Genomic DNA, 72089 nt, shown 5'->3' on the forward strand with positions numbered 1-72089 from the left:
TTTGGTTCAGGAGCAATAAGCAGTAAAGAAACCGGGAAATAAAACTACAAGGATATATAGTTTCATTTGGGAGTAATAAAAAATAGTCCTAGGATTATGGAAAAATACAAGGATGGACTCAACAAACCTGGACTGGGTTTTCTTTAATACACACAGCCCAGACAACTCTTCCTGTAAACAAATAAACGATTAGAATTGAATAGAAACATTTTGGAAAGTTATGCTTGCCTTCCGCCTAGATCCGTTACCTGCTTTTCCCAGACTTCCACCTCCATCAACAAAAAGTTGGTACCCCAAAATAATATATACTACCCTATGAATTTGATTTGTTTGGCTAAACGCGAAAATGAATTAATAGTCTTAAATCTCGCTAGGCTACAAGCTGATCAAGTTGCATCTGCTCAAGCCAAGCTCCTAAAACTGAATGATCAACTGAATCAATTTGGGAACTGTTTTTCAAACTCTCACCAGATGGTGCAGCACCTGAAATAGGAGCGGCCTGCTTCTCTTTCATCTCGGTTGGGGATTCCTTGACGAGAGATTGCACCCATGATAGGTCAGGCTCCTCTCCATTGTTGAGCTGCTCAAAAGAAGATGATCTGCGCAGATGTCCAAGTCCACTTCCGTTGACAGACCAGTCAACCTTTCCACCGGGAGACCCCCAATTCGACCAAGAATTACCTACTGGGGATCCAACTGAGGCATTATTGGATCCAAGATCACGCGAGCTGAGGCTTCGCAGCTGTTGCTGCTGCTTCTCACGCTGAGCAAATGCTGAAAGGCGAGCGCTCATGGGAGAGATGGGCTCCATGCTTCTCGGGGACATCCTTCCAGGTGAGGAAACACCAAAAGAAGCCTGCAAAAGGGGATGCTCAATGTTTTTCGGAGAAAAAACATTAGTATTAATTGGCGAAAGCATGCTCTGCTGTTGTTGGAACTGATTAAAGTAAGCCGACTTGTGTGATGGGGAAAAAACACCAGAAGCAGCTGCCTGATCAGAATATCGCGGAGAAGAGTTCATCTCGGCAGAAAATAGCTCGTCAAGATTTGAAGGAGTTAGTGTCTTGGACCGGCCAGATCGGTTCAAAGAGGCAGAATTAGGACGCGGCTGTGAATAACAAGCCATGTCATTGAGAACTAGTTGCTGGGCATCAAAATCCTGCAACATATTAAAATCGTCAGGCGGAATGTCGCGTGCACTAAGGGAAGACCTCAGGCGGCTAGACTGCAGATTGCTTCCAGGTAGATGGAGAGTCGGTACATTTGGTTGAGGCCACGGTGCAGATGAATGAGACATTCCATTGGCAGTTGGGGACATGGGTTGGTTAAATGCAGAAGGAGACATCACAGAGTGTGCCGAGGGCGAACCAGGAAAAAGGTTCAGCGCTGCAGCCATGTCCATCACACAAGCAGCAGAAGCAGCTGACCTAGGAGACGGAACTGCAGATCCAGTAGAGACATACAAGGGCCTAAGCTCCTCAGTAGTATGGGCGAAAAAGCAGACTCGCCTAGCACAACTTGTACCATCCTTGCACAGGCGGGTCCGATACTGAGCAGGGTGTAGCCAGCACTCAAACACGCCATGAGCATATTCACACATATCACCGCGCCGGCATGCACCCTTGCGAAATTCAGGACAAGGCACACAGCTATAGTGATACTTCCTTGGATCTCTTCTGCGAGCATTCTCTCCAGGGTGGACGAAAGGGCACTCTGTCCAGTCATGTGAGTAGGCCCTAGAACAAGGCCGGACCTTAAAAGAGAACATGCGGAACTCATCCGTCGAATATATACTGTTCTTGATATCAGGGAGAGACGGATCTATTGGATATTCTTTTTTCTCCGGTGCAGAATTAGGAGGAATATCACTGAACTTCAGTGCCATAGGGGAAGACAATAAATCCGATGGTGAATAAGGAGATCCATTATCTGGTGATGAGGAAAGAATAGGAGAGGATCCATTTGAAGTAGCGACAGATACTCTCAATTTGCACTCACCAACTGAGCCATCAGATGAATTGTTCAGAAGCAGTTCTTCAAGAGAAGCTCTAGCACCAGGAAGCTTTGGAGGAACAACAACCACATCAGCTGGCCGCTGGCCATTAGCATCCTCAACATTAGGATCGGCGCCAGCTGACAGCAGCAACTTAACTGCACCAACAACATTGACAGAACCACCAGATGTTGCACAGTGGAGAGCAGTGCACTTGTCTGGTCCACAAGCACGGTTAACATCAACCACAGGATTAGAGATAAGCAACTTCAAAACATCTAAACTTCCGTATGTAGCCGCTACCATTAAAGGAGTCCTTTCCTCATTAACAATCTGCTTTGCACCTTTCTTGCGAACTAACCATAGCCCCACCTCATCAATAGCAGAAGCATCAAGCTCAACAGATCTTTTAAAACCTTCAACATCGTTGTTGGAAGCAAGTTCAAGCAAACTCGAAAAAGAATCCTCAGTCTCAACTGTGAGTTTAGTAATACCCTTCATATTAGATGTAGAATCAGAAGTGGATTGGTTGGTAGATGCACTCGAATTGGGTCTCTCTGGGCCAGTGCACATGCTTCAGTCAACTGCAAGTCAAAAAACCCAGAATTCATTACAAGATTACAACACCAAATTAAGTAAAAAATCCAAGCACCATCTTTCTAGAATCGGATGGATTACATAAACAGATGAGCATAACTGAATTGAATAAATAAAATCTAATTCAAGAATACATCAGACTGACAGCATCAAAAACTCAGAATCTTCCCAAAATCCAATAGAAAATCTATCAAACATCACAAAAATAAAAGGGTCTGGTAGCAATGGGAAAAGCCAAGGGGAAAATTAAATATATCTTTAGAAACAAGAAAATAGCCATAGTAGGTACAACTAAAAGCACCTAACCTTATCAAAAACTAATGAATACACCAACCTTTTAAATAGACAGATTATGATCCTTTTCTCCTAGAATAAGTAGAATGAAGAAAACACACAACAGAAAAGTTAACAACTTCACCATATACACAAGTCAGTAGATATATTTCTGCAAATACTCATAACAATAGTAACATATATAATCCGATCTGCTTTTATCCTTGACCTAATTCATCAGCTACACCAAAATAAACCTTTCTCATACACAAAATATCAATACTAGAAAAAAAGAAAAAGAAGTGAGTAAAAAAATGAAAAACTGCATCAAAATGAATCCCATCTACCCAAATATATTCTAAAAAAAAAAAAAAAACTCTCCATAACTTCAAAAAGTTGCATCTTTACATAACAAATCGTCACAAAACATATGTACAACCACATAGATCAACATAACAATTAATCAGTAGATTTCAACAAGAAAACTTCAGCTATAAACTAGAATCTACTAGAAGATTCTAGAGATAGTCAACCACAGTCAACAAAAGAGTAAAAAATAAAAGTAAACTAAAATACTAGTATTCACATCGATCATCCAAAACTCAAAAATCTTACCAGAAATCAGCGGAAAAAAATCCAACAGCTAGAGTTGCTTTAGCAGATCCACTTATTCAAAACTCCTTAGAAGTTGAGAAATCACATAAACTAATCACTTCATTAACCATAACCATTTTCATTAAAACTCCAGAAATTCCAATGAATTAGTGAATCTATATATACATCATTGGAAAAATGTTTGTATGGGAAGAGAGAGAAAGTGAAGTAGAGAAAGGAGAGAGAGAGAGAGAGTGAGAAGACGGAGTTCTGTAATAGAGAGAAGAGAAGTAACAAATTAAAAATGCAAATGTAAATGAAATTGAAATGAAATGAGGTTGAAATGAACGCTAAATGAAGTGGAAATGAGAGTCAACTGAAATGGGGGAAGTGAGAAAGTGAGGATGTGGGGACGGGTTTTGGCCGGTGAAAGTTACTGGTTGGCTGGGTAATAGTTGAGGTGTCGCGGATTTGAAGAGTAGATTAATGTGGAGTTAAATAGGGCGATTGAAGTCCGCCTATGATAAAAGGAGAGAGAGAGAGGAGCGGACGTGAGGGCAATGGTCAATTGTGGTTAATTTTGGGGTCAAATCGAAAGAAAAAGGAAAAAGGAGGGCACGCGGCGAATCCGGAATCAAAATGCCCTAAAAAAAATATTTTGAACCACAATATCCTAATAAAAAAAAATTATTAAAGTACCTTTAGCGCAATATTTTACTGCGCTATAGCACTTGACGGAGACGAAGCCGTTAAGTGCTATAACGCAATATTTTACTGCGCTATGCAAAACTTTCTCTCACCTATAACGCATTATTTTACTGCGTTATAGGAGTTTATCTCTCTCTTATAACATCACATATTCACTCCTCTTTGCGTAGTTTATCTTTTTTACGTAATTTAGCCGTATATTAATCATGCTTTGAGATTCCGGAACTTCAATATTTTATATAGAACTCTAGTTATATTTGTACAACTAATAAAACAGGTTCAACACATCAAGAATACGCAATACTTTGAATTGTCATTTTAGTGGTTGAAAAGTATTCGAAGTCCTTTTTTATTTGAAGACTTGTAGTCATTAGCTTTAAGTTATTTATCTTTTAGGGTTTAGTCTTAGTTTTAAATTAATGCTTAACTTTATATTGTTTTGTCACGTTTTTTTTTTATTATCAATTTAGGATGTGAAACTATAAACAATAATAAAGACTAAGATAATATTTATAAATATGCAAAAAATAGATAATATTTACGATAAATTGTACAACACTAATGTATATGCACTATCGAGGATGGGTCCCACATGTAGTATGCCGGAGACTATCTCTGGGCCTAAGGCTCATGCCATCCCCACCGCTCTCGCCATCGTCTCCATCGCTTTTTTTCCTCTTAATAACCGGGCGCTCCAAGTCATGATCATCTCCTCTTCCCCTAGCCCTTGCGCCCTTAACTAGAACGTGCTTCTTCTTGGGATCTAGTCCCGCTGGCACGCTCAGAACCTCAGGCTGAGCTGGGTCTGGAAACTCGACCTCTTGCTCGTCGGGAGTCGCCACCGCAGGCGCCGAAGGATGAACCTGAAAAGTATATAAATATTAGTACTATTTCTTATTTATATTGAATACATTAACGTTATTTATTTAATCAAACATGTGTGTCAACGGGCACCTGAGTAGGCTCCTAAGATGGGTCTGTAGGCTCCTGAGATGGGTGTGGTGGTGAATATGAGGTAGTCTCCTGGACAACATGCTGTTCGAAGTCCAAGTAAAGGTTATAAAAATTAAATAAATATTTACCTTGTATTGAATAAAATTAGTTTTAAGTAAAAAAACTTACATGCGCCTCGGTAGTCTCATGAGAAGACACCTCTGCCTCGGCAGACTGATGAGAATGCTCCGAAATGGGCAACTCCTGTGGACCCACTGGCGCCGCATCCTAAAATATGAAATAATAAGTACTTTAAATGATCAAATATGTATATTAAATATTGATTTTATATTGAATAAAACTAATTTTAATTAAAAGCTTACATGTGGCTCGACAGTCACATGGGAAGACATCGCTGGCTCGGTAGGCCCATGAGAAAATGCCTGAGTCGGTGGCTCTGGTGGACCCGCTGGCGCCGAATCCTAAAATATAAAATAGTACTAAATAATGAGTGACATATATATATTTAAAATAAATAATTTAAATGAACAAATAAGTATTTTAAATATTAACCGGGATCAAAAACTCATCGAAGTCAAGAATCCGGGCTCCCTCTAAATTCCTCACAGGCCGCTCACCAGCTAATGAAGCACGTAACGCCGCCCAATCAATGTTATCACGCTCCTCTATGTATGCATTCTGGCTCGGCTGTGATGAAGACCCGGGTATCTCAGCAAGTAAGAGCGTCGGCGTAAACGTAGGTGAGAGTCCCCAGGTGAGCTCCCACCGGCTTGGAAGGGTTGCGGATGGACTAGACCGTGAACGCCCTCTGGAATGGGATCGACCTCATCCGCCTCATCTACCAGATGGTGTCCTCCACCACCAGGTCCTCTAGTAGCAGCGCCGTGGCCTCTACGCGCACGGCGTCCTCTGCCAGCACGACCTCCTCTTCTGGGAGCACCCGGTGCTGCCTGATACTCAGCCTCTAAAACAGGCTCCGCCATGCGCCTAATCTCGCCTGCCTGCCGGATACCATCCTCGGAAATCCTAACCATCTCTGCGGCAAGCCCCGCAAGCCCAGGGTAAGGCATATGCTCTAACCCCAAGATGCGTAAACGTTGTACGGCCACCAGCTGCATTTGTGTTTAACAGAAACAAAAAAAAGTTTATTTTTAAAACGTAACAATTAATGAAATTAGATAAATCTAAATACGATAAACTTACCAATGCCTCATACTGCCCCGCGAGTGCTGAGTATCCTACATCCCTAGGGGGACGCAAAGCTGGGTTGCCGATCAATCGATTTGTTGACAATACGATTTTTTAGTCGTCCTTTCAAGAGGTTTGTTGACATTAAAGGAACGCACACTTAAAATATTACCTAGAGAAGAGCAAAAAATTCACACATATCTCTGACAGCACCAATAGACGCTCGGCACAGGCATCTGTAAAGATACGCCAAAACAACACCGCCCCAGCTGTAATCTCCCAAGCGGTCCAGATGCTCCAAAAAAACCAAGTAACGTAAACTGACAAAGGCACCCGATGAATTTGGGAACAAGATGCCCCCGAATATAATAAGCAGGTACAAACGGGCATGACGATCAACATCGTCCTGCGGGGTGCCGTCGTCAACCGGATCCAGACCCTCCAAATAAGTGCAGAGTGCACTAAGCTGAACCAGACTCTGTCCGGATATCTGGGCCGCGGCATCAGGCACGAAATGGGTGAGCCTAGTCAACTCTGTCACCCACGTCCGACCAGAAGGAGGCTCGTACCGAGTGTACAGTGGCTCTCCATCAACCCGCAATCCAAAGAGGACCTCTACATCCTCAAGTGTAATCGTGGCCTCACCAGTGCGAAGATGGAAGGTATGTGTCTGTGGCCTCCACCGCTCAACCATGGCCGTGATGAGCGCCCAATCATGCTGTACCCGACCAACGTACACGCAACGGTAGATGCCGCCCCGAAACAATATCTCCAACACGCGAGGGTGTGGGGAGTGCTCGCGTAAAAGAGTCCATGCTCTCTGCAACCTGCGGGGACGGAGCCTAGTAGATATCCCTATAGTACCGGCCCATAATAACTCTGACCTATGATTGTCTTGCAAAGACAATACTGATCTATCAACGGGCCCCGGGTGATCATCGGGCCCAGGGGGAACATTCGGATCCATGAAAGAGTCTGGTCTGTACAAACTAAATTAGTCATTATTCTTGAAATGAAAGATAAATTATATTAACTAATCGAAATTTAGCAGTAATATTTGTTTGGAACTCTATTTTGAATATGTGATATATTTTTAGTTGACCAAATACCCAACACAACTACGATAAAATTAAACTAAAAGAATATATTCGTCGACCGCATATTTTCCTATAAACTTTACATTTTTTTCGTTAGTTTATGTATTTATGAAAAGAAGAACTTTAACTATTCTTTTTAACATAATCATTTTTTATTTAACATATATATTCACGCTTTTAAAATTGTATAGATTAACATTTCATAATCGTTTACAACTTGTTTGGATGGTTGTTACCTATTGTATTATATTATGTTGTTAGTTTAAATAAAATGTTTGCTTTGATTGCTACTTTAATTTTATTGTTATGTAACGACGAAAAGTTCTATTCTATGTAACCACTGATTTGGTCCTATACAATACAACACAATACGATAAATGTCAAAACAATACATAACAATCATCCAAACAAAGTGTTAACAACATAATAATTCATTACCAATCAACTCCTTTCAATTCATAAAGAATATTTAACAAATACTCAATTAACAAAATAATAATTCATTAACAATTCATAAATAATTAATCAAATTAACAACTCATAAACATATAACAAATTAACAATTCATAAACATTTAACAAATTAACAATTCATAAACATTTAACAAACAATGAATTAAACAAAAAAAAAAAAAAAAAAAAACGGAACAGTGGCATAAGCCACTGCCCAGCCCGATCAAACAAAAAAAAAACGAAATTTGATTTTTTTTTTTGGAAATTAACGACGATTAAATGTTAAACATGCATACAATATAATGTATATAACAAAATAATAACAAAAGTTCATAGTAGAAAACCTTAATCGAATTTTTTTTTGTAAAGTTATTTTAATCGAGTTGTACGCCGCTTTTTCTCAAAATTCGAACTTAGAATCTTGCTCCTTGACTTGAATATACCGAGAATCTAAACTTTCCGAACGAAATTTAATAGAAAACGACGTTTTTAAGACGTGGGGACCACCTTGGCTCGCCTCCAATGGCGTTTTCAATTTTTTTTGCCACTGGAGGGGACCAGTGGTGGAACCCGATCGGGTTATAGTGGAGTAATATAGCGCAGTATTTTACTGCGCTATAGGAGAGAGACAAACTCCTATAACGCAGTAAAATAATGCGTTATAGGTGAGAGAAAGGTTTGCATAGCGCAGTAAAATACTGCGTTATAGCACTTAACGGCTCCGTCTTCGTCAAGTGCTATAGCGCAGTAAAATACAGTAAAATACTGCGCTAAAGGTACTTTAGTAACTTTTTTTTTGTTGGGGTATTTTGGTTCAAAATGTTTTTTTTAGGGCATTTTGGTTCCGGACTCTATTGCAGGGAGTGAAAGCTTTGAGGTGTTTTTTAGCTAAATGCCCCGTATATTTATCTTAATTTACATTTACTCCCTCACCAGTCACCACAGGACAAAGTAGCCAGCAAACTACTCACTACATCAATAAGGAACCACATAAACGAATCGCCACAGACCACGAGTTTAAATTCTACTAGTAATGCATAATTTTATTTTCTTTTGTTACATTGGAGTATATACTTTTGGAGATGAGTTTTTGGCCTTTGTTATTTTGTAAGACAAATGCATAAATTTGAATAATTATGAGATAGAAAAAAAAAAAAAAGATAAATGATTCTATTAGGTAATTTCCTTAAGTTGAGTCACCACATGAGGAATTGACTCTCCAAAATCATGTATAAGTAACATCTCGTTTGGTAGCTGGTTAGGATGTAAGTTATTCATTTATAAAATTAATACGGTGTTTAGTTTGCAATTTAGAAACCTGCATGAAATAATACATAAATTTACTCATAACTGATCCATGTATTACTAATACCTCATAACTCTAACCACGCTACCAAATGAAATATGCAGATATTAGTAATATATGGATTAGTTATGTGAGAATTTGTATATTAATTTATGTAGGCATTAGTTATGTAGGGTTTAATTATTCATGTATTAGTTAATTCACCTTCTTCCTACATAAAATAATATGTATAGATTCCCTAACTTATACATGTATATTAGTTATAAGGGTTTCTAAATTACAAACTAAACACCGTATTAATTTAATACATAATAACTTACCTGCGTATCAGCTAACAAACATGGTATTACTTAGGCAGGATTCAATACCTTCAACTCACCTCTAAACCCGCTATCAAACTACCCCTAAATACACACATAATGATATACTTAGAAATGTACTATAACACTCTTCCTATAATACTATTTAGTTGAAATAATTGCACTTTTGACCTCTCAAGTATTGGTAATTTTTATTTTTGGTCCTTGAAATATTTGACTCAGCATATTTAACATTTGATTAATCAACGTGTATTTTTTGTCCTAAAAATATATGATATTTAGACTACTTTTTAAATTATATTAATACCAATGCAGCATTTTAACACGTCAATAATCGAATGGTGAACATACAATTTATCCCAGACACATCGGTATAAACACAAAGATGGACAAATAAATGTATAAATATCGTGCCATTATAAATTTACAGTCTGAACTCCATTTATTTTCTATGTCTACCGTATGTGAATTTAGGGTGGTGAGAGTATTTCAAATCAAGTCACTAGTTTTATTGGGGGCAGATAGTTTTTAATTTGTATCATTCTGATTCTTGAAGAGTGGCAATTTAACAAATGTCTTCTTTTTGTGAGTTGTTCCTGAATTATTCTTTGGTTGTCTCAGTCGATTCATCTCATTCTTATTGTTCAGAAGCTTATCTTTTGCTTCATATCTTATCCTGTGGAGCTCTAAACCTCAAAGAAATCGATAAACTTAATTTTCTGTCTATAATTCATTGCTAACCTAACGTCAAGTAGACTCAAGTATATAGGTAATTAATACCTTGAACGAGTGAATCCTTCGGGAAAAAATGTCTATGACAGTTTGTTGAAATCGGTGTCCCAGCATTGCTTATTGAAAGATTATAGCTTCATGACATTATTCTTTGTGTGTTAGGCGCAGTATCTTGTCATATGACATTCTTCAGAGGTGCTGTGAAGCATAAGGCATGAGTTAAATCAATCTAGAGGTGATTAAAGGCTCAATTTTAAAATGGAGAGGGACGTGCAAGTAGTTTTCCTCGCAAAGCAGATGTATGGGTCGTCGACAACAGATTTTTGTGCAACTAAATTACATTTGTGATAAGAAATCCTATAAGATGATTCTAATGTGCGTATCGTTGGTGTCAAAGCTCCTTGACTGAGTAGGTTGGGGAAAACCAACAGTACATTGTTTATGATAGATCTAAAAGCTCTTTGGTGCCTACTCTTACTCGTCGTTCGATAAATATCTTCTTTTTCAGTAGTTTGATAGTGTTACCTAATAGTTTCACAACTCTAAAGTTTGATGATAACAAACTTAAATTTTAATAAAGCAAAGATTAGTAATCTCTGACTACTTTTATTTTGCAGAATTCTATTGGTCACGCAAAAGGAAGGTTGAAAATCTTGTCGAGCAAAATAATTGGAAATTCATACTATGAAAGGTTACAAGATTTGGATATTCAAGGACAATTTATGGGATTTGAATAATAAACTAGGATCGCACTATTAAGGAAGATGCACCTAGATTAATGAAAAAATCCAAATCATGATATAACTCAAAACTAAGGAATGGATTCATTCCATGAAAAGTATCCATTGATCAACATTGCATGCACAAGCAAAAATGTGGAAATTAAAGATTAAGAAGTTTAAAGACTAGAAAATAAATTATGGAAGGAAGATGAGAAAATATAGACATGATGAAGGCAACTATAGCTAAAATTTATGAAGGTTAAAGAGTAGATTTGAAGACTTGAGATTTCCAATAGCTAGTTGTGTTACAGAAGGAAAATGTTAATAAGAATTCAAGATTGGAGTAAATTAATCTAATGAAACCTTGGTATAAGATAGACTGGACATAGCCCATATGCCTAGCTGAGTCAGTATAAAACTCAGCAGCTCGCAATTTCTCTTTTAATTTGCTTTACTTTTAATTATGGTCATTATAATCTGTTTAGTGATCCATTTGTTTAATAACAACTCTTTCCATACAACTCTACTTTACATTTATTTTACCATCTAAGTTCAAAGATTTTTCAGAAATATTGTGTGTATTGTCAAATTTAGGTCGTAGTTAAATCTAATTACTAATAGTTGCCTCATTATTCATAAAAAAATTGAAAACACAAAAACACGCAACTCATGCTCCTCCTATTTGTTTTATCATGTAATTAAGTCCAGTCACCCTGGCCCATTCTCCATGCCTAACTTCAATTCCGTTGCAGATATGGAATGACCATGCCATTCCGTTAAAGGTACTATTTTAAAGTATATTGTTCAGTTATTAGCATATCCAGTGAAATCTTATTAAAATCTAAGATCTTTTTATTGCCAAAGACCAAGCTCTTATGTAGCTAAGTCTTGATGTCAAACTAGGGAGTAGTCTCTTCAACACATATTAATGTGGCGTTTAAAAATAAATATCACCTGAAATATTAATATACTAGCTAGGGATGCTTATCCGAATATCCAAACAATTGAAAATAAGGGATACTTTCTATTATCTTCTGAAAAAAGACACTAATTCGAATTTGTGTCGCATGGGCTCATAAATGAGGAAGCGCTCTTTATCAACGATTTTTTTTAAAATTTCTGGACTCAAATCCAAAATCTAGCAACAAAAAACACATGGACACCAAACGTTATCAACATGCAATTCAGAAAGGCATCAATGTTGGTATGAATCAGTTTGGGTTGATGGATGTTCGATTTGTGGTATTAGCACCATTTGGTGCTCAACCGAATGAACAAAAATCAATTTTATTCTGGCTAAGACCAATAGGAGGAAGAGTAACAGCTAATCCTTCATGTTCATCAAAACAAATGACATATGTGATGCAGAAATGGAAATTACTACGCAACGTTTGTCAACTACAATACCACAACACAAGTATAGGTTCAAGGACAAGAATGCACGAAGAATTACTGGATGAATCAACAAAAAAGAATAGCACCATCAAGCTCCTATCAGCTTCAGTGGTGGAATCACCACAACATGCATACCAGCAGGAGAAGCTACAACAACAAAACACCGATCTTCAACAAGGAACATCAATCAAGGGCAACAAGCATCGAGCTTCAGAACAAAGCAACTAGAAATGGATGGGTCATGAAGCACAAATTAGAAAGTACGAAGCAGTTGTTGGGTCACACATCAAAAAAAACATAGAGGAGATCTTACCTCCTCTAGATTCAACAGGAGATGAAGCGATATCCAAGCTCATACAGAGGTCCGAAGCAGATCTGGGAGAGTTTGAGATGGATAGAGCTCGGATGGTTCATGAAGATGCAAGAAAACAATTTTCAGGTGATATACAGAGCAAAAGAAAGATAAAATGTGAGAGGAAAAGAGTGGGTCACCTGAGCAATGCCAAGTCGACAAAAAGAGGAAACAACATGCACATACAGCTTCAGACGTGGGGAATAGGCAAGCATATGCATCAGGAAGTTCAAGACAAGATTGAAGAAGGCCGAAATCCAGCTCAATATGAGGAATCGAAGAAGAAGAGGAGCCAACATTGCAGAGAAATCGCACCAATTTAAGGATTTCATAAAGCTTTACTTTCGAGAAAAAGGACCAAAATCATCCATAATTGGATTTGGATCAAAATCATACATATTCTTTCACATGGTGCACTAATAGTACATTATGTTTACATAAGTGGTGCACTTTTAGTCACAATCCCAAATAAATTTAACGGAAAAGAACAAAAATGCCCCTGAACTTTTAGAAAAGGTATAAAAATACCCTTTATTCATCTATTTTGCTAAAACTACCCCTCAATTCAACTTTTTGGCTCATTTATTCCCCTTGACTAACGGACAACACTAATTTTTTTTTTAAAAATAAAATAAATTGCACATGACATTTTATTACTGAAAAATTGATTTATTATTTTAAAAAGAAATCTGAAACCTTGGAATTTTTTTAAATTTGGAAAACTTTTTTTTAACGAGTAAAACCTTGACTAACGGACAACACTAATTTTTTTTCTTTTCAAAATGTGAAAAATTGGATTTTTATAAAAATCTGAAAAAATTAAATTTTTTATGGAAAAACTGTGTTTAAAAAAAAAAACCAGAAAACTATCTTTTTTTAAATCTAGAAGAAAATTATGGAGTATTAGTTTTGCACATTTTACTTAAAAAAATAATCAGTTTTTCAGATTTAAAAATTGAATTTTCTAAAAAAAAAAATGGGGTTTCCACCCGTTAATTTTTTTTTTCCAAACTTAAAAAAATTCCACATGTTTTAATGAAAATCCAATTCTGTTTTATATATATATATATATATATATATATATATATATATAAGACTTACTACATTTGTTTTTTTAAAGAAATGGATGTTGAAAAATTATTTTTCCTTATTCTACAAATAACGATTTTTCATATTTCTTTTTAAAAGAATAAATCAATTTTTCAGTAATAAAATGTCATGTGCAATTTATTTATTTTTAAAAAATAAATAAATTAGTGTTGTCCGTTAGTCAAGGGGAATAAATGAGCCAAAAAGTTGAATTGACGGGTAGGTTTAGCAAAATAGATGAATAAAGGGTATTTTTATACCTTTTCTAAAAGTTCAGGGGCATTTTTGTTCTTTTCCGTTAAATTTATTTGGGATTGTGACTAAAAGTGCACCACTTATGCAAACATAATGTACTATTAGTGCACCATGTGAAAGAATATGCATGATTTTAATCCAAACCCAAACATTATGAATGATTTTGGTCCTTTTCTCCTTTACTTTCCCATTCTGTTTTTACACTTTCTGTTTTTATTTCTTTGGACCTTTGCGATTTGAACCTCTTTACTTTTGATTAATACACAACAACCCCTCGGGGTCTTAATTTTAAAAAAAAGAAAATCCAAAATCTAATTAAGGGTGTAGAACTACTTTTTATCCCGCCACATATTGGTGGCCGTGAAATTCACTCTTTGGATATTTTTTTTGTTGAAACATTGGAAAAGACGAGAAAATTTTGAACATTTTACATAAGCGATATGATTTCAATTTTGAATTAGAATTTTGTGTTAACATCAAGCTCACAGTATAAGCGAGAGATTCCTCTAAATACAAACTTATAAGTAAAATTGCAGAAAAATCAAAAAAAGAAAGTATACATCCTGCACTGGAGTAATACATGAGCGAATCGTGTTCTAAACTTATACTACTGTTATTCATCAAAAGTTGAATTCTCAGTTTAAAAAAAATTGTGTTCAAATATTAGTACAAAGGCAGCCTATAGCCCTATACACTTTGGCCTTAAATTTTAATGAAAAATGGCAACCAAAATAGTCGACAACATAAAAGAGAAAGAACAAAAAAGAACAAGTACTAAAACAGGATATATCATCAAACATTCCCCCGAAGGCTATTTCTGGCTAGCTTGTTGGTTGTTCCTTTCTAATTTTAAGTCCATTTTGCAGTGCAGATGAATCTTCTAATCAGATATGATTTGAACCTGTCTTCTAAGATTCCTTCAACCGGCGTTCTGGCACGTTATTTATTGCGCCTTATATTTAAAGAAGTGTGTGACATCCAGGTTAATAAAAGAGAATCATATCTGTTGATATTATTCATGTCCCTTAATCATTAGCCTATTTTAGATTCTTCTCTCCATATATTAATGAGGTGGACTAGAAGAATAGAGCCCACTTATTATATACTGGTGCGACCGTAGGAAGCTTTATTAGCGAATGCAATTTTCCGTCCAGTAAAATTGATTGTGCCCTCATTTAAGGTTATAGATTGAATATAGAGTATTTTATTATGAGTTTAATTTATATATATCGATATTTAAAAAAAATATGAAACATAAACGAGTTTCCAGGAATTAGTCACCTATAAATTGATAAAAATGAATGTGAATTCCAAGCATTGAACTTTGAAAGGACTTAATAGTGCTATATCAGCTGTTATTAAATTAAGAATGATTATATTGCATCGCTAGAAATTGTTCAAGGACCTTGTCTACCATTTACTTTGATAAATGTCCTTGTCAGTTTTTTATTCTTTTTGTATTTAATGAAGGAGTATTTATTGGTTATTACTATATTAAGTCAAAATGTCAAATTGTGGATTTAGTCATTGGTTATATTTAATACAAATGTTGAACGATCCTTAATCATAGACCTCCAATCAATCAGCGATGAAAGGGGACGCTTGTATTAATATGTAATATAATATGTACAATTATATCAAATTAAAAACAGCTTTAAAGATCCGTTTGGACATGAATTTATTTCCTTCTTTCCCAAAAATAAAAAATTTCAAAACAACGATTTGGTTATAATTGGAGTGGTTTTATGAATCTTTTTTAAGATGAGTTTTAAGTTTGAAAAAGCGATTTTGACTAGCTATTCAAGTGATTTTTTTCCACTCACAAAAATTTACTTTCTTCAAAGTTAAATGCATTTCCAAATATAACTTCAATTTTCACATACCCTTTTTTCAAATAAAAAAAATCAAATACTAACATTTTTAAATATCATATTTATATGTCCAGACGTCTACTGTTTCTTTGGGATTAAAATGATAATATAAAAAAAATAGAAAAGAATATGAATTTATCTAGGCTAGTAATTAACAACTATATGTATCGTTCGGTTAGAAGACAAATTATACTAGGATTAGTTATATGCTGACATTATTTCTTATCGATTGTTTGATTTAGTATAATAAAAATAGCATGTGTTGCATAATTTTTAAAAATAATTATTTACCTAAAAAAACCTCCACATTCTTTAGCTAAGGACTATGGGAGGAGACTCAGAGCACTTCCCAGTTGTGATGGAGTTGCATTAGGGATCAGCTCTTAGCCCATTTTTATTTTCCTTGGTGATGGATGGATTGACGCTGCAAAATCAAGGTGAGGTGCCATGGTGTATGTTATTCGCGGATGACATAGTCCTGATTGACGAGACTCGCAGCGGAGTTAACGCTAAGCTGGAGTTTTGGAGACAAACTCTGGAGTCTAAAGAGTTCAAGTTGAGTAGGACCAAGACAGAGCACTTGGAGTGCAAGTTTAGTGATATAGTGCATAAGGCTGACGTGGAAGTGAAGCTTGGCACCCAGGTCATACAGAAGAAAGAAAGTTTCAAGTATCTTGGTCTATTATACAAGGAAATGGGGAGATTGATGATGACGTCACACACCGTAGTGGTGCAAGGTGGATGAAATGGAGGCTTGCCTCCGGAGTGTTGTGTGACAAGAAGGTGCCGCCAAAACTTAAAGGCAAGTTCTACAAAGTGGTGGTTAGACCAACTATGTTGCATGGGGCGGAGTGTTGGCCAGTCAAGAAATCTCATGTTCAGAAGATGAAAGTGGTGGAAATGAGAATGCTGCGATGGATGTGTGGGCACACTAGGAGCGATAGGATTAGGAATGAAGTTATCCGAGACAAGGTCGGAGTAGCCTCGGTGGAGGACAAGATGCGGGAAGCGAGGCTAAGATGGTTTGTGCATGTGATGCGGAGAGACGCAAATGTCCCGATGTGGAGATGTGAGAGGCTGGCTATGGACGGTTTCAGAATAGGTAGAGGTAGGCCGAAGAAGCACTGGGGAGAGGTGATTAGACAGGACATGGCGCATTTCCAGCTTACCGAGGATATGACCTTAGATAGGAGGGCATGGAGGACTCAGATTAGGGTAGAAGGCTAGTAGGTAGTCGCGTTTATCCTTTCTTACGAGTAGTTGCATTACTCTATAGTTTCTTATCCCTTGATTTCTGCGAGTATCTGTTTTCACAGAATGGTTTATCATGGCCTATTCACTTTCGTTGTTTTCATTTTCATAATTGCTTCGAATTGTTTGCCTATAGCTGACCTTTCCTATGCTTTTTCTTGAGTCAAGGGTCTTCCGGAAATAACCTCCCCACCTAAGGTAGGGGTAAGGTCTGCGTACACTCTACCCTCCCCAGACCCCACGTTGTGGGATTCACTGGGTATGTTGTTGTTGTTGTATTCTTTAGCTTTATATACTTTCAAAGTTTCTTTGCAAAGCTTTAGTCATATATTCTTTGAAAAAAAAAGGGCTTGGTATTCTCACTTAAACTATTTTGACAAAGAAATTGTCATCTTGATAAATAGGAAAAGAAGTGATCGATCCTATACAAATATAGAGCATGAAAACCAAAAAATAAACAAAATTAAAAAAGAGAAGAAATACTCAAGAACAGGATTACAAATGAAAAGAAATTGATAAAACATCTCTACTCAAGAACAAGATTTGGAAAAGGTTTTGAAGGACTTCAAGGGCAATTTTATCTTTTAACCATGCGTATCCAGGTATTAGTAACTATAATATTGTTAATGTCATGGTTTACTATACATGAGAATAGTATTGAATAGGGTGTATAAGTAATACTGATATTAATTGTATCGACTTAAATTTACAGCCAAACATTGTACTAAAATTTTACACCGGCACCATCCTATACCTAATATAGTCTACCAAACGACCCATTACTGTTGTGATTGGCTTGTTGACTCAATGTTTGGGTAATTAAACGCACAACTTTTAACTGATATGATAGTATTTTTGTCTAGTGCAGAAAATAATATTATTGTTTTTCTTATTGATTCGGCGCTCAGCCAAAATTAGAGGTGAATTTAAGACTTAAGTTTTACGTTTTAATTTTTAAATTTTTTAACATTAAATCTATTATATTTTATTGATTCAAACCTATATTTTATTACATTTTAGTGAACTTTTGCATTTAAATTTATGCACGCATTAATGCATTGACAGAATAAGGGGCAAAATTGAAGGAAAAAAGAGAGAGGGAGGAACAACATAAAAAATAGAATTGACATAAAGAAAATGAGAGAAGGCAAGGTATTTGTCAAAATCTTTAAGGTATATTAATATAGAGATATTACTATAGAGAAAGTATTTAACATAAAAAAAGAAAAAGAAGATGAAAGCAGGACAAATATATTGTTTCATGGACATTGGACGGTGATGAATTATCAAAAGATAGAGCATTATTCGTGCTTTACAAGCCGGTCAATATTGACGTGATGCTGTGGAACTAGTGCGACTTTATACAAAAAGAAAAAGGAAATAAAGGATCTTTTATTTATTATCAAGAAAAGGAATAAAAAGAAAGGGCGACACGTAGTTAGTGATATTCATGGCACAATAAATCAAAAAGTGTTTTTAATCATTCAACGATTTTTGAGATGGTTGAATTTTTTTCACTATTAATTGGAGATTTCATAATCAAATTTTAGAAATCAAGCACTTTACCATATACAAAGCTTAAATTTGTAAATTTTGAATATCGGTTGGTTAAATCAAAAAGTCTTTACTGCAAATTTAATTAAGTTTTCGACAATCAATATAATTGAGATACATTTTTTTTGTTATTAACTAAAAGAACCAGTGATTTGATGTGTGGAATTTATTTATTCATAACAAACAATAAACAAATAATATATTCCTTACTATCTTTACGACGTTGGGTTTTATATTAAAACTGTCATAGATATAGATTTCAGTTTGAATAAAAAATACTCTTTCTTTAAAGTGAAAAAAAGAATTGATCTCAAAATGGGTCCTTAAATTTCAAAAAGTGCTTCAAGGTATATGATGCCAAATGGTTTGTACAAAAATAACTTGTTTTAAAGACTTGATTGTCAACTACATGCATAGCCTCTTCTTTTTCTTCTATTTTAATTTTAATGCTATCCACATATGAGGCTAAAGATAATTATTTAGAATTGTCATGATCCATACCTTGTTGGGAAAAAAATAGGACCCCAGTTAGAACAACTTTTTTTTTTCTTCAATATTTTCCAGAACTTCTCATGATCAGAAAACTATAGTGCTCCTTCTAAGAGTGATTACCTTGGTAAGGAATCATGAACTTTCTCAAGCTGAGATGCTCTTAATTTTTTATTTTTTTTATATATCTATGTAATCATGCAAGACTACAATAATCCAATTATTACAATAATCTAATTAAGATTTGCTGATTTGATATTAAGATCAGCTTTAAGAAAAATTTACCTCCTCCCACACACTAAATTCCACACCTGAAAATAATATTGTTCTTTGAAAGTGGCACAAAGTGATAAAAAGAGAATAGAAAAGAATTTTTGTTCGTATCTCCAAAGTCAAACAAAACAGTTTGTCATTTTCAATCTTTTTCCCCTTTCTTAGACACATTTTTTTTTTGGGGGTAAGAATTCCACGAGAATATTCAAGGAAAATAAAATTGAATGCCAGCACCTAGTTCTCTGGGACCAAAGGGCATATATATTTTTTGGGTGGAGTATGTCAAGAATTTTCATCATAACTCTTCTAGTTTATATCTTTCTTCTTTACGTTTTTGCTTATTTAACTAAAGTGAAAATGAAGTAGGCATGCATTTGTACAATATTTGAGTGGAGGTTGAAAAAAGGAGTGTCTAGAGTTGAAATTGAAAAGATTTAGACAATATTTGAGAAAGGAGAAAAAAAAAATTTGAAGTCGAGGTTAGTAAAAGAAAACGCGGTAAGTTGAAATCTCCTCTTGTTTGTAAACTTTATTTGAAATTAGAAAAGTTTGTAAATGTTAATTGATGACTAATGAAAGAAAATCAAAACTCTTGTTTGTGAGCTTTATTTGAAATTAGAAAAGTTTGTAAATGTTAATCGATGATTAACGAAAGAAAAATCAATTTGTATCTCATTTGATTGAAGTTCAGTACTTGAATAATGCTCATGACCAAACTAATACTTGCAAATATTGAAGTTCAGCATATGCAAATACTGAAATAATATGTATACTTAAACGGCCCTGAATTGTCATTTGGTGTCACCGCTATCTGTTTGGGGCGCGATTTGTGGTCCAGATTCGCCTCCAGAAATTTGGTATGAGAGTGTTCATTTAAAGTTCAAATATTGAACAGATCCCTATGACCAAATAAATATATAATGGGAAAATTTCATAAATATACAATTTGCTCACTTACATTGCAAAAAAAAAAAAAAAAAAAAAAAAAAGCTCAAAACTTACATTGCTAACCTTTAGCCCATATACAATATTATAATCCATGTACCCATATACACCCATACACAATATTATACAATATATAGATACACCCATATACAATATATAGATACACCCATATGCAATAGTATGCACCCATACACAATATTAAACAATAAATAGATACACCCATATACATCCATATACAATATTATGCACCCATATACATCCATATACAATATTATGCACTCATATACACCCATATACATTGAAAACTTCAGATCTATCCTCTTCGGCGATATACCGGAGCTAGATCTCAATTCCTTGAAAAACATTTTCCTTCATATCGAACACACCGTAAATATAGCTCTAAAGTTATATATCAAAAGCAAATATGTTAAGAAAAAAATATAATGAAAGACAAATATAGATTATTTGTAAAAGTACAAGGGCAAATCTGGCCCTTTTCCGTTTAATTATTGGAGTCTCAACATCATGTTTGGTTTTTTGATGCGTACTTAGGTTCAAATCTCTTGTACCAGATGAAGATATATCAGAGTGAGGATAAGATCATTTTGAGCGGGACTAAGTTTGAAAGGCAAAAAGGTATAAACTACAATATGTCAAAGACAAAAGTATTGCATGTAAGGAAATTATAGAACTTATCGTAAACTTATATACTCGTAATAAGAAAAACCCATTAGGGAGTTGCGAATCAAAAAATTGCGCGGATTGTCCTTTATATGTACTGATCTTTAATTTCTGTCCCTCAAATCGGTGGTCTTTTAGCTTTACCCCTACTTTTAATTTAATGAGAATTTATGGGCCAAAATATCCTTACTCACTGGTTTACGAAATCAGAGATTCGAATTCGAATCCCAATAGAGGAGCAAAAGTTATGCCTTGAGGCCTAACTTTTGTAAAATCCTATAAAACTATGTCGGACAAGGGGTAAATTTATGCCTTAAAGCATAGCTTTTATATAGAAACTATGTCTCAAGACATAACTTAATTTCTATAGAACTACGCCTTAAAGCCTAACTTATGCCCGAATAGTCATAATTTTCTATGAAATTCTGCCTTGCGACTTTTTTTTAATACCCTACAGCTAGGGTTCAAACCCATTAACCCAAAATCTCAGGCGTACTTTCGGCCACTTAAAATGCCGAAGGAAAACAATTAAAGACCAATAATTTGAGGGACAAAAATTAAAGACCACCCCCGAAATAGGACATTAGTACGAATGACCCGTTGCAAATTAACTGACATTAGAAAATTTGCAGGATTATCCTTCGCTGGGGTGGTCTTTAAGTTTTGCCCCTCAAATTTGGTGGTCTTTAATTTTTGCCCTCTGATTCTGCCTTAAGGTAAAATTTGCAAAGACGGAGGATAAAAAATAAAGACCACCAATTTGAGAAGCAAAACTTAATGACCACCAATTTGAAGGAAAAAATTAAAGACCACACCAAATAAAGGACAATCCGCGTGCGCCATCCACGACTTATACATGGGCTGGGGCCTACAGATCTGATGCGAGCTGAGCTCGGCATACGTAGAACCACCATGAAGCCAAACATTCCACCATGAAGCCAAACATTGTTTAATTAAGAAAAATACTATGGGCAAACATATTACAATAACACAAATTATGTTGCAATTCTTCCGCAAAATGTCACTGTTTAACCTTAAAACGGAGAACAATTAAATTTATGCGTGACGCCAAAGATATATGGCTAAATTCAATTCAAGATTAAATAGCGAGATGTGTCAATAAATGAACAGAGAAGCAGATCTGACCAACTGTTAAGTGTGTCTGGCCTCGGGTATAAAAACTGAGGTCGATACCTTTTGTTACCAACTTACACGCAGTATAATAAAAATGAACTTAAGAACAGATGGGAATGGATTTAAAAAGATTCTTATGATTGTTGATGTAAACTATTTCTCTCCTTGCTATTGCCAACCCCTTTCATGAATGATAACCTCCTCTTTATATAGTAGAGGAGTTTCAACCCTAGTACAATTCTGAATAAAGCAAGTAAATCTGGTGATAACTATTTTGCCGAGATCGACGCTGAAATATCCGGTTGAGGACGGATATTTCGGTCTCCCGCTGATGGCAGTCAATAGCCCTTCCTTTATCGCCTCATCCCGGCCCGAACTCGAAGCCTCGTTCCCGGTGAGATGGTCGTACCGTGATCGAGCATAACCATAATAACGGGAAACCGAGCGTGCCTGTATCCTTGGTTTTACTCGTATACAGATAGTCCCCCCATTTCCCGAGGTACAATTACTGACGGTGGGGAATGAACCCAAATAAACTGAACAACCTAGGACGGGACCTTTAAGTCAAATCTCACTCTGCCCGATGCTAGGTCATTGTTACCCAGTCGCCAAATCTTTTTGGGGAATCCTCCTTGTATCAGAATCCTTGATACGCTACAAGATCTCTTGAATCTCTTTCTATATAAAGCCCATGTCTTCTTTCTTTTCCATGCATCTGCACTTCTTCAAATCTCACTTTGTTCCATCTCAAAACCTACTGATATTCCTGCATTGAGCCCATAATACTCTTCGGATCTTCAATCTTCTTGTTCCAGGGTGTGAATACTTTTTGTTAAGGAGGACCTTCCACGATCATGGCTTACGTACCGTTATTGACTTAGGGTGAATATCAGCACTCGTTCATGCCATCAACTGGAGCCGCTGGCTCTGATAGGGAGTTAGAATCTATCGCTGCTGGTATTGTTCCGTCGGGTTTTATTTATACGAACGACTGCAAAGTCCTTCGTCATCTTGACCCGGTGGAAGATTTCAAATCTTGTATCGGTGATAGCGCCATTACTACGGTCAGGGAAGATTGCCATCTAGGCGCAGACGTCGACCTCCTCCCCGTTGGGGAGGGTGTGAAAATAAATCATCACGTTGCCGGTTACTCGTTATCATGCACTTATCCCTTTGCCATAGGGTTCACCCTTCCTATTCATAGAATAATCGAGGACTTCTGCCGTCAATATCGAATATGTATCGGGCAGATCGCCTCGCAAATTTGGAGGCTCGTGTTCTGCATTGAGAAGTTGGCCAATGCGGTCGGAGTCGCTTTTACCCTCGATCATTTGATTCATTTATATATACCTCGGGTGATCCGATGGGGAATTGTTCAGTTGCTTCCCAGGGGAAGCCGAAGCCTAATCGACTCCGAAGACAATTATGATCGGGGATGGCTTCACCGGTTCGTGATGATACGCACGGTTCAACTTCACCGTCCATCGTTTTTCGATTTTCCCGAAGTGTGGAACCCTTCAACAGATCAGGTTGAGCCCACGCTTGAAACTGTTATTTTTGAATGGGTGATTGCCCTTCTCCGGGCTTCTCGTAGCTTAGACTGTTCTTGGAGAAGAATGGCACCTGAAGGGGGGAAAGGCAAAGACCATGGTAACTTCTTAATCTGATCGTTTCGACCCCCATTTCCATGTATTATATCCTAACTCAATACCTTTGGTTTCCAGGACTTCGGACGAGGAGGGCTTCCAAGGGAAAGTCGGTAGCCGAAGACGTAGTTCGGGGAAGAAGAACACCCGCTCCATCGAGGCCACCTAGACGCAGGGAGGCTGGAAGTTTTCCCATTGTGCATTCGGGGGTTGGATCTCGAGTTCGAACTCGCCATATTATGGGGACCCGTCGGGAAATGCCTTCGGGCGAAACTACACCAGTGATTGTGCTCGATGAGGAAGATTTACCGGGATCGGATATCTCCGGGTCATCCACCTCTGGTGCAAGTCATGGGGACATCTAATTGGTACTACCCATCACTGCCGCATCCCGTGGATAGACTCAGAGATCTCATCCTCCGACCTGTTAGGTTGAGTAAGGGTGTGGCTGCCTTACTTTTGTTTTTCAATTGCTGGTCATATAGTAGGGTTTCTTCTGCTTTTTCTGATGTACTAATGTATCCGGCATAGTCGGAATTTTATGAAATGGAAAAAATCTTTAATGGAATTTTACAAATTGGTTGTTATTGGACTTCATTGAGCATTCCATGTGTATTGTTTGTACCCAAACCTTCGTATATTCCCTTGTTATATTCAATCAGTAATCACTTACTTCATAAATCAAAAAAACCTGACATGTTTTGCTACCGACCACCGTAATCGAGCATATTGTTATTAAACTCGGCCACGACTGGTTCGAAACCACATCCTTTGCGAAATATTCGGAAGCTTTACTCGATCATAGAGGTGTTCGTACGAGGTCCTGATATAGGTCTCTTCGGAAGGCGACCCGTTTAAGCACGATCTGTTAGTTGAGTGGGCGCCCCGGTTCCTTCTCGCGTATGCTTCCCATGATTAGATAGGATCAAGGTCACATCCATCACATCCGTCTGACATCGGCACGTGTCGAAGCCCTGTTGGCTCTGAAGACGGTTGCGGAAGGTAGAGCGTCTCGGTCCCACTCTATAAAAGCAAGTTTTCCCCTTCTTTTTTCACTTTCCGACTTTTACCAAAGGGAATTTTACCTTCGCGTGCCTGCACATATACTGAACTTTTTATTTGTTTGTGTGTATACAGCGCTTATCCGAACCCTTGGTGTGGTTCCTAACTTCTACCAGTGGGTTGGGAAAATATGTTCCCAACTTACTTATGCCGAACGTACTTGGAGGCGTTTGTCTCGATCCCGTTGGGAGGCCGGGACCCATGGTAAGTCTTTCCCTTAGAGCGTCGTCCTTTCTACTCTGTGCAATACGCCACGTTAGTTAGGTAATGACTGTTCTTCTTTTTGCTTCACAGGTTTGTCAAAGGCCACCAGAATTCGGGGCCAGAAAACTGCCGAGGCCTCAGCTGACGAGCAGGATATCGAAGCTCCCGATCAGGGAGACCTAGTTGAAAGGAGGGAAAGAAAATCCTCCGAATCATCTCGAGCTCCTTCCCATGCTAGGAAAAGATCGAGGGTCGTTATTCGAGAGACCTCGTCGGAAGATATCTCGACCCGTGCTTTGGATGTTGAGGTTGTTGGTCAATTATTGGACCATTCTGACGACGATGATCAGGCGTTGGGTGGGCATCGTCTTATTGACGAGCTCCTCGATCATGATTTGACCGGTTCTGTTGCAATCACTCCACCATTGGTGGAAAGCTCAAGTCGAATTCTGGCTGGGTCGAGTGGTATCTCGAGGTTGACCGACGCAGGGATCATCGGGTAGAAGGTCGGGGCCTCCGACCACACTTCTACTCGAAGTACTGAAAAACTGCCAGCCGCAGCCACTGGATCGAAGGCAACTTCATCGGTATCAAGCTCTAAGTTACCTACTATTCCGCCTTTGTACGGTATTAGTTCCGTCCTTCCGATACAAGCTGTGGCCTCATCTGAAACGATAATTTGCATACAGGATTCTCCGCCGCCATTGGTGGATATTCCTGCCGATGACGAAAAAGCCAAAGGCAAGGTGACCGAGCAGAGAGCAGCCGGTCATGAGGGTTATGAAATACCCACTCTGGGTATGTCGGGTTTTGAGCATTTGTCCATCCTCGTGGCCGATCGTTTTGGGGTTAATTCCGGCCCTAGGTTGGAGAAGCTGTTTCCCGCCCCTAGTTCCGACTTGAATCGGAAGAGGCTAATAACCTTCAAGGTGTCAGCCGACATGAACATGCTATCGGGGCCGGTCGGGGTGACCAGCTATTTATACCCTTTGGTGTCCCAGGAGGACCGTCGAAAAATAGACGAAGTCAATGAATTATGCCTTTTTATCGAGGCCCGGTAGGCATTGAACCGAGTAAGTTTTGTTCTTGTGTTCCTTTCATCTAGTTTTAACTTCATGTCTCATTTTACAATCGTTTCTCTTTCTCTCTTAGGCCTCCGTGCTGAATCATGCCTGCTTTCACCGGCTTAGGTATGAAGTGGGCTAGCTCAAGGAGGAGCTTAAAAGCAAAAGTCAGGAGGTGGACGAACTCATGGATCTGTACGAGCAGAAATTAAAATACATCTCGTCTCTCCCTGACCTTTCTATCCCGAAGTCGGACTTAGCAATGGCTCGAAACGAGGCTGTTGAGGCTAAGCGGGAGTGCGATCAGCTGGCAGAGAAGGTAAGGGCTTTCGAAGTTTTCAATAAATCTTTAACGGTTGATGCTAACGCCCTTCCTTCTCAGGCCCGAGATTATGTTAGCTAGATCAATCAACTTCAGGCAGAGCTGGATGGGATCAAGCCCGAGTTTAATGCCCTTCATGAAACGACCATCGGTGCTGTGGCCGAACGTGATGTTCTTCGGGAGCAACTTCGGGCGTCGGTGGAACAAATGAATGGCCTTAGCTCATCACTTGCTGCGCCGAAGCGGAACGAAATCGATTGAACCATGTCATCACCGATATACAAACTGAGCATGGAAAGGCTCTTGACCAGATCTCGGGTTATGACGATATGTTAGGGCAGTACAAGGCCGATGTGGCTGCTGCCGAAAAGGCCAGTAATCTTCGAGCTGAGTACGAGCGGTGCTTATCCCGAAGGAAAACCCTCGAAGAAGTTCAAGCCACTGGTGTGGACTTATCAGATCTGATCGAGGAAGCCAAGAAGCTTGAAGCGGAAGCAAAGGCTGCGTTCGACCCTGAGGATTCGGATATCGACCTCGAGTCAGCCGATGAAGAGGCCGAGGGGTCGGATGAAGATTAGGTTCAGGGCCTTGTGTCCCTTTTTTTGTTTTTACACCTTTGTTTTGAGGCCACTATTCCGAGCCTTTGTAAATCTACTTTATGTATGAATGAATCAAAATTTGTATTTGATATTTGTAAACTACTCCTCGGTTCAATGTTTGTTCGGTTTATGCCTTCATTATAATTTGCCATATTGTTTCGGCTAGGATAAACTTCAAATGGTAACGGCTCGTGATTGGGTTTTAGTATGTGTTGACGTTAGTCGTTGCTCTATTCATAATTTACAAGACAGACCCGATCACAACATTTTTGCATTTTTAGACCGTGGTCTTTAACCGTTTTAGGTCGCAGTTTTAGAGCTTGCATATGTTTTTTAGACCGTAGTCTTTAACTGTTTATGCCATAGTTTAGACCGTAGTCTTTAACTGTTATGACATAGTTTTTCGGTATTTGGCAACATTGGATCCTTTTGATCGAAGTAAGTTTTTTATTGAAAAACCGGCCAGAGATGCAGTCGCAATTGTTGCCACGGCAAGAACAAACTAAGTGGACACGATTCAATCGATCGTTTGGTCCTTACATCTGATCCTATCGTTCAGGCCTTGGCTTTTACATAGTTATCACTTAACTCATGGTAACTCATAGTCTAATAGTCCCCTAGTATTCGAGTCCGAAGTATGAGGGCTCGGGTACTATTAGCCCGGTATGTGCAGTCCTCGGTCTCCGGTCTTTGATTGGTATGCTCTATATGCGTAGCACGCTGTTCGGCGCTGCCTCATTAAAAACCTTGCCGAAAACCCACTTCGGGACAAAACGGTCGAAGGGAAAAAGAGTGCAGCACGTGCTTTCAGTTCTAAGTCTATGACTTCCGAGTATCCGCTGTACTGTTTCGTTGTCCCTCGGGCTGTATCCCTGCATGCTTAGATCGAGAGAGAAGAAAGCAAAAGAAAAGTTATTCGTACCTTTAACAGTAATATCGTTTTAGGTGTGCTACATTCCAGTTGTTTTTCAGCCATTGTCCGTCTTCATTCTCGAGCTGATAAGAACCTTTTTCGGTTATTCCAGTGACTCGGTACGGTCCTTCCCAATTTGGGGCTAGTTTCCCTTCGTGAGGGTTCTTCGTATAAAGTGTGACCTTCCTCAGTACTAAGTCCCCAATCTAAAAATGTCTGAGGTTGGTCTTCCGATTATAATACCTTTGCATCATCTGTTTTTGTGCGGCTATCCGGATATGAGCAGCTTCCCTTCTTTCGTGCACGAGATTTAGATTGACGGACATTGCTTCATGGTTCGAGTTCTCAGTGGCATAATGGAATCTTAAGCTTGGCTCACCAACCTCGACGGGTATCAGGGCCTCGGCTCCGTATACAAGGGAAAATGGAGACACCCCGGTGCTTGATCTTACCGTTGTGCGGTAGTCCCATAAAACCTCGGGCAGAACCTCCTTCCATTGGTGTTTAGAGCCGGCCAGTCTCTTCTTTAACTTCTGCAATATGGTTTTATTGGTAGACTTGGCCTGACCATTCGCGCTCGGATGATACGGGGTTGATAAGATTTTCTTGATTTTGTAGTCTTCGAAAAACTTGCTGACCTTGCTACCTATGAACTGCTTCCCGTTATCACACGCGATCTCCACTGGTACCCCGAATCGACAGATTATATGGTCGTAAATGAAATCAATGACCTTTTTTTCCCTGACTTTCTCGAGTGCCTGTGCTTCGACCCATTTAGAGAAATAATCGGTCATAAGTAAAATAACTTGCGTCTTACCTGGGGCCCATGACAAAAGGCCCCACTATATCCATGCTCCATTTCATGAATGACCATAGGGAGAGGACCGGGTGGAGCTCTTTCCCAGGTTGATGTATTGACCGGGCCTGCCTTTGACATTCCTTACATTTTCGAACGAAGGTTTTGGTGTTCTCCTCCATCTCGTTCCAGTAGTATCCTGCTCTGATCAGCTTGTGGACCGATGAATCGGCTCCCGAATGGTTTCCACAAGTGCCCTTGTGACCTTCTCTCAGAATATAGTCGGTTTCCCCAAGTCCTAGGCATCTCGCTAAGGGGCCGTGGAATGACCTTCGGTACAACTGGCCATCGACCAAACAAAATCTAGATGCCTTGGTTCGGAGGGCCCTTGATTCCTTGGCATCGGATGGTAGCTTTCCTATTTGAAGATAATTTATGTATTTGTTCCTCCAATCCCAAGTGAGGCTGGTCGAGTTTATCTCGGCGTGGCGGGTCTCTATGACTGATTTTGTCAACTGTACCACAGCTCCGAAGGCGAACCCTTCTGATTCGACCGAGGATCCCAGATTTGCTAGGGCATCCGCTTCATTATTTTGATCCCGGGGTACGTGTTCCAACCTCCACTCCTTGAACCGACGAAGGACAAACTGCAAATTTTCTTGATATCTCCGCATTCTATCATATTTGATTTCGAAGGTTCCATTCGTTTAGTTGACCACCAAGAGAGAATCGCACTTGGCCTCTATGATCTCGGCTTCCAAGCTTTTAGCCAGTTCTAAACCTGCAATCATAGCCTCATACTTGGCTTCGTTGTTAGTTAAATTAGCCGATCTAATAGATTGTCTTATTATGTTACCTGAGGGAGGTTTGAGAACGATCCCTAACCCGGACCCTTTTACATTAGACGCACCATCCGTGTAAAGGGTCCAGACTCACGTGTTAGTCCCCGAGGCAAGAAACATCTCCTTGTCGACCTCGGGGATCATGGCTTGTGCAAAATCGGCCACGAAATTCGCCAATATTTGGGATTTGATTGCAGTTCGTAGTTTGTATTCAATATCATACCCGCTAATCTCCACAGCCTACTTTGCCAGTCGGCCTGAGAGTTCGGGTTTATGCATGACGTTCCTTAGGGGGTACGACGTTACGACGCATATGGGATGACACTGAAAGTAAGGTTTTAATTTTCTAGATGCACTTAATAAAGCCAAAGCGAGTTTTTCCTGATGTGGGTACCTGTTTTCGGCGTCACCGAGGGTTCTACTTACATAGTAAACAAGGTATTGCGTACCTTTCTCCTCTCGAACCAGGACACCGCTCACCGCTATCTCGGACACCGCCAGGTATAGATACAACTGCTCGTTCGCTTTTGGTGTGTGGAGTAGAGGTGGGCTTGATAAGTATCTTTGAGTTCTGCCAAGGCTGTCTAACATTCAGGGGTCTATGCAAAGTCAGTCTTTTTCTTGAGCAATGAGAAGAAACGGTGACTCTTGTCCGAGGATCTGGAGATGAATTGGCTTAGGGCAGCTATCCGTCCCATTAATCTTTGTACCCCTTTAATGTCGTTTATCACGGTGATATCTTCGATTGCCTTTATCTTATCCGGGTTGATTTCGATTCCACGATTTGATACCATGAATCCGAGAAACTTTCCCGATCCGACTCCGAAGGCCCATTTTTCCGGGTTCAGCTTCATGTTGTACTTTCTTAATATGCTGAAATTTTCCTGCAAAAATTTCAAATGGTCCTCTGCTCGCTGGGACTTAACGACCATGTCATCTATATAAACTTCCATGGATCTCCCTATTTGGTGTTCAAACATTCGGTTGACTAAACGCTGATAGTTGGCACCGACATTTTTTAAGCTGAAAGGCATTACATTATATCAATATGTGCCAAACCTAATTATAAAGGAGGTTTTTTCCCGATCCTCCGGGTCCATTTGTATTTGGTTATACCCGGAGTAGGCATCGAGGAAACTCAGCTTGTTGTGACCCGCGGTAGCGTCGATCATGCGATTGATGTTGGGCAAAGAAAATGAATCCTTCGGGCAGGATTTGTTTAAATCCTTATAATATACGCACATTCTAAACTTATTCCCCTTTTTAGGCACTACTACAACGTTAGCTAACCAATCTGGGTACTTTACCTCTCGAATGGATCCTATATTAAGGAGTTTAGTTACCTCGTCCTTGATGAATGCATGTTTCACCTCGGGTTGTGGCCTTCGCTTTTGTTTGACCGAGGAAAAACTTGGATCCAAGCTCAACTTGTGTGTCGTCACGTCCGGTGGAATACCTGTCATGTTTAAATGGGACCAAGCAAAGCAATCTGAGTTAATTTTAAGAAACTCAATAAATTCTTTCCTGAGCTCGGGGGTTAACCCCGTGCCCAGGTATACCTTATTTTTCGGTAGATGGACGAACAGTGTGACTTGCTCGAGTTCTTCAATGGTGGACTTAGTGGCATCAGAATCATCGGGCACCACAAAGGTTCTCGGTATTTCGAATTTTAACTCTTCGCCTAGTGTGTCTCCGTTCCGATCTTCCGAAGATTCCGGGATCAGGATCTGTGATTGCTATTTGGCATTCTTCGACTGATACCTGTTGTGTACATCAGCCCAGGCGATTGCCGGGTATTCTATCAAGTTTTGTTTTAGTTCCATAGATTTGATCGAGCTCCTCGAGTTGAGCCCTTGGGTGAAAGCCTGAACGGCCCAATCGTCAGTAACTGGAGGTAAGTCCATGCGCTCCATTTGAAATCGAGCCACAAACTCGCGAAGGGTCTCGTCATCTCGTTGCTTAACGTTGAATAAGTCCGATTTTCGAGTTTCGACCTTGATGGCCCCGGCATGGGCCTTAATGAAAGCATCAGCGAGCATGGAAAATGAATCAATCGAGTGCTCGGGCAAGTTATGATACCAAATCATAGCCCCCTTTGACAGAGTTTCCCCGAATTTCTTAAGTAGCACTGATTCCTTTTTGTCATCGGCGAGATCATTGACCTTAATAGCGCACGTATACGCAGTCACATGCTCATTTGGGTCCGTTGTCCCATTGTACTTCGGGATATTGGGCATGCGAAATCTCTTGGGGATTTTCATCAGTGCCGCACTCGGCGGAAACTGCATTTGAACAAACTTTTTCGAATCCGGTCCCTTCAACACTGGTGGAGCCCTCGGAATCTGATCGACCCTCGAGTTGTAGTTCTCCACCTTCTTGTCGTTCGCCTCTATCTTTTTTTCACCGGACTCGACCCGTTTGGTCAATTCTTCGAGCATTCTTATCAATTCGGTACTTTGTCCGGGGTGGTTCTCGTTACCCCGTGGGGTATGTCTTTCCTCCGTATCCTGGGTCTGTTCTGATGGGGCAATATCGGGTGCTTGACCCAATATCGAGCGTGACCAGAATGTTGTATTGAACTGCCACTACTATCTAAGGCCCTACGGGCTACGGTGGGCGCCAAACTGTTTAACCTTAAAATGGAGAACAATTAAATTTATACGTGACGCCAAAGATATGTGACTAAATTCAATTCAAGATTAAATAGCGAGATATGTCAATAAATGAACAGAGAACCAGATCTGACTAACTGTTAAGTGTGTCTGGCCTCGGGTATAGAAACCGAGGTCGATACCTTTTGTTACCAACTTACACGAAGTATAATAAAAATGAACTTAAGAACAGATGAGAATGGATTTAAAAAAATTCTTATGATTGTTGATGTAAACTGTTTCTCTCCTAGCTATTGCCAACCCCTTTCATGAATGATAACCTCCTCTTTATATAGTAGAGGAGTTTCAACCCTAGTACAATTCTAAATAAAGCAAGTAAATCTGGTGACAACTGTTTTGCCGAAATCGACGCTGAAATATCCGGTTGAGGACGGATATTTCGGTCTCCCGCTGATGGCAGTCAATCGCCCTTCCTTTATCGCCTCATCCCGATCCGAACTCGAAGCCTCGTTCCCGGTGAGACGGTCGTAAGGGAAACTGAGCTTGCCTGTATCCTCGATTTTACCCGTATACATTCACCGTACTACTCCTTATATTGATTGAAATTGAAAGTGAAAAAAAAAAAAAAGAGAACAAGATGGTCTCAAATCTCAACTGCTAGCCGCTTGGATAGAACTGGACCAAAGGCTTGAATAGGGACTCCATTCTTCAAATGAAATAGGCCTCATCATTACCCGGAGGAGTTAATTAAGAAATGAAAAAGAAACGAAAAATCTCAACAGCAGAATGCATATTAATTCGTAGGCTTATCAAATTAAGGCCTTCATCATTAACCCTATCCAAAAAATCATTGTCCCATTTTATAAGAATCCACATGATCAGTTTTAGCGAAAATGGGACTTCACACGTGACAGATCTTTTAGCGACTATTGAACATTACATTTGACAGGTCTTTTAAAGATCAAATTAACACTTGTGTGGAAGAGTTGCATAGTGACCTATGTAATGATTTTGATTGATTAAGGCTCAAAACGAGTACAGGATATCAGATGAAAAGCTAAATAAAAAGCAACTTTGGTATACATATATGGAAGATCAAATACTCGCCATTGCCAATTTACCAACTTATTTACCAATTTGTTTGCCGGAAGGCTACTACACCCATTAAGGTCCTACAAGAAGGGACCACATTTTCGACCTGACAATGATAAAGAAGACCAGTTCCAGCTCAAACAGTAAGTCTGGAAGTCACCTCTATTATAGCCAACTGTGAATTACTCTCAAATGTAGCTCTAGCCTAGTCCAACTCGGACCCACTGACAAGAGAATGCAGAATTTATAAGCACCATCTTCTATCTAACTGCCAAAATTATCATATTCGATATTCAATGACACCACTATTTAGGTGCCAAAAAAACACCCTACATCAAAACAAAAACTTTGAAGAGAAAACAACATAAACACACACATACATATACCAGCAACAGAACATCATTGGAATTCCACAAAATCTCAATCTTTGTGTCTATGTTTCCCTATTCCTTTCCCTTGAACACAATATTTGACAAAACTCTTGAAACCACCCTTCTTATGAGGGGACTTCTTGTTCTCCTCAATAACTCCAACACTCTCCTCTCTTTTCTTTTTCAACGTCTCCTCAAGAACAAGATCTTCCTCTTTTTGCTTCTTCATCATCTCCAACTCTGCTTCCAATTGCAGACACACATTCAACACCCTGTTCTCAACATTCACCAGCCTCTCAATGAGTGTCCCCTTGTGTTCTGTCTCAGAAATCACGTCGTCTATGGGACGACAATGCTTCTCCATGCTTCTTGGTGAGAAATCAAGCGACGAAGCTTGCCCGTCGCTCGTTAGTGTCTCGCTTGATGCCGTTGATGTCTTCGGGGAATGGTCACCTCCTCTGACTTCCTCCAATTTTTTAATCTGAATGCATATATGAATTTACATCAAACATCACAACATCCGCTGAAAACTTTCAAAGTTTATAACAGCGATTCTATATTATCATGTCATAGTTAACCTCTATTTCAAACGTTAGTTGATCACCTATTAAAATAGTAACTAGCATACTATTTTTTAATCTGAATGCATATATGAATTTACATCAAACATCACAACATCCGCTGAAAACTTTCAAAGTTTATAACAGCGATTCTATATTATCATGTCATAGTTAACCTCTATTTCAAACGATAGTTGATCACCTATTAAAATAGTAACTAGCATACTATTTTGACAGATTAAAATTCACTTTCATATGTAATTTTACTTGGCTCTCAGATTCACTTTCAATGTAATTTATTTGGACTGTCCATAAATTCAACACCGAACATTACAATTTAAAGTGTCACGTTAACAACTTCTTCACGTTAGCAACTCTTCACGTTGAAGGTTATTAGTGGATAGAGGATTACTATATGTTGTACTTAGAGGAATCATAGATATTATCAAATTCCACAGACGCCAGCTAACATGTGGGGAACATTAACCTAATTCTTGTTAATTTATCCTTCAGGATTTTGCCACGGTGTGGTACTTTTACGTGGTAGTTTTTTTTTTTTTTTTTTGTGTTCAAGTAACAACTCTTTTTTCTTAAATCAAACTTAGGATAATTGAACAATAGAGGTAACCACTTAAAGGCATGGAATGAAGTAAAACAATTGCTGGCCAACTATAATTCCTCTTCCCAAAGGAGCATAAACAGAAACAAGAATAAGAATTAGAAGTATCTAAAACCAACAAAACTCAACAACATGGAGCATTACTATAGGAAAAATAGCAGTAATTAATTAGAGATGTCACTCACAATATTGTCAAGTCTATCCAGCCTAGAGAGTATTGGTTCTTCTACTGCTGCCATTTTCTTCTTCTTTCCCTTATTCTTATCCTTACCGTTATCTTTCTCTTTAGCTCTTCCTTTCTTCTGTGTGTTGTTGCGTTGATAATATATTTTCCCGGGCCAGATGCACATGGATATTTATAGTTGGTTTTAGGCGGCGAACTAGGGGGAACGGATACGTGGGAGTATGCAAGAAGAGCAACTGGCACTTGACACGTTGCACATTTTTATATGTTTGACAAGGATATGATGATGTTTTGGTATCTATGTCGTCTTGACACGTTGAGGATTGCATGCAGTGGATATATATGGATTGATACTTCATGTTTTTCTGTTACTGTTATCCCAAGAGTACCCCTAGAAGGTTCCAAATCAAGAACCATTTGCCCATTGGTTTGTTTTTCTTTTCTTTTCTTCAAGCTATTAGTTAATTGGTTTGTTCTATGTTACGGAGCCAAATCAATGTTGTTGGGCGAACCTCGTTCCCATCACGTAATAGAGCAGCCTGCCAAGAATAATGAATAAATAGTAATTTTGTTTTTCCCATCGTATATGCGTCATGGTAACGGACTAGTTTTAATACCCCTTTATGATTTTATAACAGGTTAATAACATATTGTTTATTGCTAACTTTGGTTTGGCGAAACGCGAAAGCTCCATGGTATTAGCTCAGTGTATATGTCTATCATAAGTTCCACACAGTACTAGCTTTAACTTATCTCGAATCAATAAATGGAGGACACAATTCTCCTTTTCTTTAACGATTAAACACTTTTTAATATAGTGATCAGACCAGCATGCCATTGTTGGATTACAGGAGCTGGATGTCCTAAACCAACTAAAGGGAGAACTAGTACGTGAAGACATAATTAATTAAATAATTAAATGTAATTTCTCTATTAAACTTTTGGATGAGATGATGATATAATTCCACTATCCACCTGATTTGCTGGTTCTAATTCCTCTGGAGATCTAGCTTCTCTACCAGAACTAGTAGTGGCAAAAACCCCATTCTCTCCAGCATCTTAACACACTCTTGCATTACAAAATTTCACTTCTTTGCCAGAATGAACAACTGCTTCAATTTCAATTTAATGGTACTCCCCCCGTCCCAAAAAGATTGTCCTCTTTTGACTTGACACAAAATTTAAAAAATAAAGGAAGACTTTTGAAATGTGTGGTCCAAAACAAGCCTTAGATATTTGTGTGACTGTAAATCATATCATAAAGTTAAATTGTTTCTAAATATAGAAAGGAGACAATCTTTTTGGAACAGATTAAAAAGGAAAGAAGGACAATTTTTTTTGGGACAGAGGGAGTACTAGATATTGTGAAAACTGAAGAAGTGCTAGAATGAAATTCTCTCCAGCATCTTAACACACTCGTGCATTACAAAATTTCACTTCTTTGCCAGAATGAACAACTGCTTCAATTTCAATTTAATGGTACTCCCCCCGTACCAAAAAGATTGTCCTCTTTTGACTTGACACAAAATTTAAAAAATAAAGGAAGACTTTTGAAATGTGTGGTCCAAAACAAGCCTTAGATATTTGTGTGACTGTAAATCATATCATAAAGTTAAATTGTTTCTAAATATAGAAAGGAGACAATTTTTTTGGAACAGATTAAAAAGGAAAGAAGGACAATTTTTTTTGGGACAGAGGGAGTACTAGATATTGTGAAAACTGAAGAAGTGCTAGGGAAATACAAACAAGATGCGGGTCAGAAAAAGCATAAAATTTCCAATATTCTATATGTTATCTACAAATCTTGGCTGATGGATATTTCTCCACGTATGTTTTTTTTTTTTTTTGGTGTGTGTGTACTGTTCTCTCACTACTCCCAGAAAGTAACCTCCCCAGCCCTCCACCCCAAGTTTAATTCACAAACTGCAGAAAGAGGTTTTGCTAATGATTTTCTGCATCTCAGAATTTGTCATAGTGCAGTGTTTTAGGAAATTCTACATCTTCTCAGAAAACGAGTCATCTGATGGAAATTTTTGTAAAACATTCTGATGCATTAGGACTTCGGCCCCAAATTCCAATATAACAATCTGATACTTTAAAGCCTTATTAATCAAACATTTTCACTACACAAAACAATCAGCAGAAATATAAAGAACTAATCTGTAGATTATGAGAACTTGGATTTTCTTGGAGGGTGAGACAGGATGGAAGCTCTAGTTTGGTGCAAGGTTTGTTTTCCAGTAATGTAACTATTACATTGCAATACAGAATCTCAGTCTTAAAAGACGTGCTTCAGCTTTGGGCACAGAGACACCAGAATTTTCAAAATCATATGACTGGAGCAGGTAGATGATGGAACAAGTAACAGCAAAATGAGCCATTGTCTATTTACAGAGAAGACGAAATTTCATCATCTAAAACCTTGAAAGGAGTAAACCAGTTATATCATTCAAGAAATTCACCCTCAAAGACTAGCTGTATGTGTGATCACTTGCTTACCTCATTCTTACTTCTCTAGCATGTCCCGTACTTCATTCTTTGTGAGGCTCCATTTGTTTTCTTTTGCCTTTAAATCCTGTCTGTAGGACAATGGAACAGCAGGACGAGACTAACAAAAGTATGCGGTGCTTGATATCATATGTATTCTTTAAACAGATTTTGTTTAAGCAGCTTTTACTAAATGTACCACGCATATCAACATTTAATGCAATGTTAAGATTGCTAATATAGCTTAATTTTGCAATATATATAAACAATTTTAAGAATACATATATAGGCAAAAAGGAAGAAATCTAAAAAATGCTAGTGTAAATATTTCATCCCCATCAGAACAATAAAAGTTGAGGTCACACATGGATGATATACAGATCAAAGCATGTAGCCTGATATATTTGTCAGACGGATGCCTTTCACATCCCTCCTCAGCCCACCCGCAACAACCTTTTGTCACGATATGGTTACATATCCAGAGCTAAATTGTTACTTGAAATGACTGACAACCACTGGAGAACGGTTTTGCCTATCAAGACTAATGGAAAAAAGGAAGGGCAAAAACACCAAAGAGAGCTTAGGCTTCTCCCATTAATCAATCCAAACTTCCAGCAATCTCATCATCTTCGGATGCCCATATAACAGTTTGAGTGAGTCGTTCACGCATCAATTCCACGTTCTGATCAGATATTCTGTTATATATTTCAGCATGATCACATTTCTACATCCAACAGAGAATAATCATTAGATACAGCAAATTTCCACTCGTCCATGACACAACATAGACAAATGAAAGATAGAAAATAGGGATTAATACTCCTTTTGCCACAAATGAAAGATAGAAAATAGGGATTAATACTCCTTTTGCCATAAATTAAACCAGTTCTTTGTCATAAAGAACCGACTCCAACTAAGCAGTGCATCGTGATTGCAATAGACTGCTTTTGAACAAAGATATATATATAATTCACGAACACCGTACTTTCGAAGGAGATAAATATTTACATCAAGCAGTAGCTAAAATCAAGGTGGCATACCTGCATCCATATGCTGTAAAGGTTAAGACGGGTTATCATCACTCTCTCAGCAAGTTCCCGCTTTTCCTGCAAAACTTTTAGGAACTATCAGACGCACAGAACTGTTGACTAATTCTTCAAAAAATCAACCACGTGCACAGAATCATATCATGATCCTGTTCTTTAATATTAGTGGACTGAGGTTTTACTTAGAATTTCTTTATTTTCTTCTGGTTATTCTTTTTTACTGCTTTAGGAATACCAGTGGGCCACGTTTCCCATTGTTTATCTCCTGTCACTCCACGACTTCTTTGTCGCTACCTTTTAACCTTAGCAATTAAGTTGTAAGCCTAGAAACGGCATTAGGCCTTCTTGTTTTATACAATTTTAATTAGAATTGAGCAGTAAAAGATTTTGCTTTCTAATAGCTTTGCCTATTGATTTTACTTTTGTTTACAACATATTTGGTATCACAGCAGGCAGAGGTCCTGGGGTCGAATCTCACCGCCACCATTGTAAAATGAATTTCCATGTACTTGGGCAATGAAAAAAATGAATGAAGCATGCATGTGAGGGGGCGTGTTGAGAATATAATTAAATAAATAAAAGTGCTCTTTCGAACAACTTAAGCTTTTAGAGGAGATGATCACACACTTCAACAAGAACAATACAGATAAAAGGCAAAACTCAGCTAAGATGGGAATAGTTATCCTTAAACCTAAAGGACATTATTACGGTACACGTGGGAAAATCCTTGCATGCCACGTATCACCTTGGCCATATGGAAAGAAGATTTATCACTATCTACAACATTACCTTGAAAAGCTGTTGAAGGAATTCTTTCCCCGTGTTAGGCACGTGTTGTACTATAAAACTGTAAAAAAAATAAAAAATAAAGGGAAAGAATTTAGTGAAACAGCCAGTGAGCAAAACCATCGAAAGAGTCATACCTCTCAGTGCCTTTGACCAAACAAGATTCTTTGACAAAGACAAAATGTTTTCAAGAAGAGCACTTTTGCTACTTTTTATAAGGTGAAACTACACTTTAGACCCTGCGCATCCAGTTTGGAGCTTTGTTCGTTTTTTCATTTAACAGTGGTGTCTAGGCTAACTTGTGTGCACCTTCACCAGAGGCAGAGCAAAGATTTTTAATTTATGGTTTCTGGATCACAATCTTTTTTACCTAACTGGGGTTTTGATAGATTATTTATACATATTAGATGAATTTTTACATACAAATACAAGGTCTGAACCAAAGTTATTGGATTTCGCCAAACCCGTAACGCGATTACTGGCTCCGCCCTGACCTTGACTAATCCCACTAGGACAGGTATATATTTGGCAATCAACTCTGTCCATCTTGAACAAACGAGAAGAGCTTACCTAGTATCGCCTCTACTGTGATTGAACCAAGCTTTTCGAGGTTGTTACTCCACTTCTTCGACCAATAAGTCACCCCCTTGGAGGCTCCAAATTAGAGCATACTAAGTTTTACATTTTGGCGCAAGTGGTAATATAGTTCAATTTAAAAAGGTATTCTCTAGGGAATGGATGATTTAAAATACGAGTTTTCAGGAGAAGTTTAGTGTTAGTGGAAAAGCAAACGAAGAATGTTAAATGAAAAATAAAATGCACTATAAAAGGGGAAACATAGAAAAGCTCAGAAGATAAAATGCTCATAGAATTAAACCACAAGCGCACTTCCATCCCTCCAATCCAATCTAGAGCCCATCTCCTTGGAAACTGTCAAGTTATTTTCCCCTTTCCCTTGCCTTAAAAGAATTAAAGTACAATAACACCAAAACTACGATGATCTTTACATCTACTCTCCTCAAATGATTTTGTTTAAATTGGACTAAAGTGTCAGTTTTTATAACATCAACAGCTACGCGCTAACTTGAATCATTGAGCTAAAACCAGAGGTTCATCTTATCTGGATTGTGGATACCATTAAGAGGAAAAGAAATCTAAACTTACTTGTAAAACCATGTGTACTGTGGCGGGTTCATCTCATAGAGTTGTTGCAGAACAGTCCGTACAGCTTTGTAAGTTATAACATTGATCATTTCCTGCAAACACCAATCACTTAAGGAGTTGAATATGATCAAGTAAAAACGAAATTGGAAAAACATATGGGACACAGTTCTTGAAGTCTTGTGGTTCCAGCAAAACGAGGATATAACGGTTTCAACAGTTTTTATTTAATGGATGACAACAAAGAGAGCACTGTAGTAATGAGTGAAAGTTCAGGATAACTACTGATCACATAATTCAAGCTGACATCTTTTACTTTAAAGAAGATTGACTTTTTCCCTAGTATAAGCTAACTACATCTACACCTATAGAGGAAGCGATTGGCTCTGCAACAAAAGGAGTAGTAAAAGCCATTTGAAAAGAAAAGACCAGAATACAATTTAACTATATTATTGAGCTTCCATCAGTCTAACCATAAAAAAAGCTGAGCTACTTTATCCCCTAATCATTCTAAACATTCTTCAAACTGATTTTGAAAATAATAAATTGCCAAGTTTTTTGCTAAAGCAGTCTATAATCAAATGAAAAAACCTTCAATTACACAACACAACCAAACATTTCTACCATACCCCTTCACTTATATCTGTTGGAAAATCGGGGGAGGAGGCACACTCTCAATCACTCAAATTATCATCTTGAAGACAAGTGAGGCAACAATTCTTTTTTGTTCCACTCAACTTGACTTACAGAATCAATCATTCTCTTTGGAGAGAAGTGGGGAAAATATATTTCCACCAACTTATCTTACATTTTGGGTTACATTTTTCCTTCTCACAATCATATGACTAATACATGCACCTAAATTAATTCTAGAAATTCTTTTTATCTTCTTAGTTCATGAACTATTTTCATCTTTCTTAGTTCATGAATAAAACAAAATAATACATGTATCATCGTAATTTTCTATACATGAACTAAGACAATTTATGGATCAAAAAATACTTTTTCTTTTCCCAACACAAGGTTCATTTTTCAACAATATCTACTTTCTATCTGTTCACATTTCTTCCCAGGATTTATCACCAACCAGAAAACCAAGAAATATTCAACATTCAGTCAAGATTGTTGTATCTACAAACTAATACAGCAAAATTCAACATTATCATGTCAATGACAAGAGAAGCTATTTGTATCAATATACAGAATCCACCATCATTGTGAGCAGATAACAAAGGCCACAATCTATCATTATACAGTTCACTATTTCTAATCAGTATATAGAATCCACTATCATGTTTGAGCAGATAATAAAGGACACAATCGATCACCATACCATTCACATTGGAAATTCTGGTCTAATTGCTTGTAGTAATAAAAAAGTACTCCCTCTGTCCAATTTACGTGACACACTTTTCTTTTTAGTCAGGTGATTACATTTAGAAACAATTTAACTTTATGAGCCACACATTTATCTGAGGCTTGTTTTGGACCACAAATTTCAAAATATATCTCTTAAACTCCTTGCCTAATCAAAAGATGTAACATAAATTGAGACGAGGGAGTAACAATTTACAAGAAAGGTCTCACATTTTTAACATCTTCCCCTGAATCATCATCCTCCACTTCCAAACCACCAACAACAGTGAATTTCCCAATCTTTTGTTTCTTTCTTGAAACCCCATTTACAGCCAAAGATATCATCTTTGCAGATAACTTCAACTCACACCATGCTTCCAAGAAACTACTGCTTAAATTCAACTGTTTCCTAGCCTTAAAGCTTCTCCACAAACCCAATTCCCCACTAGTCTTGAAATTAGAGCTGCCTGAGTTAAGACTAGAATTCAAGCACAAACATGGAGAAGAAGAATGAGTATCAGCTAATGATCTTCCAGACCCAGAAAAAGTTCCAACCATTATGTTCTTTTTTGGCCTTTGTTGGGGCTTGAAATTGATGGGGTGGAGAGCAGTGGGGGGTGCTGGCTGAATCTTCTGTTGCAGATTCTTGAAAATACATTTTGGGATTTTAAGTAAGCTTTTTTCTGAGGTCCAAAATTGTTTGACAAAGGATTTTTTTTTTTTTTTTTTTTTTTTAAATCAACAAGCAACATACAAGGCGGTCGAGCTGCTTCCTTTTTATTGTCAGGAACTTTGGAGAACACGGGCCAAACCTTTATTAAGAATTGGACTTCTTGGCCAAAATGTTTTTTCCTCTCCTTTAAAAAACAAATAAAAAAAAATCTTGAAGGAAGAGTTTTTCAACATGATTTGAGAAGTACAGTTGTTAATTACTCTCGTTCCACTTGATATGATGCGTTGGCTAAATTAATATTTCTTTGATCATGCTTTTACAATTACTACATTTTAATAATTCTAACCATTACATATTGCGACTTACATTAATTACATATTGTTTAAATATATAAATTTTATTTCAAAATTTTTTATGTTTGAATTCTGACTGAAAATAGTTAATTTGACTCTCGTACTTCGTACTATGTCGACTAGAAAGGATAGAAAACTAAAAAAACATTTGCAAAATCAAATTAACCTGGTTGTACTTTTAAGTTCGTTAAATTCATATAAACAGAATAATTGGTGTGCGAAGGTTTACAGATAGGGCTTACCATATTGAATAAAATAGCAATTCCTAATCCTAATTTTGAACTTAGTTCACGTTTGAAAACATCAAATTTTTTCCAATTTCGGATATCAAATTATGTATATAAAGAAGAATTTGTCAATGAATTTTCGACATTTTCTGTCGGTTTTGTACAACTTTAGTTAAATAATTACGTAGTAAATCAAAAGTCTTCACAGTGAGAACATTTTAATTTGCCAGAGCACGAACTAAATATTACTAAAAGACAACTCATCCTAGATTAATATAGAGTTAGGTACGGAGTCACTGTTTTCTTCTGATCTTTGCTAATTTTGCACATCTCAAGTAAGGATGATCACATCTTAAAGTGAGATTTTAAGAATCGTAAAGCGTTATGTCTATTAAAAAGTAGATTTCACGATTTAACCTCACCAAGATATACAACTCAAATATTTCTGTGTTAATTTAAAGCTGGGTAGGAAAATATGTTACATATCACACTCTGCTCCGATGATTGCTAATTCGCGAGTCCGGAGCCAAAATAACATATTTTTACAGCAATTAGACCAAAATAGGCTGTCTTTTTATTTATACCCAAATGGGTATTTCGTTGATCATTCAACGAAATACCCCAGTTACTGTTCATAGCAGCAACTCTTTTTTTTTTTTTTTTTTTTTTTTTTTTTTTTTTTTTTTTTTTTTTTGCTATTTCGTGGATTGTTCCACGAAATAGCTTTTTTTTTTTTAATTTTTTTTTGCATTTCGTGGAACAATCCACGAAATAGTTTTTTTTTTTTTTTAATTTCGTGAAAAAAAATGATTTTTTTTTTACATATCATGACACAATCCACGAAATAGATGTTTTTTTATTTTATTTCGTGAATAAAAAAAGAAATAGGAAATTATAATTTTTTTTTTGTTTTTGCATTTCGTGTATTAAAAAACGAAATAGGATAAAATTTTTTCTAATTTCGTTCGTATAAAAAGGAAATTGGAATATATATATATATATATATTATTTCGTGTATTAATGAAGGAAATTGATTTGTTTTTTTATTTTTTTTTGCATTTCGTAATCTAATGAACGAAATAGGTTTTTTTTTTTTTTTTGTATTTAGTGAATAAAAAAACGAAATAGGAAATTATATACATATATATATATATATATATATATATATATATATATATATATATATATATATATTGCATTTCGTGTATTAAAAAACGAAATAGGAAAATAAAAAATAGGAATATATATATATATATATATATTTCATTCATGTACCAATGAAATAGGATGAATATATATATATATATTTGTGTTTCATTTATAAAAACATTTATATATTCACGAAATAAAAAAAATCTTATTTCGTTTTTTAATAAACGAAAAATAAAATAGTTGTAAAGTCAAGACATAACTTTATTTTAAATATAAATATAATTCTAAAAAATATAGGGAGAAAAACTAGTTGTAAAGTCGTCAAACTTTAGATGGTCATAACTTTGCGCTCGGACGTCCGATTTACGCGATTTTTTTTTTGATTTTGGGTATTTTTCCGAGATCTATGCACACAAACCGCCAAAAGGCGGTTTGGCCGAGCCGATTTTTAAAAAAACGCCTTTTATCACATTCAATTTCAATTTTTCCCCAAATTGGCATGAAATTTTCAGTTTTATTTACTTATAAGATGATGATACGCAATAGATTTCAACGTAAAAATCCAGGGATAATGTATCTGTGAATGTCAATTTCACTTCTGCGGTTTCAATTTTTGAAAATAAAGCTGACTAATTTTCTCGATATATAAAGTTGACTAAAATAACCTTACAGTTAAACACTAAGTTTTTTGAAAAATATATTTAAAAAAAATTAAAAAATGGCTTTTAATCAATTTGGAATATATATATATATATATAAGATCAATTTCAAAAATATATAAAAAAACTGTTTTTTTTTATATTTCGTGGATTGTTCCACGAAATGCAAAATAAAAAATTAAAAAAAAACAGTTTTAAATTAAAAAATAAAACAGTTTCGTTAATATAAATAAAACTGTTTTTTTTTTTTTGCATTTCGTGGAACAATCCACGAAATATGTTTTTTTTATTTTTTTATTTTGCATTTCGTGGAACAATCCACGAAATATTTCATTGGTACATGAATGAAATATATATATATATATATATATATATATATATATATTCCTATTTCATTTTTATATAAACGAAATGAAAATAAAATTATTTTCCTATTTCATTTTTTAATACACGAAATGCAAAATATATATATATATATATATATGTATATAATTTCCTATTTCGTTTTTTTATTCACTAAATACAAAAAAAAAAAACCTATTTCGTTCATTAGATTACGAAATGCAAAAAAAATAAAAAAACAAATCAATTTCCTTCATTAATACACGAAATAATATATATATATATATATATATATTCCAATTTCCTTTTTATACGAACGAAATTAGAAAAAAAATTATCCTATTTCGTTTTTTAATACACGAAATGCAAAAACAAAAAAAAATTATAATTTCCTATTTCTTTTTTTATTCACGAAATAAAATAAAAAAACATCTATTTCGTGGATTGTGTCATGATATGTAAAAAAAAAATCATTTTTTTCACGAAATTAAAAAAAAAAAAAAAAAAAAAAAAGCTATTTCGTGGATTGTTCCACGAAATGCAAAAAATTTTTAAAAAAAAAGCTATTTCGTGGAACAATCCACGAAATAGCAAAAAAAAAAAAAAAAAGAGTTGCTGCTATGAACAGTAACTGGGGTATTTCGTTGAATGATCAACGAAATACCCATTTGGGTATAAAAAAAAAAAAGACAGCCTATTTTGGTGTAATTGCTGTAAAAATATGCCATTTTGGCTCCGGACTCGCTAATTCGCTATTGTATGGCTCAAGGTAAATAACCATATTGTATCTAAATCAAGAACCGCTTGATTTCTTGGGCATCTACACTTTATAAGCAACATTTTTTCTTGTGTTGGTGTTTTATATGACTGACAGAACACTCGACTTGTTAGATAATATGGAGGTTTAGTGAGCAACATGCCGAATTTGTTCTCACAGTGTACTGAAGAGACCATACCTTGGGAAGGCATCACCTATACTAGAGCCTAGAAGGCTTAACAATCCTACTTATTAGCAACCCTAGCAACCCAGATTTCTGTAGCGCTCAATTTGATGCTATCTCAGATGTCCATTCGAAAAGAGCTATTAGACTTTACTAGTGATGTTAGTTATGAACACAAGTCAATGGAGCTTTCGACATGCTTTTCATTTTTAACTCTCATATAATCAAGCAACACTTCTGCATAAAGTTTTGAGTAGGGAGTTTGATCTCTGTATTGCAGAACCCTTTGGCATTCCAACATTCTCCAAATGCTTGTAATAGTACTATGCAGGAAATTACAAGTTAAGTTTCAGTGGAATCAAACTATAAGTTAGTCTAGAAACAGATAAATGGATAAAGAATCCTGTTCAACTTACAATATTAAGAAAATATGATGCCTAATTGAAGGAACAATAACTAGAAACTTAGCACAGTCAAATATAGATTTATCAACTCAAGCTCAATCTAGTACTGCCCTCCAGAAGTCGAACAACTATACCCTATTTTAACCGGAGTCAAAATAGTTTACAACATCCTGATAATTCCGGAGTTAATTAAAGTAGAGAGTCGCCACCTAATTATTTATGATGAATTAGGGCACCTAATGTTAATTAAAGTAATTATCTAAAGTTGATTTTATGTTAAAATCTACGAAACCAAATGATTCTAGGTACGAGTTCAACTAACCTAGAGGGAAGGTATTAGGCATCCTCTAAGTTCCATTAATAATGATTAACTGACCGGATTTATGTTAATTAGGGCTAAAAATATACAAATATGATATTTTAAATATTTGGGAAAATAGTTGATAAATATTGCTAAAGTTATAAATATAAATATGCTATTTTAAAATAGGACTTGTAAGAAAAATATAATAATTTGCATGGAAGAAGGCTTTAGATGCTATTTAAAAGTAAGGCTTGTGAAAGACTTATTAGTTAATTAAAAAGTAAGTATTAACGTATGCTAACGTTTAAAATGTTCCAGATATTTGAGGAAACACTAGTAATGTATATGTTGCAAATAAGATTTAACGTATGAGTAAATAAGGTTTGGCTAACCAAACGAAAGCGAGGAAAGGCCAAATGATTCAAAAAGAAACTAAGAGAGAAAGAGAAAGGCATTTGATTTAGCCTTCAACATTTGAACTCAACGATAAGTTTGAAAGCAAGAAAGGGTGATGATAAAGAAAATATTAACTAGGGAGGAATCCTAAACGAATAATTAAACTTTATTCTAAATTCTATTATTATCACGAGATCCACAGATTGCAAATGGCTTAAAGTAGACCTTAAAGAAAGCACACAAGCAACACATAAGCACACCAACATAATGAAACAAATCACTTTCCATGGCTTTGCGCAAGCTCGACATAGGGAAGAAAAATGGGGAAGCGACAGGTAGCGGACAGCTTGCGGTGCCTCGCCCCTCATTCATTCTTTGTTTGGATGCGGCATGAGGAAGCGAGCGTGGTGGGCAGAAAGGGGATGCATGTTTCAGGCCTTTGCGGGGTGGCGTCGAGTCTTAAAGTAAGACTCTTCGACTCTGGTGTGTCATTGAAAAAAAAGAAAAAAAGAAGTACGATTAGAGCACGGCATAATTTATAAGATACGCGATCATACATGGAAAACTCAAAGGTAATTATCATATGCAAAGGAAATATTCAACCCAAAACAAAGCTCACTGCCCAAACTGATGACATGTAGAAATAAATAAAATGGGCAGTAGTAAGGCCCAATGGCAACAAAACAGAGGAAAAATAAGCACAGACCCAAAATCGTATCCAAGCAATCGAAGGAAACGAATAAAAACAGAGCGGTTTCAGCTTCCAACATAAATGATTCGTGTATATACCAGGTATACTCTCATGTATACATCCTAATATATACATGATGTTTCCTATTCATATAGTAAGCAACTGCCAGTTTTCATAGCCGTCAATAGTACCTAAATCAGTATTTAAGTGTACTTGTTTACAGAAGCCAACAGGCAGAACATAAGTCATTCTTTGCAATCGTGAATATAGGGACAACAACCACCAGATCCCTTTCACACTTAGGAATAAAGGAACAGCAAAACATCTTCACAGAAGACCAAAAAGATTTCGCATAATAACCCTCCATTGTATGATTAAAATATCTTTTGATAATACAAATAGTACTCTATTATTGCAACAGTGAGGAAAATGATAACAGCAGCGTATAGGGATGTAAACCAAACATGATCACCATACAACATTGAAGGGACATCTTTCCACATAAATCATACAACCAGATTTTGTACCAAATATAAAATCCCGAATACATGCTCTTTTAACGAACTGATATATCAAAAGAAGAATGGCTCAATAAAAGTAAGATTAACAGACCAAGATCCGCGTAATATCTATTTTTTGACACCTAAATCTTTAGACCAGAGAACTGTTGATATTTTCATGATACATATTAAGGCATGAAATATGTTTCGAATTCCGAAAAAAGAATGAAAAGGGGAACCACGATCCTATAGTAGGTTGAGAATGACGCATCAATTGTATTTCCTCTAGACTGCTAAGACATGAATTGAAACCCAACTATTTATTCGCAACAAATCCCTTTTGATCCTAACTATTTAGAACATACTCTAGGGCAGAATTTGGACTTAAAAAGGCTCATGTCTAAACACTTATCAATTAAGCAAAACATCATAGTTTAAACGAAATTCACTAAAAGCGATAACCAGATAAGACGTCGCTAAGACTACGTAATATCATCATGAATATGCATATGTATTCTACATCGAACTAGATCTATCCCTTATACGCTTTAAACTCAGTCAGTTATGGTATTGTATAATTGCTAAGCTGTATGAACATTTACAGTATCATGACAGTGCTATGCGACAACATAAACAGTAATCGAACACAGCTCCTAACAGTCCTACTTGACTTTTACAATAGCACTCCAGCTAAACATGATCATTTAACCAACACATTATGTAAACTAACATCTTATCACATTCTTCGCTAATTGACAAATAAGATATGCTGATCTACTAACAATGACAACCAAAAACATCCTAATACCACATTTTAACTAAAATGTGAACCGAAACAGCAAGCAATCGACAGAAACCGATTAAAACAACTAAGGGAGGGAAAATCACCTTTGTCAGGTGCAGTGAACAGGGCTATGAATCGCGAATCCACACTCGAATGTTAATACCTCCAAGCTTGCGTATACTCGGATTCAAAACAATAATAGAGTGAAAGAGAGAGAGAAAAATGTTTGGTATTTTAAAGTTGATGTCAAGTAACAAAATGAGACTGTTTTTTTGGTACTTTCGGAGAATTGGAGTTGCTCCAAAAAACCTCTGCTTCGGCTATGGACTTAAGGTCCTTTTATAGTATACCAAAACTAGGGTTTCACTCATTTTTTTTTGGGCGGGATTTGAAGTTGAATTCCCTTTTCAAATCAGAACGTTGGTGACACTGATCAGACACAAAGGGAAATGGACAAAACCCACTTAAAACTTTTACTCGAGAAAATCACAATGGCTGATAAAAGCCAGATTCTCCTTTCACCAAGGGACGAAAATCATTAAACTTGCTAGCAGATCGTGGTGAAAGAAAACAAAACCCATTAATTGAAATGCTGAAAAAGGGCTGTCCATTAATTTCTCTTCCCCAAATGGCCATGCATGGCCTGATTTTTGCGAAAACGATCTGTGATTTTGCCACAATCGTTGGTTGAGAGAGAGAGAGAAGGTCAGGCGGCGTTAGGTTTTCTTAGGTTTTTGTTTTCTTTTCTTTTGATTGTAGACGATGGTGGGTTTAAAGGAAGGTGGGCCGGTCGGGTCGGGTATGGCGGGTCGGTTTGGTGTTGGGCTGGTCGACTGGTGGAAGGCTAAATGGGCTGGCCGAATTATGTGGGTTGAGAATTTATGGGCTTGTTCATTTGGGTCATTAATTTGGCTGAAATTCCTCCTCCTTATAAATTTCATTGGACTTTTAACTTAATAACTAGTACAATATATATTATGATAATTAATGATTAATATGTAGAAAATAAAAGACTTGATAAAGTATAATTAATTTAACGAGCACAAAATCTGAAAATAAAATGATGACGAGCCATTAAAAATTGTGATAAAGTAATGCTCGTAATATTGATAGTGAAAATAATGAAAATGAAAGTAAAGATATTAATAGCAGTAAAATAAAAAATAGTAGTGAAAATAAAATATTTAGATTATTAATAAATTCAAAAATCTAAGGAAATAAATTGAAATAAAGGAGGAGCAAAATTGGGTAGAAACACTCATCATCATCAGCTGCAAGAGAGAAACTCATCAGTCAGAATTTTGGGCATCTCAAGGGGTGATCCCAAGAAATATTTCATATTAGATGCGCTCAGAATTTGAAACTAATGTTAAATATTCAGCTGATATTTCTGGGAACTTACCATAAACGCGAATATCAAGACAAGAATTTCCCATGCTCTCTTGTTCATCTTGAATTTCTTTGGTTGAATTCTCAGCAGAAGAGCTGCAGCAGATCAATTCAATCACCTCCAATGTACATATCTCCCCAATATTGATTGGAATTTCCTCGAGACCGATGCATTTCCTCAAAACTAACTTTTGAAGATTGGGGAAGTTAACACTAGCAGCTTCCCAGTTCACTAGACGTGGCTCAGCAACCAGTAGAAATTTTAGCTGACTAAACTCGTCTTCATCACTTAGTATCCAAGCATTACCTTCAAACTCATTATCTCTAAGTTTAAGCACTTCACGTTTAGGCAATGCAGCGAGACTTGCCATGTCTTCCGAAAGCACAAGACAACCGGATAATATTAGCCTCTTAACAGATGTTAGGGAGACACACCAGTTTGACAAGGAGAGCCGCTTCTGACCATAGCAGACTCACTTCAACGTTTCAAGTTTCTCTAAACGGGCCAGATTTTGTAAGCATTCAAATGCATCATCGGATGCAGCATCGAGAATACTCAGTTTACGTATATTGGGAAGGCAGGAAAAGACTTCCTCTGTACAGCTAGCAAAACACAAGTTAGAAAGTTCCTCCAGAGCTCTTAGCCCCAAAACATCATCTGTTTTTGCACTTCTTTTAGGCTTAGACAGATAGTTGCACTCAGTAAACGCAGACGCCTTAGCTGTGTCATGTTCCAGATCTCTCAAGGCAAAATTAAAGTTTTGTACATAGGTAGTTCTGGTTGTTGAAATACCAAGGTTTGCATATTATAAAGCTGAGACACTGATGCAGGAAGATTACCCTTTGATCGAATCCAAAGGTACTTTAGATGAATTAGTTGCATTATCTCAACTGGGAATGAAGGAAACAAATGAGAAAAAACTGCCAACACTCTGATAAGTTTGAAGCTCGCGAATAAGGAAATTTGTCTATGAGGCGGAGCAGAGATTAACTGTTTTCCCCAGAGAAACATCGATCGAGCAACATGAGGTGATAACTCACTACAATCATTTAGAGAAATGTTTGAAAGAAAGCTGAAGCCACGAACCTCAGTCCTTTGTGCTTGAAAACTTGAGACATATCAAGTTGATGTCACATGCAGGAACTTATCTTTTCGAGCTTCTCTTAAGCTCAAATCCCTCAACAAATCATGTAACCCACAACTTCTTATCTCGCCATTGAACCTCCTCTTTCTAATCATAATTAGATTTCTACTAATAATATCCTCCAAACACTCTTCTGCAACTTTTTCCAAGCTCTTGAGCCTTTCGGCTTTTAGAAACCCTTCGACAACCCAAACTTGGATCAACATCCGAGCTTTAATTTCAAAGTCCTCAGGAAAAGCTCCCATAGAGAGGAAGCACGGCTTGAGGTGGTTCGGTAGGTAATTGTAACTCATACCGAGCACTCCTAGGCATTTATCAGGATCGTTCGCAACAACTGAACTAACAGTCTTTGCAACAATAATTCAACTTTCTCTTCTCCTATCAATTTTAGAAAGATGCCCGGCAACCACCAGAATTGCCAAAGGAAGTCCACCACATTTTCTGCTATTTGCTTCCCAATATCCTCCAATTCAGGAGGACAAAGATCGTTCGCCCCGAATACCTTAATGGAGAGTAATTTCCAACTATCATCTAAACTTAATACTCCCATCTCATGCAAAGGACTATCAGGATTAGCATAAGCAGTCACATCGTTAAGCCTACTTGTTAATATGATTCGACTACCATTGTCGTCATCTGGAAAACATCTGGTTACATTATCCCAAACTACGGTACTCCAGATATCATCAATGACGGTTCTTCAGTTTTCTATATAACAACTCTGCTAATTGATCCTCAGTCTTCTCTACAAACTTATCTGTCATACCTGGAATACAACGGACGAGACTTAACAACAATCTTCTCATTCCAAAATCTCTAGATACCGTAACCCATGCATGAATGTCAAAGCGAGACCTAACGCCAGCATGATCATAAGCTTTTTTAGTGAGTGTCGTTTTGCCAATACCGCCCATACCTGTAAGGGTTGATCTCACATATGGTCATTGAATTTCATCCATTTTAAAAGTATAGTGGCAAAACTAAAGTAGTTGAACTTTACCCACTAAAAGTAAGTACTAAACTTTACTCGATATAGCTATAAAGTCACAAAACTACTTTTGTCACACTAACGGAACTAAACTTTACCCATTATAACAGTAAAATCACTAAACTTCACCTACTATAGTAACTTTACCATTATAATGGGTAAAAGTTTGCGACTTTACTGTTATAATGAGTAATTTCAGTTATTCCAACGTGACAAAATTATTTTGTGACTTTAAGTAATAGTTTTGTGACCTTAATAGTAGGCATAGTTTTGGGCTGGTCTTTAAATTTTGCCCCTCATATTTGAAATCTTTAAATTTTGCCCTTCGGCTAAACCCCATGGGTTCCAAGTTCGAACCCCCACACAGTCAAAATTTTAAAAAAAAATTGCAAGGCAGAGTTTAAATTTCGCTATGCCCTCCACCGGCATACACTTGTGAAGGAATTACCAAAGTTATGCCGGACCCGGTATACTTATGCCTTATGGGCAGACTTGGCATAAGTATGCTGAGTCCGACATAACTTTGGTAATTCCTTCACAAGTTTATGCCGGGTCCGGCATAAAAGTTTGCCCATTAAAAGTATGCCCCCACCGGCATAAACTTGTTAAGGAATTACCAAACTTATGCCGGACCCGGCATACTTATGCCTTATGGGCAGACTTGGCATAAGTATGTCGGGTCCGACATAACTTTGGTAATTTCTTCACAAGTTTATGCCGGGTCTGGCATAAAAGTTTGCCCATTAAAAGTATGCCCCCACCGGCAGAAACTTGTTAAGGAATTACCAAAGTTATGTCGGACCCGGCATACTTATGCCAAGTCTACCCATAAGGCATGAGTATGCCGGGTCCAACATAAATTTGAAAATTCCTTAACAAGTATATGCCGGGTCCGGCATACACGCGACCCAAACCTTGCCTTGTAATTTTTTTTTTTTAATTTATGCTTGAGCGGGGGTTCGAACTAAGAACCTCATGATTTCTGCGTGAACGCTCAGAGTTGCAATGCGAAGGGCAAAAATTAAAGACCAGCAATATGAAGGGCATAATTTAAAGACCACAAATATGAGGGGAAAAATTTAAAGACCACCCCAAAAGAAGGGCAATCCGCGCAAAAAAATGAAGTTCACAGATCGTACTACCTGTGATTGCGACAACTTCTCTCTCGGATGAGGACCTTGTTAGAATTTTATTAATTCTAATGTGTGGCCCAATTAATGTAAAGCCCATAACTAATATTTAATGAATAATAAATCTCGTCCGTTAGATTGGTTACTTGATGGACGTACCGGATTAAGTCTCAACTCCTATAAATTGGTCCTCCCTCCACCCATTAGGGTTACCACTTATTCTATATATTTTTTCCATCACTGACGGTTGTGGTAACGTAAGGCTGGGGCAAGGAGGTAGAAACCAATTTCAAACTAACGCTTCCGCTTTCTCCGTGATAATGTCTTCCGCACAGGTATGTTTTCGGTGTTGTTTCTATGTAAGATTATCATGTTCAAGATTCTGGTATGCATTAAGTTAAGCTTACATATGGCATCAGAGCCTGAATTACTTGAACTGATAATCTTCATTAAGAAAAGACCTAGTTATATGACTGCGTTGTTGTTATATGAAATCATGTGTAGCCTTCAGCAAAATACGAAATCATGACTTTAAAGTCACAATTTATGGTCAGAATACGATTTCTCTGTTTGTGGAAATTGAATTTTGTAATGGATAGTAAATTAATTGGGAAAATCAAACAAACTACAATTCTCTTGTTTTACCTTTGAATTATTTGTTGCTTTTGATTTCCCCCATTATCCATACGCATGAATCAGTAAAGGCAAATCATCATTGTTCATAGATTTTTATTTATTGAACCTTGATATCTGGTTTCGTTCTCCGAAATTGACCGTAGAATAATTAAGTGTTAGAAGTTTTCATCGTATCCGTCGTATGGGATTAGGTCATTGGTTTGACCAATTAAAGCTTGGCTCATCAATTTTTGGTAATTAAAAATTAGGCCATCTATGTGGACTTAATTATGGAAGTCTTGGCAGGATTTTGGCCCAGAATTGTTTGATTTAATCATGAACTTATTGCTATTTTATCATGAAATTTATGTTTGTTTCTTAGGCCACAATTTTAATTTTGGGCTATTTAAAGTACTTGGGCTGTTAGGTTGATGAAGCAATTAATTGTTTATTTTATGTATGTGATTATATTTATATAGTTTGTTAGTCACCAAAGTGGCCAAACTAGAATGTTTAATATTTACACATACATTATCTCCATGTTAACTTTATGCATGTATTATGTTTATATAGTTTGTTAGTCACCAAAGTGGCCGAACTAGATTGTTTATAAATTTTACATGCATAAAGTTATTTATTGCTTATATTATGTATGTGATTATGGTTTTATAGTTTGTTAGTCACTAAAGTGGCCAAACTAGAATGTTTAAAATGTACATACATAAGTTATGTATTTATTTTATACATGTATTAATGTCTATATAATTTGTTAGTCACCAAAGTGGCCAAACTAGTATGTTTGTGAAAGATGTGCATGTATAAATATTGTCGTTTGTCCATTAAACTAATGAAATGCCTATAATTGAAAATAGATGGATAAATTGGCATTCACTATTGCTAGAACTTAAGGATTAACCCAAAGGTGAATCAGTTATTCTATGAATAGTGAATATAATGAGGTAAATTAATATTATTAGTCAAATATATATTGTATATCCAAAGATGTCATATATGTTTGATTAAAGATATTTAATTGCCTATTAAAGATTAAATGACATTTAAATTATGATAGTGTGTCGTAGTATCTGCCCAAAGGAAAATTACGATATACTTTTATTGTTTGCTGAACCCATATTATTGTATCTCTATTTTGCATCTATTCCTCCTCATTCACTTGCTTCATCTGTTACTGTGTTCAACGGATTGAACTTCTCTAAGAGGCATGATCAAATCGAGTTCCACTTAGGTGTGATGGATCTTGACTTGACTCTGCTGAAAGAAAAACCTGCTGCTATTATTAATACGAGCAGTGAGGATGAGAATTCCTTCCATAAAGCATGGGAACACTCTAACATATTGAGCCTTATGTTTATGTGAATGACTATTGCCAACAAAAGACTACTATTCCACAGACAGAAAGTGCCAGGGAATACCTGGAGTTTGTGGAAGAACGTTTTCACTCTGCTAACAAGTCTCTCGCTGGTACACTAATGGTTGAAATCATGACCATGAATTTTGATGGGTCGCGTAGTATGTAAAATAGTATCATCTAGATGACTGATATTATAGCAAGACTTCAGACCTTAGGGATGAAGGCGGATGCACCTTCTTGATTCAGCTTATTCTGAATTCATTGCCTCTTGAATATGGACAATTAGAAGTTAACTACTCTTAAGATTAAGTAGAATTTTAGTGAATTGTCCAGTATGTTTATTCAAGAGGAATCAAGACTTAATAAACAAGGACGTCATTCTATTAACCTCATGGGTCAAGGAGCTGGTAAAGGACTTAAAGTGAAGGCCAACAAGTTCAAGAGGAAGAAAGAACCTGCTAAAGTTCAACAGGATGCTCATAAGGAACTCAAGGCAGATGTGTGTCGTTTCTGTAAGGAAGGGCACTATTAGAAAGACTGCCTGAAACGTAAAATTTGATTAAAAAAGAAAGGGATTCATTATGATCCAAACCGCAAATCCAAATAAGAATTTCTTATTCATGGAGAATCGTATAAGATTCCAATTGAAGGCATAAGGACTTATCGTTTGATCTTGGAGACTGGACGTCACCTTTATCTATTACAAACTCCTTATATTCCTTCAATTTTAGAAATTTGATTTCTCTTTCAAGACTTGATGTTTTGGATTTGATTTTTAGTTTGGATATGGATGTTTCAATTTATATAAGAATACCATTCTTTATGATTTTGGTGTTCTTATTGACTGTTTATATAAATTGAAACTCAATAATGTTTTTCTGAATTCTTTCTTGCTCTTCATCAAAATGTTGGAATTAAACGTAATTCACGAGATGAAAGTTCTGCTTACTTGTGGCACAGATTTTTGGATCATATATCCAAAGAAAGGTTAGAAAATATTAGTAAAGAATGAGATTCTCTCGAATCTGGATTTTACTGATCTTGATATATGTTTGGATTGCATTAAGGGAAAGCAAACCAAGCATACTAAGATAGGCGCCACAAGAAGCACCCAGCTTCTTGAAATTATACACATCAATATTTGTGGAACCTTTAATGTTCCATCTTTTGGTGGAGAAAAATATTTTATCACTTTTATCGATGATTTTTCACGTCATCGATATATCTATTTGCTGAAAGAAAAATCTCACGCAACGGATGCCCTCAAAGTGTACGTCGATGAGGTTGAAAGGCAATTAGATAGAAAGGTGAAAATCATTAGATCAGATAGATGTGGTGAATATTATGAAAAATATAACGAATGTCAGGTCCATTTATAAAGTTCCTCGAGCAACATGGCATATGTGCACAATATACTATGCCAGTAACACCTTAACAAAATGAGGTTGCAGAAAGGCTTAATCAAACACTTATGGATATGGTTAGGAGTATGATAAGTAATTCCTCATTACCTAAATATTTGTAGATGTATGCTCTTAGTATCGTTGTGTATTTATTAAATAGTATTCCTAGTAAGGCAATTCAAAAGACTCCTTTTGAATTGTGGACTGGAAGGAAATCCAGTTTAAGGCACATACATGTTCTGCGATGCCCAGCGGAGGCTAGAATTTATAATCCACATGAAAAGAAATTAGATTCTCGAACAGTAAGTGGTTACTTTATTGCTTACCCAGAGAAATCTAAAGGGTATAGGTTTTACTGTCCAAACCATAGCTCAAGAATTGTTGAAACCGGTAATGCAAGATTCATTGAAAATAGTGAAGTTAGTAGGAGTGTTGAATGGTGAATGTTCCATTGTCCATGAATGTGCTTATTTCCACACCGATAAAAAATATTGTTCATGTTGTCGAAGAATATTTTGACAATACTAAACGACATTTGAATGAAACACTCCAGAAAGGAACTAACTCACGAATATCTGACACAAATGAGCCACAAAGAAAGCCATTAAAAAAAAATCGAGATGATTACGTGGTTTACAAGAGTCAGATGTTAACATTAGACTTGTAAAGATTCGGTTTATTTTTCATAAGCCATAGAAAGTACTGAGTCTTATAAATGAATTGATGCCATGAAAGGAGACTTAAAATCCACGGATACAACAAAGTCTGAGATCTCGTTAAATTGCCAGAAAGTTCTAAAAGAATCGATTGTAGATGGGTCTTTAAGACCAAACGTGATTCGAATGGCAATATTGAATTATATAAAGCTAGACTTGTTCCCAAGGGTTATACTCAGAAAGGAGACATTGATTATAAAGAGACCTTTTCATCGGTCTCAAAGAAAGACTCGTTAAGAATTATTATGGCTTTGGTGGCTCATTATGATTTAGAGTTACACTAAATGGATGTGAAAACTGATTTTCTTAATGTAAACCTTGAGGAGAAAGTTTATATGAACCAACTAGAGGGTTTCAAAATTAAAGGAAAAGGTCAGATGGTGTGTTTATGAAAAGAGTCAATGCATGGCTTAAATATATCTCATGACTAAGGTATATTAAGTTTAATAATACTGTAATATCTTTTGGATTTAAGAAAAGTACCGTTAATCGGTGAATATACCAGAAGATCAGTGGGAGTATGATTATATTTAACCCATATGTTGATAATCTACAACTTGCTGCTAATGATTTGGTGATTTTGCATGAAAGTTCTCTCAAATAATTTTTGAATGAAAGATACAAGTGAGACATCTTTTGACATGAATAAGATATTTCAAAATAAGTCATGTAATTGATGGATTGTCTCAGAATTTGTGTCTCTTAAAATTCTGGAGAGATTGCATTAGTATTCACCTATAATTTATCACTTAAAAGATGCATAAAGTGTTGTGGTACCCGAAAGGAACAAATGATAAATGTTTATGTATATGAGATCCAATATAATGGCAGTTGATTGGATACTCGGATTCAGTTTTATCAAATATTTTTGACAGTTAAAAATAGCAAATAAAATCGCACTTAAATACTTGTTCCTGTATGTGAAGAAACAATGGTGTGAAATAATGTTAAGTAAATTGTCATTGTATTACCATTCATGGAAGTGAAATTTGTGACATTATGTTTGAAGTCACTATTCACGTTTATGATTGCAGAATTTTATTTCAGGACTTGGGGTTGTCGACGCCATTACCAAGCCGCTGAAACTTATGATGATTAGTCTACAGTAGTGTTCTTCTAAGAATGGCAAGTACTCTAGAGGTACCAAACTTATGAAGTAAAAGTACTTTGTCAATAAAGAGAAGATTCAGAAACAAAGAGTGTCTATTAAAATGATCTTATGACTGTAGATCTATTAATGAACGTTTTCAACCAAAGACATTTAAAGAATATGTACATATAATGAGTCTTGGTTGTACTTATGACTGATGTACTTATGATGTTCTGACACTCTGAGCTCAATTATGTATTTCTGATATACATTAATGAATTTCCTATTTCTCATAAGGGTGTACACATTATTGTTTTGAGATATTACAGGATAAGTCTCAATGAGACATTATTGTGGACCATAATGTTAAATGTTTTATAGCTTATGAACCTGGTATGAGAAATTGCTAGTGTTGTAGTATATGGAAGGGAGTACGTAGCACAAAATTATATATAACTGCCATAACTCGCATTAGTGGTTTGTCATATTGTGATATGTATGATGGACATTATAGAAGAGATTTATTTTATGCGCTACTAATGTTTTATGTCATTTAATATTAGTGTTATGTGGTCATTGGGCCAAGTGGGAGAATGTTAGAATTTTATTAATTCTAATGTGTGGCCCAATTAATGTAAAGCCCATAACTAATATTTAATGAATAATAAATTCCGTCCGTTAGATTGGTTTCTTGATGGACGTACTGGATTAAGTCTCAACTCCTATGAATTGGTCCTCCCTCCACCCATTAGGGTTACCACTTATTCTATATATTTTTTCCATCACTGACGGCTGTGGTAACGTAAGGCTGGGGCAAGAAGGTAGAAACCAATTTCAAACTAACGCTTCCGCTTTCTCCGTGATAATAAGAAGGTAGAAACCAATTTCAAACTAACGCTTCCGCTTTCTCCGTGATAATGTCTTCCGCACAGGTATGTTTTCGGTGTTGTTTCTATGTAAGATTATCATGTTCAAGATCCTGGTATGCATTAAGTTAAGCTTACAGACTTAAGTAGTTTCTCTATGATCTTCTCCGAATCATCATCAAGACCCACAACATCATGCTCCATATTTGTAGTAAAACTACGTCTAGATGGACTTCCAAGCATAGATTCCTGAGTCTCGAGATGATCTTCAGCAGGTTCAATGTCATGGCCATGGCTTGTACAAGGTTCAAGACTCAGCATCAATTCTTTCCTTATTAACTCAATCTTCTATACTACTGGTAATAAACTTCCTACTAAATCTTCACTTGCTTTTTCATAACCACTCAAACTTCCCCTTAGGTGAAATTCACAAATCTTTAGTTCAATAGTACTCTCAACTTCATTTAGTGCATCTCTAATCTTTCCAACCGAAACTTTGACTTTTTCTTGGTGATAGCTTCTCTTGCTACTATCATCAAGAAAGCCTTTGAAATACTCAAGAGATCCAGCTAAAGATTTCATTGTTGGGTCAGAAAACAAACCTGGGATTTTGGTACTGAATTGGTCTAGAGTTTGAGCAAGAGAAACAATAGAAGCATAAGCCATATGTCTCACCAACTAAAGAACAAGAAAGCGCTTTTTACTTAAAATGTTGAATTCCCAGATCAAGAGAAGATCAAAGAGCACTTCAATGTTGAAAAGAGGTAATGTAAGAAGAAGCTAGCAGGTGAATAATGTTGCTTAATTATATGCGGGGGCCTGGCAGAGCTATGATTGCAGTGAAAAGTTGACTACCGAAGAGTTTTTGGTTCCTGTTCATGACTTATATGCTGAAAAATGATCATAGTATCATTAAAATCCTAGTAGTGTAATTCTACACCATTAATATACTCAATTAAGCCTGTTATCCGGGCTGGTTATAACCAGCTAAGCGATAATCAGAATCGGTAAAACCGGCACCGGAACCAGGTATACTCGTTTAGCGGTTACGAAAATCGTAGTATACCAGGGCGGTTAGGGTATATATTTTCTTGAACCGTTAACCGGAACGGGCCCGTTGGCTAACTAGTTAACCAGTAAAATTTAAAAAAAAATATTTAAAATTTGGGCGAATAGAGACGTTATTGGGCCTAAGCTTGTTATCCGGTTGACCCGGAACTGGTATGTCTTAACGGTTACCGCTTAACCGGTATCAGTTAGCAGGTCGGTTTAGCTCTAACCAGATCGGAACCGGTACCCTTTTACCAAACCGGTAACCGGTTAGCCCAATAACATGTTTTTTTTTTTTTTTGTTTTTTTTGTTTTTTGCTTAATTACATATTTTTACACATAAATTAACACTTTAGTTTATTAGTTTGTGTATATATATAAGTTTTATATATATCTAGGTTATAAGTATTAAGAAACTCAAGATTGTATATTTTTAAGTTAAGCATATTTATATATGTTATGTTATGTTACTATATATATATATATATTGCTTAAGTTATATTTGTATATTTATATATGTTATGTTATGTTTATTTATATATATAACTTAAGTATATTTACAGCAAAAAATAGATTTTCTAAAGAATCAGTTTTCATTACAAAGTTGTAGTGATCATCCTAATGCTTTTTGGGAGAGAAAAAAAAATATATTGTTACTCTTCCATATGAAGAAACTTTTTCAGAAGGAAATATCCCTAATAAAGCAAGACCATGTTAAATGAATTCTGAATATTTAGAATTATGTAAAAATGAGATTTCTTCTCTTTTACAAAAGGGTCTTATAAGATCTTCAAAATCTCCATGGTCATGCACAACTTTTTATGTTAATAAACATGCTAAACAGGAACGTGGAGTTCCTAGAGTGATTATTAATTATAAACCTCTTAATAAGGTTTTGAAATGGATTCGATATCCGATTCCTAATAAAAAGGAATTATTGGATCTTCTCCATAATGCTATTATATTTTCTAAATTTGATTTAAAATTTGGATATTGGCAAATTCAAATTGCCGAAGCAAATAAATACAAGACTGCTTTTAATGTCCCTATTGGGCAATTCGAATGGAATGTTATGCCATTTGGGTTAAAAAATGCCCCTTTAGAATTTCAAAAATTATGAATGATATTTTTATGCATTATAGTAACTTTATCATTGTTTATATCGATGATATCTTAGTATTTACAAATACTATAGAAATGCATTTTAAACATCTTGATATATTCAAGCAAATCATTATACAAAATGGATCGGTTATATCCAAGCATAAAATGTCTCTTTTTCAAATAAAAGTTCGTTTTTTAGGTCATAATATTGAAAAAGGAACTGTTAATAGAAGTATTGAATTTGCTTCTAAATTCCCTGATATTATTACTGATAAAACTCAACTTCAAAGATTTTTTAGAAGCTTAAATTATATTTCACCATTTTATAAAAAATTGGCAAAAGATACATCTATTTTATATGATAGATTAAAAACGATTTCAAAGCCTTGGACTGATGATCATACTCAAGCAGTTCGCAAAATCAAGGAAAGAGTTAATAATCTTCCGTGTCATACTCTTGTCAATCCTAGTTGGCAAAAAACTATTGAAACAAATGCCTCTGATATTGGATACGGAGGAATCTTGAAATAGTATTCCCCAGATGATAAACAAGAATATTTGGTACAATTTTATTCTGGTAAATGGAATAATAGCTAGAAAAATTATGCAACTATTGCCAAGGAAATCCTTGCTATAGTTAAATGTGTTCTTAAATTTCAAGGAGATTTATATAATCAAAAGTTTTTAATAAAAACTGATTGCCAAGCAGACAAGTTTATGTGTAATAAAGATTGTAAGCATGATGTTTCTACACAAATGTTTGCAAGATGGCAAGCTTTATAAGCTCCATTTGATTTTCAAATACATTATAAAAAAGGGTCAGCTAGTAGTCTCCCTGATTTTCTCACAAGAGACTATTTGAGTTTATAACTCTGAATTGTTTAAATGCACGATGAGACCACAGTTGCAATCCCCCTTTAATAGAGGAAGGGGAGGACGAGGAACTAATAAAGGAGCTGGCCGAGGCACTGTTCTTACCCAAATGGGTAACAAAAAGCTAATCGCCGATAATATTGCAGGATCTTCCAGTAATACTAAGGAAGAAATTACATATCAGCAATATCTGAATTTTATAAAATCCTAGAAACAGAAGGATAATATGTCACTTTCATATTCCAGTGCCCTCACCGATGATGACCATGAGGACACCGATTCATATGAACAAAATGACAACAGAGAGTTAATAATTCTCATAGAGAATGAAGACCTCCAATGGAGAGATAAACCTTGGCAAATAACGCAAAGGTATTTTGATGAAGCGTCATACGCTACAATTACTTATAAATACTATATGAATTATGAATTGTTTCTTTCATCTTTAGAATCAGCATAATTTCAACATTTCTACCCTGCCAATAGCAAAAAAGTTTATAACTTTTACAAAATCATTATAAAAAAGATTTTCTCTCCAAATGAATGGGGATTAAGTACTTTAAAGGAAAGGGATTATATCCATCCTGATAAAAAAAATCCAGTTAAATTTAATTATTAGGATTATGTGGAAGGCTTTAATAAAGTCTTTTTATATGAGAATCTTAATAAGAAACATTCATGGTTTATAAACATATGTGCCAACGTTTATAAATAAGGCATTCCAAATTGGTTTTGTCAATGGTGGATCTATTACGGTCCAACTGTGAAAATTTTACCAGAACCTTTTAAAAAATTATATACTAAATGGGTTGAAGTTTCTCCAAAAATTATAGATTTGGAAACTAATACTATGTTCTTTGAAGGAATTGCCAATATGTATTTCTTCATAGAATTTTTTATCCTCTGGATCATGAAATGGGTTGTGGAAGTGGGTAATACCCCACAAAATATACCTTGTCTCAATAGGATTTTTTATACAAAATTCTGAAAGAAATTAATACAGAAATCTGCTGATGGAACTATTCCTGGGCAAGAGTTGATAGACCAAATTGAGGCTACTATAGCCAGTTATAGAGACTCAATTAATTCTAGACAAAGGAAAATTCCCAATCCCTTCCAGCACATTGCCAGAAGGATCCAGATGAAAAAAGGAGTTATATCCAAAAATGAAATGATAGCCGCCTACATGGAGGAATTCAAGAAAGATTTAATAAAAAAACCTAGACATTGAGATTCCTTCAGATATATCTATGGCATCAGTTGATAATATCACAGATAATGAAAATGATGATGCAGACAATGATGCAAATGAAGCACAAACATGGCTAGCAGGCGAATCTCAAAAGCCTGATAATAATGAGGATTTTACACAATTCATAGCTCAATTCAAAAGCCAACAGGAAGCATCTTCCAACTCCGCAAAAAGACAGAGGCAAAACAAAGAAGTGATATGTGGGCTCCACACCAAAGTGAAATGAAGACTTTGCTTTCATAAAACAACAACTTTAATTAAAGTTTTTGTAATAATTGTACTTTTTAAAAAAGATAGCATCTTTTGCTTTTTATCTTTACTTTTTTGGCCAGAAGAGTTTGTCAGCCTTTTTTAGTTTGTTTGTTTTTGTTTTGATCCATTATAAAAGGATCATTGAAGTAAGGTAGAAGGCAGGTTTGGATAGAACCCCTTCTCTCTACTTGTAAAAATATTATCTCTATATAATAAAAAAGTTTGCTGTTTACTATATCTTCATCGCTGCTGAGCACAATTTCTATCCATTAGGTAATTTTTGTTTTATTTTGATTTAAATTTTAATTTACATATTTATATTTAGCCTAGATGACAAGCTAAAAATATTGTGTTGGACTATATCACACTAGACTACTAGGTATTATTGTGAAAGTGCTTTAATTAGCTAGGATTCACTAAAGATGATACTGAGGTCAGACAGAGAATAATCCAGGCGGACTGTTCAAATTCAGGCTGTGTTCTTTTTCATGTGCCCGCTGAGCCGAGGTGGCATTAGGTATAACTCTCATTTTCAAGAACCCTAAGATTTTCATTTGATGAAGAGTCCTCCGATTCGTCAGACTCAAAACCTGAATCTTCTGGTTCTGAATTTAATAAAAGTTTGTATAACGATTCTTTTATGTCGTCATCAATATCAATGCTCTTAATTTTTCCTTGACTTTACAATTTTTGTAATAATGACCAACTCTGCCACATTTATAATAGGCTTTTGGATTTTTGGATTTAACATAATCCTTTCTCTTCTTGAACTCTTTTTTCCGTCTTGCTTTCTGTTGCAAGCGTTTCTCTTTCCATGTTTGGAAATCTTTCTTATTTTTCTTGTGCCTATGAGGCACTTTGGTCTATGGAATATCCATACCAAATTGTCCACAGAATTCTCCTAATTGTCGTCTTTCATTCAGGCCATGTCTCTTAATATGCTGATTTAGCTTGATCTCATTGCATAAAACTAAACCTTCCTGCATACATGTTCCTATTAACTTATCATAAGTGTATCCATCATAATTGATGCTAGCTTCTCTTTTTCTAAGAGCTTTTCTAACCCTTTTTGCAAAAAAGGCGGGTAATCCATCTATAAATTTGGATTTCCAATGAGTGTCATTGTACTCAGGTAATTCCATAACTCGACAAAGAAATACATCCTTATGCCACCTAAATAAGGTAAGGGTTTTACATCTTAAATTCTGAAGCATGGTCCTAGTGGTTTCATTATTATCCGACCATCTTCCTGAAAAATGCTCTATAATATTAATAACTAATGAATAAACAACATTTGGAACTACAACTGATTCTTGAGTTCCTTGCTCCCGTTTTATAGCATTCAGGATATTAGCACGTTGTTCTTGGGTTAAATAATTATCCCACAAACCTTTTAATTGGCCGGTAAAACCAGCAATAATCATATCTGTAATATTTCGCTCATTATTCTTATTAGCCTTACAAATTGTACTATACATCAACATTCTATGTATGGTACAATAAATCTGTCTTTCAATATAGCGATCTATGTTCCATTCATAGATCTCTTTACCACTATAACTGTTGGTAATAACATGCTCATGCTCCTCTAATAAGATATCTTGAGGAGTAGGTCTAGGATAATAATACATCCTTTGCATAGGTTTATCAACATAATATTCATCAATTTTATTAATATCTGCTGCTACTTTGACTTTGAGAGATAAAAACCACTGAAGAAACAATTACAATTGATAGTGACCATGCCACTTTTAGATTATTATCTGAAAGTGATTTAACTACTTATAGGGGAACCCATAGATTTATGCATATTGGGTTAGTACAGGTTGCATTCAACGGTAGGAACCAAAATTGGAAAAAATCTGTCATAGGGACTGTCCAAACCAATTTGGCCTATGGCCCTGTATATTTTAATGCTTATCCTAATTTGCAGGTTTCTTTGCAGGATGATAATTCTTTAAACGCTTTAATATTAAGTGTTAAATTACATGGTTATGATTATATGCCTGGAACTGAAGTTATATATATTTGTTATTGTAATGACCCCTTTGGTCGTTTTGGCATTTTACGGTATTTTCCCAAAAATACCCTTCTCATAGCTTGGAAATGATACTCTTGACTTGCAGGGATAGGTGGTACGGTTATATAATTGAAGTGTAATTTTTAGAATATATTTATGTAATATGTGTAAACAGTTTATTTATAGAAACATTATTTGCACACGTATAAAGTATAAGTTGGTGATTAAAGTATTTGATTAAGTAGGCCAATTTCATATAGCAAATTGAGAATTGAGAATAAGTGGCTTTGGGTTATATTTTAATAGTAAGCAAATGGGTCCAGCAAATCCCTCACCTAAGGGTGGCCTTGTATTGGGATCATAAGTACTTTAGGTCTTATATTTGATAAGGGGAGAATTTTAACTCTAGAGAGTTAAACTTTACGACAATAAATTGGAGGAGTCAAGTTGCTTGAGATTTATTACCTTGTTCAAGAAGGGGAATAAAAAAGGGCATTTCCAGGAACTAATTTAAAAAAAAAAAACAACGGAGGAAACGGCGGCAGCATTTCCTTGAGGGTTAAACGAACAGAGTCATTTCGAATTTACATCGTCAAATTGCAAATTGGAAAGTACCATTTATCTTCAGTTAAGGTACTTATGTATTTTGTTATAGAATTATTATTACTTGGTTTGGATAGAGCACTTGACATTATTATATTAACATTGTTGGGTGGAATTCAATCTTTATCCTAATGGGCTTGTACCTCTGTTGGTGTTTGGTATTTATGGGCTAGGAGGCAAAAATTAGTGGGTCAATCATGGTGTAATGATGAGCTAATAGTAGGGCAAAATGATAGGATGGGTGTATGGTTGGTTTCTTCATTTTTCTACATGGAAATTACAGTAGATGTAGTTTAGGTAGTTGTAGCTTCATTTATCTTTGTATACGGAAGCAAATGGTTTTGTAGTAAACATTTACTCCAATATGTTAGCATGGTTTCATTTGTTTTGGAGGAGTAATTGATGTGCTGGTGATTTTGGTCTTACCTTGGAGAACTATTTGGTGTTTAAGCTTTATTCGTTCTTTTATTGTTTGATGAAAAATGAAATTCTCTTATGATTATCATGTTGTCATTTCATTTTGGCACATTGGGTTTATGTAATGGAATAAAAGGGGTATTGGGTTATACAAATACCTTCAAATTCATGGTATTTGAGTTGTGGAAAGTAAGATTTCAATCCAAAGACAAGATTTTAAGCTATAGTCTTGAGAAATGATTTGAGATTCCATTTATGGATGAAATTGACTATTTATTTTGATATATGACCCTTAGGTTACGGGTGAAATGATTTTTTAATAAAATTTCAATTTTGCCCTTGTGGGCCCGATTTCCCTCTTTTACTTAGTTGATTTTGATTCGAATGAATGTATAGCAATATGGGTATTGTTGTTTTTCATTTCTAACTTAGAATTCGATAATGGCTAGACTTTGAGTACTTGAAGGCTCTTCAGAAGGGCAAGGCTCAGATTTGATTGTTGGAGACTTTGCTGTTCGGCCTTCCAAGTAGGTTACGGTTTACCTTATGGTGAGACTTCGATTAGCGAAGCGTAAGTTTAGATGATATTATCGGAGAATGCATGTAAGCCTTAGGGTACGAAGTTGGGATAGATATTGTCATAGGCTGGGCCTTGTAGTATGATTTGGGGCTAGCCACGCTGTTATGTTGTTGACTCATCTTGATCTATTTACTTGCTGGTTCGTTGACACGTTGAGACATTGGTAATTGTGGCTAGTGATATATCATGGATTTGATATTGCGGTACATACTCATTCGATACTGAGACGAGAATAGTGACTCATTGTGGCTTATTGTGTAGTCTTACCGTTGATATTACTTGTGTGCGATGTGTGGTACTATTTCGGATTACATTAGTTGTTGATATCACATTTCATCATATTCATACGCATTTCCATGATAATTTGACTTATGCATGATACTGGTACTGATGATATTATGAGAGAGAGTGTAGCCTCTGAGGTTTCTGCCGGAGAGCGTACAAGAGAGATGAGTGTTCGTTGCCCGAGGTTTCTTACCGGGAATGATGGAGTGTCCGATGCCCGAGGTCTTTGCCGGGATTGTGAGATTGTGCTCGTGATCCGAGGTCATATTCCGGAGCGAGTGGTACATGGACTTCGCGGGTCCCCCATGGGTCATGATCGCCGAGACGTAGAGTCATTCCGTCCGGGACATGTTGTACAAAGTTGCATATTCATTGCATTCATCCTACATACATTATTGCATTTCATTTTATCTCGGTTTCTGTTGATTATTGTGATACTACTGTGATGCACTAGTTTGGATTGCTATACTGAGACTTGGCACAGTTGGGTTTAGATGCTACAATGTAGGTGATGACTTGTACTGTGGATGTGTCTTATTGTTGACTTATACTTGTTGGTTTATGTGTTTATTTTGCTTTGTTGTCTTTATATACGTTAGCTAGTCTTAGTCGGCCTATGATACCTACCAGTACTTGTTGTTTGTACTGACCTGCACTTGCTGCATTCTTTTATGAATGCAGAGTATCAGGTGGGATCGACGTCTACCCCTTGTGGCTGAAAATTTGGGGTTGCTGGTACGAGTCTAGTTGGGGTGACCACGTGGACACTTCGCTACCCGGAGGCTCCTCTTTATTTATGTCTTACTTGATATTCTGAGACATATTGAGACTATTGATGTATCGTTATCATTCAGACTTGTAGTAGTTAGTTAGGTTCTCTTGTGTGACCAGACCAGATACTGGGGTGTATTTCTCTTGTTTCCGCTTCGTTATATTATTATCGTGAGACTTCCGTTATTCTATTTTCTTCCGCTTATTTATTATCTATTCATGTGTTTATGAAATGTTAGGTTAAGGGTTCGCCTAACGAGGTGGGAAAGGTAGGTGCCCTCATGACTTAGTGAAATTGGGTCGTGACAGTTATAGGATATATTTTAAACCTTTATATACAATGAATCCTATGTGTAAAATCATGAATTTCAAAAATTGAAACTATTTTGATAGAAACTAATTTTGGCAAATCCAAAGTTGTTACTCAAAGACCCATCAAATGGGATGAAATTGATTTTCCCAAAGAATGGGTCATAGAGGGAACAACTCCTCCTCAAACTAATATTAATACTGATATTTCTGAAATTGAGCATGCCCCAGATGGGACTATTAAATTGAGGTTTTCTGAACCTCAATCTTTATTAGATAAAGCTAAAAGTCATAGCATCAGCACCAGACCTAGACTACCTAGATCGAATCTAGATCGAATTCTTCGTGTCATTCTTATATTTCGCTAGCTGATTATATTGTAAAGTCTCTATTTAGAGCTTCTACTTCTCAACTTAGAGAAACTGATGATAATAGAATCAATAGTCTTAAAATTGATCAACATAATATTTTTACAGGTATTCAGGACACGGAATTAACCGCGTCTGATATGGATTTTGATGGTATTTAATGGATCAAGTCCATAAAATTGATTATAGTTGGGGATCACCTGCAAGAAAAAAAAATTAGTAATGAATTTTACATGTCCAGATGGGAACTATTTAGAAAATGGTTTTTTGCAAATTTTAATAAAAACAAAACAACAGTTTTCAATAAGATTTTTATAAAGATCTTTCCCAAGCCAATAAGATTATATCTTTTGTTCCTTGGTTTATGGCAAAATATGTTGGAAATTATATTTTTTGTCTTGGAACATGAATACAAATAACTAATGGAGAAATCATTAATACAGTATTTCTTCCACAACAGTCTTTTCAAATTGGTAAGGATGATAAGATCCTTAATTTTGCAGCTTTTTCAAAATTATTTGAAAATGATTACAAGTTACTGCTAGGCATATTAATAATATGCTAAATCAATAAAGTTATGCTAATATTTACATGAATATCTTGGGTGAACAAATTCTTTCACTTCATGATAGAATTGACAAACTATTTTCTCACATAGTAAAATTACATGATTCTACCCTTAATAAGGGAAAAAAAGCAGGAAGTTGTTGCTACTTAAAGTATACAGCCTCCACTTGAAATTAAAGATTTTAAATTAAAACCTTTTTCAGAATTAGAGCAAAATGCATGAAGAAAAATTCAAAGGTTTACACATCCGTCCTTTAATAGAAGAGGAGTATAAATTTCTTGTTTTAAAAAATTGACTTGTTGATGTTTATTCATCAACCTATCTTTGATTTCAATTCATCAACCTATATTTGATTTTATTCAAAATCCTTGAAAAAGGTTTAGTTATAAACTGAAATTCAATTGTTTTCCCCTCAAAGGTTCCTATAATACCTTGAGTATCCCTTTTTTTGGATAGGAAATATTTTTTGAAAAAATGGGGTTCCCAAAATTATGTGATTGGAAATATCTTTTACCAATACAAAACTTTCTAGTATACAGGCTTTATCTTGGCAAATATAAGCTTTTGTTAATTTAAAAATAATTTCCATTTTCTGCCCATTAGCAGATCGAAGACTATGAGTAGTTTTATGAAAATATTTTGAAGGGATTAAACCTTCTTGAATTCAATTTAGATCAGCTCCACTATCAGCTAGAGCAGTAAATTCTCTTTTAAAATATAATCAATTAAAAGTGTAACTTTTATAAAAAAAAAAAACTTTTGGGAAGTAATAATTTCCAGAGTTTTTAGAAATTCTCCTTCTTTACTGGTACTTCCGTCTACAGATGTATCTTCTATGGTGTTATCTACTGGAATTTCCATGACTTGTTTTCCTCTGCTCTCAATTCTAGAAATCCTCTCATCTAAAAGCATATATGTTATGTTATGTTTGTATATATATAATTTATATATAATATATATTATATATATTATAACATATATATAATATATAAATATATATGTTTAAGTTATATGTATTACTTAAGTTTATATATTTAGTATTTACTAACAAGTAACAACTTATGAGTATTATAAAATTCATAACTTTCTATTTTATAACTTAAGTATATGTATATTATAAGTATGTTCTAAGTATATTGTAGGTATATGTTTAAGCTATATGTATTACTTAAATTTTATATTTACTAATAATTCTTAAGTATTATAAAATTCAAGATTGTATATTTATAAATATATATACTAATAAGTTTTTATTTTTTAATTTAAGTAGATATATATTATAAGTATATTCTAAGTATATTGTAGGTCTTTTCTTAACTTAATGTAAGTAAGAATATGAACACAAGTAAATAGAAGAAAGCTCAATAGGCCATAATTTTTATTTATTAATGGATAACATTTTTTTGCAAGTTGTAATTTTTTTTAACTTGCAAATAATACATGAGTCGCAACTAAGTAGTACAAGAATAAAATTACATTGTAAGCACCATTTCTCTAATTTCATCTATATTATATTCATCCATTGGGATATCTTTCATGTCTTCAAATTG

At 36.0% G+C, this 72089-nt stretch overlaps 3 protein-coding genes and 2 long non-coding RNA genes across 9 annotated transcripts in view; all 5 read right to left on the bottom strand.

Moving 5' to 3' along the window:
• The window catches only part of LOC132644686 (zinc finger CCCH domain-containing protein 30-like), a 3908-nt gene extending 143 nt beyond the window's left edge, over window positions 1–3765 (bottom strand). The window contains exons 1-2 of the mRNA XM_060361293.1: window positions 3479–3765; window positions 1–2577 (exon numbers count right to left, since the gene is read on the bottom strand). The exon at window positions 1–2577 is cut by the window's left edge and continues 143 nt beyond it. Of these exons, the coding sequence (XP_060217276.1) occupies window positions 371–2566 (2196 nt within the window). The 5' untranslated portion in view covers window positions 2567–2577; window positions 3479–3765 and the 3' untranslated portion in view covers window positions 1–370. The remainder of the gene's footprint in view (window positions 2578–3478) is intronic.
• Window positions 3766–4657: 892 nt separating this feature from the next.
• LOC132644687 (uncharacterized) lies at window positions 4658–13026 on the bottom strand. Of its 5 annotated transcripts, none has more exons than XR_009583895.1 (8): window positions 12645–13026; window positions 10263–12478; window positions 6323–7287; window positions 5672–6231; window positions 5482–5580; window positions 5288–5386; window positions 5120–5188; window positions 4658–5028 (listed from the first exon to the last, which is right to left on the bottom strand). It is a non-coding gene; the product is annotated as an uncharacterized LOC132644687 (long non-coding RNA). The 5 variants fall into 5 exon arrangements; XR_009583891.1 differs by having other exon boundaries at window positions 5120–5200; XR_009583893.1 differs by having other exon boundaries at window positions 5120–5200; window positions 10263–12539.
• Window positions 13027–33375: 20349 nt separating this feature from the next.
• LOC132644692 (uncharacterized) lies at window positions 33376–35269 on the bottom strand. The gene is made up of 2 exons (XM_060361297.1): window positions 35113–35269; window positions 33376–34229 (listed from the first exon to the last, which is right to left on the bottom strand). Exons 1-2 carry the CDS (start codon window positions 35164–35166, stop codon window positions 33798–33800), a joined length of 486 nt encoding a protein of 161 aa, XP_060217280.1. The 5' UTR covers window positions 35167–35269; the 3' UTR covers window positions 33376–33797.
• Window positions 35270–37823: 2554 nt separating this feature from the next.
• LOC132644693 (chaperonin-like RbcX protein 2, chloroplastic) lies at window positions 37824–42681 on the bottom strand. Its single transcript, XM_060361298.1, has 5 exons — window positions 42179–42681; window positions 40595–40686; window positions 39434–39491; window positions 38639–38704; window positions 37824–38322 (listed from the first exon to the last, which is right to left on the bottom strand). Exons 1-5 carry the CDS (start codon window positions 42503–42505, stop codon window positions 38197–38199), a joined length of 669 nt encoding a protein of 222 aa, XP_060217281.1. The 5' UTR covers window positions 42506–42681; the 3' UTR covers window positions 37824–38196.
• A 4840-nt stretch (window positions 42682–47521) lies between these two features.
• LOC132644695 (uncharacterized) lies at window positions 47522–50232 on the bottom strand. The gene is made up of 2 exons (XR_009583896.1): window positions 49478–50232; window positions 47522–47878 (listed from the first exon to the last, which is right to left on the bottom strand). It is a non-coding gene; the product is annotated as an uncharacterized LOC132644695 (long non-coding RNA).
• Between the last annotated feature and the right edge of the window lie 21857 nt (window positions 50233–72089).

Source organism: Lycium barbarum, chromosome 6, assembly GCF_019175385.1.
Source record: "Lycium barbarum isolate Lr01 chromosome 6, ASM1917538v2, whole genome shotgun sequence".
In the NCBI taxonomy this organism is placed as follows: Eukaryota; Viridiplantae; Streptophyta; class Magnoliopsida; order Solanales; family Solanaceae; genus Lycium; species Lycium barbarum.

What these genes read in the sequence shown, in the direction of transcription:
- LOC132644692 (XM_060361297.1), bottom strand. Translation starts at nt 35,166, where the DNA reads ATGGCAGCAGTAGAAGAACCAATACTCTCTAGGCTGGATAGACTTGAC. An exon ending in TGGATAGACTTGACAATATT is followed by an intron (nt 34,230 to 35,112) that starts GTGAGTGACATC and finishes ATATGCATTCAG; the next exon opens with ATTAAAAAATTGGAGGAAGT.
- LOC132644693 (XM_060361298.1), bottom strand. Translation starts at nt 42,505, where the DNA reads ATGGTTGGAACTTTTTCTGGGTCTGGAAGATCATTAGCTGATACTCAT. An exon ending in CAGTACACATGGTTTTACAA is followed by an intron (nt 39,492 to 40,594) that starts GTAAGTTTAGAT and finishes TTTTTTTTACAG; the next exon opens with TTTTATAGTACAACACGTGC. An exon ending in TTTACAGCATATGGATGCAG is followed by an intron (nt 38,323 to 38,638) that starts GTATGCCACCTT and finishes TGTTGGATGTAG; the next exon opens with AAATGTGATCATGCTGAAAT.